This window comes from Lissotriton helveticus, chromosome 3_1 (assembly GCF_964261635.1).
Source record: "Lissotriton helveticus chromosome 3_1, aLisHel1.1, whole genome shotgun sequence".
Lineage (NCBI taxonomy): Eukaryota > Metazoa > Chordata > Amphibia > Caudata > Salamandridae > Lissotriton > Lissotriton helveticus.
The window spans coordinates 1,666,398,620-1,666,470,708 of record NC_136061.1 but is presented as its reverse complement, the minus strand read 5'-3'; positions in this window follow the sequence as shown (position 1 = coordinate 1,666,470,708).

Genomic DNA, 72,089 nt, shown 5'->3' with positions numbered 1-72,089 from the left:
GTTTTTGGCCTGTAGATACAGAGAAATAATTAGTGCAGAGACACACATACTGCTTGCAGAGACAGAGATGGTAGATTACATGTAACATCGTGCACATGTGCCTAAGATCACACCAAATCTATTGTATTTTCAATGCTTGTTTACTTTAGTTCCATCAATAAGGCATTCAGATGTGTCACACATTTGCCATATATTCTGAATGTTAGCACTCTAGTTGCTCATTATATCAAGCTTCACTCACAGTGTGATTTTAGACAGATTAATAGGATTTTAGTTATAATGTACCATGTCTATCCCTGCCGACAGTATATGTGACTCTGCCTAACATCACAATAATGGGTGAATCAAGCTTCAGTCACAGTGTGATCTTAGTCACATAATCAGAATGTTAGATATAATGTACCATGTCTGTCTCTGCCAACAGTATGTGTGACTCTGCTTAAGATCACAGTGATGGGTGAATCAAGCTTCAGTCACAGTGTGATCTTAGGCACATCATCAGAATATTAGATATAATGTACCGTGTCTGTCTCTGCAATAAGTATGTGTGTCTCTGCTCATATTATTTCACTGTCTCTACCGTCCAAAAACAGGCCACCTATATATATGCAACACATAATATTAATTGCTCATTACATATTAAAAACCTGCTCATGTGCCTAAAATAACACTATGAATGAAGCTTCATTCACCCATCAGTGTGATGTTAGGCAGATGACCAGAATGTCACATGTAATATACCATGTCTTTAAAAAACATGTACTTCCATATTTTTTAAGACATCAAATAAGCATATTCTTGAGCCAGATCCATTTCAAATGAAGCTTGACTCACAATGTCAACTTAAACACATAAGCAGCATATTAGATGTAATTTACCATCTCTGCCTCTGCAAGCAGTATATGTGTCTCTGCTCATAATATGATTCAAAAAGGGGGTGGTGATGGACAGAGTATCTGAGTTAATCAGAACACTCCTACCCAGTCAAGAGATCAGGGCTTGATCCATCACCGTTTTTTAGCTCACTGCACCATCCCAGTTCAGAACCTGGCTACATGCAAATTAGTCTGTCCCTGGCCCAGTGCATCATGGGAACAGGGCAGACCAAACTACCAAGCCAATTCTTTTCTGGAAAGGAAACAAGCTTCCGGGGACCGGTTTCTGGCATTACAGCCGTCTTCGGCCCGGCTTGCTTGAATCCTGATGGTGCAGTGAGTAAGGGACTCACATCTGAGCATACCCTTCCACACTTATGGTGGCCAAAACGATTCAAAAAGGGGGTGGTGATGGACAGAGTATCTGAGTTAATCAGAACACTCCTACCCAGTCAACAGATCAGGGCTTGATCCATCACCGTTTTTTAGCTCACTGCACCATCCCAGTTCAGAACCTGGCTACATGCAAATTAGTCTGTCCCTGGCCCTGTGCATCATGGGAACAGGGCAGACCAAACTACCAAGCCAATTCTTTACTGTAAAGGAAACAAGCTTCCGGGGACCGGTTTCTGGCATTACAGCCGTCTTCGGCCCGGCTTGCTTGAATCCTGATGGTGCAGTGAGCAAGGGACTCACATCTGAGCATACCCTTCCACACTTATGGTGGCCAAAACGATTCAAAAAGGGGGTGGTGATGGACAGAGTATCTGAGTTATACTATTTCACTGTCTCTACTGGCCAAAAAGCAGGCCACCTATATATAAGCATATATATATATACCAGACTTTTTACCAGAAAACATTTTCCATACTAAATCGTTTTTAACACAGAGCACAACCCATTTAAATTACCACTACAAAGCAAAGCAGAAATCTAACTTATTAACAAAATTCATTACCATTATATACATCATACAAAAGCACAATATGCTTCTTAAAAACTCAATATAAATATTTATAAAGTAGACTCTCACAATGTTAACATCTCTCACAGCATTGGTGGGGAGATGCATAAACACACAACTATGTCAAAGGTTGCGCACACATATTGTAAATATGTTTCTCTTTTTTTTGTATATTCTATCTCAATTTATGCCATTTAAAAAAATAATTTCCAAAAATGGATCCTTTCACATGGGGCAAGCGATAAGTGAAAGGGCCTGCGTCAGTCTTACACCTGCTGTGAGGCAGGCGCAACATTTTGACACAACAGCGTCCTAAAAGTGACGCCGTGAAATCTTATAGATTTCACTGCGTCATTTGTACAACCCTTCTTTGCGTCAATACGCCCCCTTTGCATACATTACACCTGACGCACGTATAATGTGGCACAGAGCTTTACAAAGTGACGCATCTACCTAGATGCGTCACTCTGTAAATATAACTCAACAAGGTGCAATTTTTACACCACTGCTGTGTCACAAAAAGTGACGCACCGGCGGCATAAAAGTGACGCATGGCCTCATAAATGAGGCCCTCAAGCGCACCACAGGGAAAAACAGTGTAAAAAATTGTAGAAAAAAAATAATTTCTAGCAATGCATCCTTTCACATGGGGCAATCCCATGACCTTACCTTATGTAATGTGAGAGATGTTAACATTGTGAGAGTATACCTTATAAACACACAGCTATGTCAAAGATTGTGCACACAGCTTGTAAATATACACCCAGACAAGAATATGAAATGCTGTGAGAGATCTTATCACTGTGAGAGTCTACCTTATAAACACACAGCTATGTCAAAGATTTCTTTGTCTGCCTGCATATTTACAAGCTGTGTGCACAATCTTTGACATAGCTGTGTGTTTATGCATCTCCCCACCATTTCATTTGGCTTTCTATCTGCTATTCCTATCCCTCTCCAGACATTCACTCCTTCCACCCATACTACAGGTTGCACAATGTGCTTAAAAAAAATGAGCATATTTACAACTCCAATGAAACCATTACACAATGTCTAAACCAGCATTGAATCCAAGCATAAAAAACAATTTATAAAGAAGACTACCTTATAAACACATAGCTAACATTATTGAAAAAGGTAAAAATATCATTCCTTAATTCACAGAGACACACACTATGATACTTGTAAAAATCTATAAACTCTCTATCTTTTTTTAAAAGAATCATTACTCACCTTTAAAAATGGTTTGGAAGATGTCAAACAGTGTCAGTCACAGTCAACAGATATTCTTAAGCAGAATCTCTTAACAATGCTTCCTTCACTGGGAGCCTCTCAATAATGGCACAGATTCTTTCTGATTTCAGAGCCATATTCTTGCACATAGCCAATAAAAATTATTCCCCCACAAATTCAAAACCAAACTGCACATTTTAATTGGTTGAAGATTGCAAGACTTTGAAACTCACATAACATTCACCCATCCCCCCAGTGCTCATTCACCAAGTAACCATGGTAACTCCCTCTAAAACCAACACAGAGCTCACAAGTTCATTTTACTATGTTGCAAAAAAATCCATCAAGTCTGCTTGACCTCTCAATCTACTAGCTAATGAAATGCAATGTTTCTTTAAATGACTTTTTCTCAACCATTGAAATGACTTCTTTAAAAAAAAAAAAGCGTGCACCCTAATTTTCAGTGGAGATTATTAACAAAGCTCCAATCATTTCTACTTATTCATCTGCACTGATTCTCAAACACTTTTTTTTCATAATCAAACCACCATTTCATTTCCACAACTCATCTGACTAGAAGCACACCTATCTTCACACACCTACCTTCAAAATGACAAAAGTCTGGTTTGTGGGGCATGGCTATGTCCACTGGGCTCAAAAATACGCAGCTAACAGAGGTATTTACAACCTTGATTTACCAAATGTGCACATTTTATGGATTGGACAAAGAGGATTGAGAAGTCACCAATCGATAACATTAGTAAAATCCTTTATGCATTTACCACACCCTGACCTTATAATTGTGCACTGTGGTGGCAATGACTTGGGCACTTTGACTGGGGTAGGTCTGGAAATGCTTTTAAAGGACATCTTTTGGCAATTGATGTCACTTTTTACAAAAACTGCCTTGGTATTTTCTAATATATGCCAAAGGCAAAAATGGAACTGGTCCAACCAATTTTGTCCACAGATTGAGAAAGCAAGGAAACATATAAATAAATCTGTTTCTGCTTACCTTGGAGACTATGCTATGGGTTCCATTTACCACAACAACTTGCGTTACAACATGCAAGACATCTATAGGAGAGATGGTGTGCATTTTACAAATGAGGGGAATAGAGTTTTCCTCTTGAATATAAGACTCTGCATTGGTACCTACTTGTAGGTACAAAAAACACCCAATGAACACAACAGCTCTTTTCACAGCTAACTTAACACTAAACCCTCTACATTATTTTTTTTACTCTATTTTTTTACACTGTTTTTCCCCGTGGTGCGCTCAGGGTGCGCGTACCGGAGAGCGTACCCGGGAGCGCAGCCAGCTCTTACCCCGCGAAAATTCAAAAAAACCAAAAAACGTTTTTTTGCCCTTCAGGGTCCTTCTACGCCCCCCTCAAAAAAACTAGGGGGTCAGGGGGTGTCTACTCTACCCCCTTTTAATTATATCCCCCTTTCTTTTTTCACCTCTTGTGTCTCGATTCTACCGAGACACAAAATGGCAGACTCTCCGGACTGTTTAGAATGTTGACAGACACCCGACAGCCAATCAGCTTTCCGCTCGCGCACTCCCGTAGCGCGCCGGGTGCGCTCCCCGGTACGCGTACCGGAGAGCGGACGTAGCGCACCTACAGATATATATGTGTTTTTGAAGTTAATTTTCAAAAAAACCACTGGAGCAATATTCAGCAAACATAGCAAAGGCACATCTGCGTACCAGTCCCTACAATTTTGCCAAGTTTGGCATAATTCCTTTCAGCGGTTCGGGCTGTAGACTTGTCAGACCGTCCTATGGAAATTAACATGGGAAAAACACGTTTTGGGACCCCCCTTTTTTCTCAGCCCCCACTTCATGAATTCCCCCGAAACTTTCAGAGAAAGAGCACAGCGGAGCTGGCCAAAATTTTGGAAAATTTCACACAAATTCCTCAACCGGCGCCAGAGTTATTCCCAATAGAGTGTTGCGGATTTCCTATGGTAAACAATCCTAACTATAACTACCTACTAGCGACCGCCAGTAGGTAATATATATATATATATATATATATATTCACTGAAAAAACCATAGGTTATAGACCATATATAGTTAGGAATTAGCATTTACAAAACCTTATTTTACTCACACAAAACCATTGAAATTCCATATATAGTTAGTTGCGCTAACTATATATCGCGCACCCGCAATCCACTGCTGATGATGTCACATATTACATCATTCATGACATGGTCAGTGACATCACTGATGACATCACTGATGACATCTCAAATGACATCACTGATGACATCACTGATGACATCACTGATGACATCACTGATGACATCATCCAGTGACTGTGTGTTTCTGTAAAGTTTAAATATGTTTGATATATTGAAGAATGAGTGGATGTATAAGTGTCTGGATGAAGGATTTAGTAGGTGCGTGACTGACTGTATGAGTGAGTGAATAAATGTGTCATACTAAATGCATGGGTTAGTGACTAAACTGTCTGAATGTGTGCATCAGTATGTCTGCTGTGATGTAAACTGCTGCATGTGTTGATCATTAGCTATACGAGAGGCTATATGTGTTATTGATTGGTTGCCCAAGTATTTGTATGGGAGATTGAGTTTGTGTGGGGGTGGCTGGGAGGTGTGTGACTCTATGCATAGATGTGTGAGCAGTTGATTCACTAGGTGTATGAGTTCAAGAGTGCATGTGGAAACAGCTACATGGGCGGTTGACTGTGTGCATGAGTGTATTGATGAGTGAATGGATATCTCAATGCTACATGTCATAGAAAGTACATATGTAAAACACAGTACATGTGAGAGTTGGCATATATAAATAACTGTGCATGAGAGCCACTGAATGTGTGAGTGGCTGTATGGATCATTGTGAACTTGTATCAGGGATTGTATAAGAGAGTAAATATGTGTTAGTATATGTTTGAATAAGTAAGGTGTGTATAACTGTATAGTTGAGGAAATGGAGGTGAGATTGTTTCTTTGCATGACTGACTAGGTGTGTGAGTAACTCCATGGATGAGTGACAGTGTGTGAGTGTCTGTATACACTGAGTGTATCTAAGGTTATATTAGAGTCTGAAGAGGTTCATCGTATTAGCACAAGAATGATGTCAAATGAGATGTCATCAGTGATGTCATTTGAGATGTCATCAGTGATGTCATCAGTGATGTCACTGACCATGTCATGAATGATGTAATATGTGACATCATCAGCAGTGGATTGCGGGTGCGCGATATATAGTTAGCGCAACTAACTATATATGGAATTTCAATGGTTTTGTGTGAGTAAAATAAGGTTTTGTAAATGCTAATTCCTAACTATATATGGTCTATAACCTATGGTTTTTTCAGTGAATTTTCAAGGTTTTGTAAATGCTAATTCCTAACTATATATGGTCTCTAACCTATGGTTTTTTCAGTGAATTTCAATGGTTTTTTAATAGCAAATATCATAAGCTGTCGAATGTCAAGTACGTGGTAAGTAAAAACATTTTCGTGTTTATGCACACTGATCTGCTTTGAATGCTGCCCCCCCCCCTCATTTCTATTAGGAGTACTCTCTCTTTGCAGATAGTGAAGGGTAGTTAACGCAGGCCTTTGCCCCCGTTGTAATCCGTCGTGCCTGCTTCTCTCTCCATTTGATTCATTGTTATCCAAGCATTTACTGTTTTAGAATTGGTTCTCTTTGGTTCATTCTCTATTTACAAACAAGCACAGAGTCGCAATACTCTGTTTAGTCTTTGCAGATAGTGAAAAATCGTGTAAAAAAACAAAAGGAATCGAACAAAATCAGTAGGCCACTAATGGGATCTCTTTTTGACCTCGCTAAAATAGAAACATTAGGAACAACCCCGCATGATTGCTCGTGGAATGGCCACGACGGAGCTACGAGATGGTGGTGCCAGCTTCAGTCTGAAACATCCAGAAACACTGTAGACTACCAATTCGATCAGTTCCGGTAGCGCCCCAACGTGACCCGGTAGAGAAGAACTTGCCCTCCCCTCTTTAACTGATGGTTCTTGTTGCCTGTCCCTTCTGTTTTCATTTAACAGAACTATTTAGCCTGCTGAAAGGGGTTGTGTTCCGACCGCTGGTTGGTGGAGACATTTTGACTATATTCTGGACCTGCGTTGTCGCGTAATGCGTCATATGACGCGCCACGTTAGCGCATCCGGAAGTGCTCCGATGCGCGAAGCGCAGCTTCCCGGAAGCGATCCGGGGCGCGGCGCGCAGCGCGTAACGTAAGCATAACAGGTCATGTGACTTGTTAATAAAACTTTTCATTGGTTCATTTTACTTTTCTTATTCTAATGATGAAAGGCTTGGTCATATGACCTAAAAATTACACTTTTTATTACTTTCGAACATTATTTCTTCTTAAACATATATGTTATAATGTTCCAGGCTAATGTACTTTCCCGGAAAATTTACAACTGTCCTGCAAGTAAAATATATTCCTTTTTCGAGAAAAAGGGCGTTTCTTCGTCCCATGACGGAGCCGTTGAGCAAAAGAGGCTCCGCCTGCTGTCTTAGTCGCCGATACGCCTGAATATCAGATTCTTATCGATCACTTTATGTTGCAGGAGTAGAAAACACAACAGCCCTTGACCATTTATCTTTACTGCGTTCCTGCGTATTATACCTTTTACCCTTCATGTAATTGGACTGCTTTATTTCACTTGCCTTTTACTGATTCGAAAACAGTGACTTTTATTAAAAACTTTACCAATGTAAATACTACTACCATGTTTTCTTTTAAAAACCTTTATTGTGAAAATGTCAGTATACAAATACGGGCCTATAACCACGTGGGTCGGCCACGGAGCAAACTGTAATCGTATATGATGAGGAGACATATACACTTTAGAGGAACATAACGGGCGGGCCATTAGGTTGCAAGAACTAACGTGTCTAACAGTTGCGGAATCGGTGGACGTACATTTTATAATTAAAATACGACAGGGCCAGTTACAATAAAATTATTTAGATATACATTTGCGGGCAAGTACCATGGGTGACGTTAATTCGAACTTTCAATAGTACAGTAATCAATAACACATCAAAACTTAATATCAATAGGGATGTCGAAATATTCAATCAATTCTCGTCCCCGCCCGCCATGTGCTTCAAGACTGCATGCATATCTCGTGATATCAAGGTTGTGCAACCAGTACACAACAAGGAGTTACGAGTCCTAATTATTCCGGCGCCATTTTGGGCGAGGACGGGCAGGTCCAGGATATAGTCAAAATGTCTCCACCAACCATCGACTATGATGATGTTCATAAGCTGTATTTATTAGAGTAACACTCATCTATCCACATGAAATTAATTTGCCACAATCTAAACATGTCATTTTAATCTTTCCAAAGTTCTTCTGAATATTTGGGACCGTTTCCCTTGCCTCTGATGCTGTCAGTGCCACTTCTTTGGTGAATGTACTGGCAGGTCGGGGGTTGTCCTCCAAATCTCTCTTTTGTGCACCCCTATAATTAATCGGTGCCACCTCTCCATATGACGATGCATGGTATAATTACCATAACTATATTTTTTTTCGGTTCCTCTGGGGAGTACATCGTGGCAGATGAGGCAGGTAACGTACCGGGCATTTACCTTTTTTGCATGTAGAGGAAAGGAAAAAAAATTCGAGCGTCCGAGTTCTAAGGTGTCCCAGGGCCATTTTAGTGGACCAGGCCCAAATCCAAAGAACAGGCCGCCATTTTGAGAGTCCTGTTGCAGCCGCCTGTCGCTGTAGCAGCAAGAGCGGGCGAAACTCAGCTAGACGGGGCTGCACTGCAGATGAAGTGCGTCAACCTGGAGAGGCGGGAGAGGCTCGTTTGCGTCGCCTCCCCCCCCCCCTTCGGGCACCCCACGCCGTCTTTCGGCGCAGCATTGTAGGATGGCCACACCAGTGCGGCAACTTGCTAGACACCACCTCGGTGCCATCCGGATCTCGGTGCCCCACTGCAGATGAAGTGCCTCCACATGGAGAAGCGGGAGAGGCTCGTTTGCGCCGCCTCCCCCCCCCCCTTCGGGCACCCCACGCCGACTTTCGGCGCAGCATTGTAGGATGGCCACACCAGTGCGGCAACTTGCTGGACACCACCTCGGTGCCAACCGAATCTCAGCGCCTTGTGGTGTCTTCCATTCCGAAAATATTGTTGGCAGCATTTTAAAAGGAAAGATAAACAGCCGTTTGTGGCCCTCACTACACCGTTCTCCTAGTGAGTCTCACATTGTTACATTTAGGAAGAATGTTGAAGAGTAGTATGTTGAAAATCTGAAGCCATTGTTCTACAAACTCTCAACCAGCCTTGGATGGAAAAATCCTGAAGAATGTACAAACTGAAAGCCAGTTTTTGTCTGTATAGCATCAGCAGCAACGCTTGAGTCAGCTTTGTGTGAAGCCGCCATTTTGATTCATTCAATAGCGTCCCCCTGCACACATTCATGGACCTGGTCGTGTCTTCAGGTCAAACGGATTGTGGGACAAGATGCACAAAGGAAAAGGAAAAAAGTTCCACCGGACCCTGAGAGGCGGCCGCCTATGTCATGGGCGATCTTAGGCCACACCAGGGCAATAGTGAAGCTGCAGCAGGTGCAAATAAGCTTCAGACAGTGTTACAAGCGCTGCTCGGAACTCTCAACTATGACACCACCTCGGTGCCATCCGGATCTTGGCGCCTTGTGCTGCCTTCGGCCTATTCGCACATCGGTCCGCTACTGACGCCACCTCACAGGCCAACGGGGCACCCCACGCCGTCTTTCGGCGCAGCATTGTAGGATGGCCACACCAGTGCGGCAACTTGCTAGACACCACCTCGGTGCCATCCGGATCTCGGCGCCCCACTGCAGATGAAGTGCCTCCACATGGAGGGAGAGACTCGTTTGCGCCGCCTCCCCCCCGCTTCTCAGAACTCTCAACTATGACACCACCTCGGTGCCATCTGGATCTTGGTGCCTTGTGCTGGTTCCGGCCTATTCACACATCGGTCCGCTACTGACGCCACCTCACAGGCCAACGGGGAGCCCCATGCCGACTTTCGGCGCAGCATTGTAGGATGGCCACACCAGTGCGGCAACTTGCTGGGCACCACCTCGGTGCCATCCGGATCTTGGCGCGTTGTGCTGCCTTTGGCCCTATTCACACATCGGTCCGCTACTGACGCCACCTCACAGGCCAACGGGGCACCCCACGCCGTCTTTCGGCGCAGCATTGTAGGATGGCCACACCAGTGCGGCAACTTGCTAGACACCACCTCGGTGCCATCCGGATCTCGGCGCCCCACTGCAGATGAAGTGCCTCCACATGGAGGGAGAGACTCGTTTGCGCCGCTACCCCCCCGCTTCTCAGAACTCTCAACTATGACACCACCTCGGTGCCATCTGGATCTTGGTGCCTTGTGCTGGTTCCGGCCTATTCACACATCGGTCCGCTACTGACGCCACCTCACAGGCCAACGGGGAGCCCCATGCCGACTTTCGGCGCAGCATTGTAGGATGGCCACACCAGTGCGGCAACTTGCTGGGCACCACCTCGGTGCCATCCGGATCTTGGCGCGTTGTGCTGCCTTTGGCCCTATTCACACATCGGTCCGCTACTGACGCCACCTCACAGGCCAACGTGGTACCCCACGCCGACTTTCGGCGCAGCATTGTAGGATGGCCACACCAGTGCGGCAACTTGCTGGACACCACCTCGGTGCCATCCGGATCTTGGCGCGTTGTGCTGCCTTCGGCCTATTCGCACATCGGTCCGCCACTGACGCCGCCTCACGTGCCAACGGATTTTCTACGCTTTTTATAACCCTATGCCGCATAACAGGTCATGTGACTTGTTTATAAAACTTTTCATTGGTTCATTTTACTTTTGGTTTCCTAATGAGGAAGGCTTGATCATATGACCTAAAATAACACTTTTCATTGGATTAAAACATTTTTTTTTCCCAAACGATGAAAGCCCCACCTTGTTTCTGGATGTTTCAGACTGAAGCTGGCATCAGCATGAAAGCACCACCATCTCGTGGCTCCGTCGTGGTCATTCCGCGAGCAATCATGGCAGCCGCTCCCCACCGGAAACCTGCAGGAGTCGGGGGCCCCCAAGACTTTTGTAGAATCTTCAAGGCTGAGGGGACGCTTTTGAGAATGGGGTCCAAGACCTAGCAGACAAGCGTCCGAGTTCCAAGGTGTCCCAGGGCCATTTCAGTGGACCAGGCCCAAAAAGGAAAGAGCCTGCCGCCATTTTGAGAGTCCTGTGGCAGCCGCTTATCGCTGCACCGCAAGAGTGGGCGTAACTCAGCTGAATGGCGGATTTTGGCACAGTGTACCAAAAGCGGGCGGAATGGCAACTGAAACGGTAAAGGGGCACCCCACTACAGCAGACAAGCCTCCACCTGGGGAGGCTTGTTCACGCCGCCTCACCCCCCCCTCCCCCCGGGGCGCCCCACGCCGTTATTCGGAGCAGCATTGTAGGATACCAAAACCAGTGCGGCAACTTACTGGACATCACCTGGGTGCCATCCACATCTCAGCGCGTTCTGCTGCCTTGGGACTATTCGCACAACAGACCGCTACTGACGAGGCCTCCCCCCGCACCCCCCGGGACGCCCCACGCCGTTTTTCGGAGCTGCATTGTAGGATACCCAAAACCAGTGCGGCACCCAGGTAACATCACCTGGGTGCCGTCCAGAACTCAGCACGTTGTGCTGCCTTGGGACTATTCGCACAACAGACCGCTACTGACCATTGTTGCTTCTTTTTTCTAAAAAATGTTTAAATGTATTTACTGTTTTTGTTGCGTTGTATATATTTATAAGTTATTAAAGTTTTATAATCCTACTACTTTGTTGGAGTGCTATATATTTTTAATGTGACACATAATTGTAAAAACTTTGATGTACAAAGAGGCATCCCTGGAATCTTCCGCTTCAGGCTGGGTCCCCTCCCCAATCACAATACAGGATGGTTTTCAGATAGTAGGAACGCGTGTGGTGTGACGGATCTCATCGGGTGGGGGCCTTGATCTACTGTAACTCCTTTGAAGAGGGGTGATTCTTTACAGCTGGAGCCATAAACTACATCTGCAGGGCTAGGTGATAATCTGGGACCGGCCTGGACAATCGGACACATAGGAAGAGGAGTGTCAGAGGGTGCGGTAGTGAATAGGGCGAAAGGGAGGTGTCGGGCGGGCACAGGGTGTGATTCTCAAGGAAGAGCAGCGCAGATGGGGGGAGGTTTATTGCCCATGCATAAGACAGAGAGCGGGGGTGACCAGTGCCTGGGGGAGATGCTTGCAAGGGTGGGGATCCATGCTAAGGATCCACAGCGTGCAGAGAGTGGGTCTGGTCAAGGCATCTAAAATGGCTGCCGTGCACGACAAAAGTGTGGCATTTGAAAAAAGGCAAGATGGCGCAGACAATGTTTTTCAACACTTTCTGATTTCCTTCAAATCGAACGTTAACAGACGTTATCTCTCCCACACTACCGGTCCCCCTGGGCTTAAACGCCGAGATAGTAGGGACTACATCCCGTGGAGATAGGCCGAGACGTCACTCGGCAGAAAAAAAAAAAAAATCAAAAAAAGTCTATAAACATACAATAAGTTAAAAGTCAATCATTCTTGTTTCCTTGTAGTACGCTCCCCAGACCGCTTCCCGGTTCGCGAACGGGGCGCACCCCACGAAAAAAAAACGTTTTTTGGGGTTTTTTTTTGCCCCGCGGGGCCCTTTTAAAGCCTCCACATCGAACCTAGGGGGTCAGGGAGGATCTACTATGCCCCCTTATGGTCATTTGCCCCTTCGCTTTGGCCTCCTCTTGTCTCTCGATCCTACCGAGAGACAAGATGGCGGCCGCTACGGACTGTTTGGAATGTTTACAGACACCGGAGAGCCAATCAGCTTCGCTTCGCAAAGCTCCGTAACGCGAAAAGTACGCGAAACGGAGCGCTACCCGGGACGCTGTCACAGATATATATCTTTTTTTGAACGTTAATTTCTCAAAATCCACTGGAGCACATATATTGAGACCTAGCAAAGGCACATCGGGCTACCAGTCCCTACAATTTTGCCAAGTTTCGTGCAAATCCATTCAGCCGTTCGGGCTAAAAGTGAGGCCAACCGCCCTATGGAAATTAACATGGGAAAAACACGTTTTGGGACTCCCCTTTTTTCTCGGCCCCCCCTTGACGAACTCCCCCCAAATTTTCAGGGGCTGCTCAGAAACAAAATGTTCCATTTTCCTGAAAATTTCAGCCAATTCCGTCCACAAACGCCAAAGTTATTAGACATAGAATTTTCAAAAATCCCATAGGGAAAAAATCCTAACTATATATACCTACTGGCGATATATATTACCTACTGGCGGTCACCAGTAGGTATATATAGTTAGGATTTTTTCTCTATGGGATTTTTGAAAATTCTATGTCTAATAACTTTGGCGTTTGTGGACGGAATTGGCTGAAATTTTCAGGAAAATGGAACATTTTGTTTCTGAGCAGCCCCTGGAAATTTGGGGGGGGTTCGTCAAGGGGGGGCCGAGAAAAAAGGGGGGTCCCAAAACGTGTTTTTAACATTGAGTTTTCCATAGGGCGGTCTGTCGCACTTTTAGCCCGAACGGCTGAATGGATTTGCACGAAACTTGGCAAAATTGTAGAGACTGGTAGCCCGATGTGCCTTTTGTAGGTCTCAATATATGTGCTCCAGTGGATTTTGAGAAATTAACATTTAAAAAAAGATATATATCTGTAACAGCGGACTGGGCAGCTCCCGGTTCGCGGACCGGGGCGCGTACCAAAACTTCGCGTAGCGAAGCTGATTGGTTATCCGGCGTCTGTAAACATTCCAAACAGTCCGGAGCGGCCGCCATCTTGTCTCTCGGTAGGATTGAGAGACAAAAGGAGGCCAAAACAAAGGTGGAAATAACCATAAGGGGGCATAGTAGATCCTCCCTGACCCCTTAGGTTTAATGTGGAGGCTTTAAAAGGGCCCCGCGGGGCAAAAAACAAAAACAATTTTTTTTTGTTTTTTTGCGTGGGTAGCGCTCGGTCCGCGAACCGGGAAGCGTTCTGGGCAGCGTACTGCAATGAAAAATGAATGATAGACTTTTCAAATGCTGTATGTTAATTGATTGTTGGTTTTGTTGATTATTTTTTTTTTTTTTTTTTTTTTTAAGCATTTTTTATTGTGTTTCATAATTTATTAAACTTTCTAACATTTCATTGTCAGAAATTTCATAATTATCATGGAATATACATTGTAGTCTCTGAGGTTGTAAAATATCCTCATTTGCAAGGAGGTTATCTACTGCTTGTACACATTGCAGTAGTTCTTGGTCCCAAGTTTCATCCATAAATTCAATCTCATTTGGATCAATGATTTCTGTGTTGGACTCTGGAAGGACAATTTCAAATGAAATTTTTTGTTCACTTTCCATTTTCCCTGAAATTTGCATAAAAAAAATATATATTAGTAGAGGTAGGGCACTGTTGGGATTAATTTTAGATAGGCAGTTTTTAACAGTGAATTTATCTTTGGGCAGTGTATAGTATCAGAGTGGAAGTAGGAATATAAAAAAGTGTATCTAAATTTATAAGTACTACAGAGGGATAGTATATAACTAACAGAAAAAGTTTGCCATATTAACTTAAAGTGCACAATATACTTCAGTTTTAAAAATAACAACTTACCTTTAAAAAGAAGTTGAAGTTATTAATGAAAATCCTATTGAAATGTACACCAGGAAGTAGTAGTCAAAATGGCTGTGTTTCCTTCTCTTCCTTTATATATATTCGGGTACATAACCAATCAAATGTCAGGTAAAAAAAGTAGAAAATGAAAGTAACATTTTAATTGGTTGTCAATTCCAACACTTCAGATGTGTTTTGTGAAGTAATTTACCTCACGGTATTTAGAGAGGTCTACAGGCTAAATGGCTAAATGGAATTCCAATCAAATTTGTGAAAATGGTAGGGATTGGTATGTAGTATGAGCTAATCTATATTTGGTGAAATTGTCTCAAGTGGCTTTTGTGTGAACTACTTTCCCACCTTTTTTGATGGTGCGCTTCCCAGGGAGCGACCCGGTACGCGAACCGTTGAGCGCCCCGGTTCACGAACCTTAAGCGTTCCGGGAGTCCACCATTTTGTGTTTCGGTCGAATTAAGATACAAGATGGAGGGCAAATAATGTTCAGAATGGGTAGAAGGGGGCACGGTAGAGTTATCTTGACCCCCTAGGTTTTCTGAGGGTGGCTGAGGAGGCTTATATGTGCGAAAAAAAACATTTTTAAAAAAAATTTTGCGAGGTTAGCTCCCGGTTCGCGTACCGGGTAGCGGCCCCGGTAGCGTATTTTGTTGAAAATTAGTGAAAAATGTTAGAGTTAAATAATAATTGTGAGTGATCAGATGTAGGGTAGCTCTGAGAAGAGCTTTTGGGTTTATGGTACATTTAGGTACTTATAAGTAGGTACCAATGCACATTCTTAAATTCAGAGTGAAAATTCTGTTGCCCTCATCTGAGAAGTGAACTCCATCTCCTCTGTAGATATCTTGCATGTAGTAACGCAAGTTATTGTTGTACAGGGAGCCCATTCCATGGTCTCTCATGTAAGCTGAAACAGATTTGTTTACATGCTTCCTCGACTTCTCAATTTGTGGACAAAATTGGTTTGACCACCTCCATTTCTGTCTTTGGCATATATTTGAATATACCAAGGCAGTCTGAGGAAAAAGTGCCATTAATTGCTCAAAGGTGTCCTTTAAAAGCATTTCCAGACCTACACCAGTCAAAGTGCCCAAGTCATTACCTCCACAGTGCACAATTAACAGGTCAGGTTTGGGCAAATGCATAAAGGTTTTCACCAATGGTATCAATTGGTGACATTTTAATCCTCTGTGGCCAAACCACTTAATTTCCACATCTTGTAAATTGAGGTTAGGTAAATTCCTGCTTTCAACGTACCTTTGAGCCCAGTGAATATAACTATGACCAACAATCCAGACAGAAAACATGGTGAGAGAAGGTTCTCCTGCAGTCAGATGAAGTGTGGCAATGAAATGGCAGTTGAAAAAATGAGAGTTTGAAATGAAAAAAACTGTGGAGTTTCTGTGTTCATGAAGCAGTAACAGTGATTGGTGGATTTTGATTGCTGAAAACAAAAAGTTAGGGTGCACGGATGTGTTCTTTGAAAGATGTATTTTGAGTGGTCAATAAAAAATCATTAAATGAAAGAATGCACTGGATATGCAGGTGCACTGAGAGTTCAGAGTTCAATTGCAACATTGTTGTGTGAACTTGCAAACAACAGAGTTCTTCCAGGAGGTGGTTGCCATGCAGATAAAGCAGAAAGGGCAGAGGGGGGATGGGTTTTCATTTGAAAAAAGTGAGGGAAGACTTTTGATTGGGTGACATGAGAGATATGTGTGAAGAATTACAGCATTTCTGTGCTTTTCATAGCTGCAGACTCTGGAGTGCATACCTTTTGCTCTGCTGCAGACAAATTGGTGTGTTTCTGAGACTGTTTTCAAACTCAAAGTATTTGCTAAGGTGAGAAAATATTTCTTTACTTTAGATAGAGAATAGTGTGCTTTAAGGAGAAAATTATGATTTATGTGGCGCAAATTGCTTGTAAATATGCTCTCACATGTGTATGGAAAATTTTGATTTTGAATGTTTGTGTTACATAGCCATGTTAAAAGTGACCCAACCATGCTGGAAAGGCAATCAAAAAATGCTTTCATGTGTTTTATTGACATTTTAAGTCATTTTCCCATGTGCAGTGTTTAGAAATTATGATTTGAAAATCGTTTTTGGGGAAAAGGAATTGTTTTTAAAATCATGACAAGGAGATAATGGTGTATACTTCTTTATAAGGCTATTGACTGTCCCTGATGTTATTTTTCTCATTTTAGTGTAAGACCTTTCTCTGTGGCGCAAATTGCTTGTAAATATGCTCCCACATGTGCATGGAAAATTTAGAGTTTGAATGTTTGTGTTACATAGCCATGTTAAAAGTGACCCTACCATGCAGGGAAGCCAATCAAAAAACGCATTTATGTGTCTTAAGGACATTTTAAGTAATTTTCCCATGTGCAGTTTTTAGAAATTATGATTTGAAAATCGTTTTTGGGGAAAAGGAATTGTTTTTAAAATCATGACAAGGACATAATGGTGTATGCTTGTTTATAAGGCAATTGACTGTCCCTGATGTTATTTTTCTCATTTTAGTGTAAGACCTTTCTCTGTGGCGCAAATTGCTTGTAAATATGCTCTCACATGTGTATGGAAAATTTTGATTTTGAATGTTTGTGTTACATAGCCGTGTTAAAAGTGACCCAACCATGCTGGAAAGCCAATCAAAAAATGCTTTCATGTGTTTTAATGACATTTTAAGTCATTTTCCCATGTGCAGTGTTTAGAAATTATGATTTGAAAATCGTTTTTGGGGAAAAGGAATTGTTTTTAAAATCATGACAAGGACATAATGGTGTATGCTTCTTTATAAGGCAATTGACTGTCCCTGATGTTATTTTTCTCATTTTAGTGTAAGACCTTTCTCTGTGGCGCAAATTGCTTGTAAATATGCTCCCACATGTGCATGGAAAATTTAGATTTTGAATGTTTGTGTTACATAGCCATGTTAAAAGTGACCCTACCATGCAGGAAAGCCAATCAAAAAACGCTTTTATGTGTCTTAAGGACAATTTAAGTAATTTTCCCATGTGTAGTGTTTTGAAGTTATGATTTGAAAATCGTTGTTGAGGTAAAGGAATGTTGTTAAAATTTATGTGCGCCATATGCCCCCAAATTTCTTTTTCAGGGGTGCAGCAGGGTGTTCTTGAGATACCCCTGCACGCTTGAAAAAAATCCTATTTTGTGATGAGCTAATTGCTAATCACAAATTGCAACCTTCATTCCTATGAGCCTCCTAGCCCATGGAAATGAATGGTTAATTTGCAATTAGCAATTTGCTCATTGCAAATTAGGAATAGTAAGGATTTGCTATTTATTCCTTAAAATTTGGTATTTAGGAAATGCAAAATAGTTTGATGGTACATATGGTGGTTCATCTGTAACAAGATAAGAAGCTTAGGGATACATTTATGATGACTAGCGCAATAAAGTGCACATTACTTACTTCATTGGTAGGCCTTTACATGTATTATCTCCTCTGTATTCTTCATCAAGCGTAACTTTAATCTGCAATCCTGAGTAGGCCTCACCTTAAACAAACCTCTGGATAGGACACACTTTATTGTCATCCTGGATTAATCATTTAAAATGGTAGGGACAGATTTATGATAGGTGTATGCCTCTTTTGTGCCACTGTGCGTCACTTTTATGATGCAGCGGTGGTGCAAAAGATTTGCTATGAGGCGACAACATTACAAATTGATACATTTAGGCAGATATGTCATGGTGTAAAAAAAACGTACCACATAAAACCCAAGCAGCAGTGATGCAAAAGATGCACCATGCCGCAAGACAGGCCTCACTTGGGGCCATATGTATGAAGGTAATTAGCATTTGCAAAGATCAAAATTCTACGAATTTCGGCCTTTGTGAATGTTAATTAGACAAATGGTATGTATCAAACAAGTTTGATGCAAAATAAGGAGTAGCAAAATTTGCTATTCCTTATTTTGCAATTGCACTGAAGGATTTGCAAATTTTGTGACTACGTGAATGCAATGTATCAAACAAAAACTATGTAAAAAATGACATTAAGGATTTGGAAACTATTGTGGTAAATTGGTGGTAATTTGTGAATTCTTTTCAAAAAGCTTTTTTTCAAAAAAACAAAAGGTGCCATATGACGCCAACACATGCCCTTAGGGCATGTATGTGTGCCATATGCCCCCAAATTTCTTTTTCAGGGGTGCAGCAGGGTGTTCTTGAGACACCCCTGCACCCTTGGAAAAATTCCTAATTTGTGATGAGCAAATTAGTAATCGCAAATTAAACCTTCATTCCTATGAGCCTCCTAGCCCATGGAAATGAATGGGTAACTTGCAATTAGCAATTTGCTCATCGCAAATTAGGAATGGTAAAGAATCGCTATTTATTCCTTAAAATTCGCTATTTAGGAAATGTAAAATATTTTGATGATACATATGGCAGTTCATCTCTAACAAGATAAGAAGCTTAGGGATACATTTATGATGACTGGCGCATCACCAGGGATGTGACAGTCATCCTGCGCCGCTGTTCCGCCACCCATGGTGTGCTGCATTTACAATGCGGCGCAGCATGGGGCAAAAATGGCACAGATGCGTGACGCATATGTGCCGTAAAGGTGGCGCATTGCTGGAGTTGTATTGCAAGTGCGATGCAGCTCCAGCAAGGCTCAGGGGTGCCGCATCTCCACAATGCTGCGTCAAGACCTATGCCAGCTTCAAGCAGGCGCAGGGTTTTGACGCAGCTTTCTCCTATCTGATTGTAAATGCGGCACACCATGGGTGGCAGAGCAGTGGTGCACGTTAACTGGTGCATGCCTGGGGATGTGCCATTTAATATAAATCTGCCCCTTTACATTTAAGTATGTGCAGGGGACACAGAGTCGGTGAGGCTTATCCAAGGTTAAGAAGAGATGAGTCCTGTTCAGTGAATAATTAGACATAGGCTTCACCTGCTCAGCATTGCTGGACATGGCTAAATAATAGCTGCTAAATGTTAATCTTGTTAAACAATTTTACTATTATAATCTCTGAGATTTGTCTCTTACTCTGCAACATCTCATTGTTGTTATCTTTCTTTAAAGATAAAGACAACCTCAACATGAGCGACAATCTGCAATCAGTTGATTTTGACCTCATCATTGAACTTGTAATTGAAACATCAGTGGATGTTGATCCTTTGGATGATTTAAATCCTGAGGATGAAGAAGAGCGTGATGAGGATGCAGATTTGTCCGAACTATATGATATAGGATGGGAAGCTGACCTGCTTGAGCCTTTGGAAATATAAACATTTATTTTTAAATTTTATAATTAATAAAAAGTAAAAAGGTAAACCGTTTAATTTAAAAATAAAGACACCTTCAAAAACAGGTTATGTGTAGTGTCTTCAATAAAATATTAAAATATGTTCATAAAATTAGATCAGATTCACATATAAAATAGCATAGGTAACATAAATATAAATGTCATTTCTTTTCTGGTATTTTTGTATTGTAAGATTGCCAATGACTAAAAAATCTTCAAATTAAAATGTCAAGTAGTGTGTTAAGTTTTTGATCACTGTTACTGATTTACTGTTTGGTAATAATGTTTATTAACATTTTTTATTATATTTTTCCTCAGATTCAACTGCAGATCATTTCAAGATTTCACCATGCCTACAATACAAAGACAGATAAAGGCTGCAAAACGTCAAAGACAGCAGGTGAAAACAAAAACCCAGCAGTCCTCTAACAAAAAGATTTCTCAAGCCACGAAGAAAGCACCGGGTAAGAGCTCTAAATATTTCATAAGAAATATTTGTAATAAAAAAAATATTACTACAGAAAATGTTTCAGTCCATAACACGAGAAGGAAATCAAATGGAAAGAAAAGGACAATGAAAAATGTTACTGCTAGAGCAAGAGATAAATCTGTGCATGATAGTAGAAGGAAACAACAGTTTAGGGAGATTCGTAAACGAATGTTCCGCAACAGGATAATTGGCAATTTGTTAAAAAATATTAAGAAAGGTCAACAGAAACTAGTTTTTTATAAGAGAAAAACAAAAGTTGAGAAAGTTATTGATCAGGCATTTGAAATTAAACGTAAGTTATTTATTTTGATAATCAATAGAATTAGGAAGCTAAACAAGGCAATTTTTGATTTCAAAAGAAATAGTAGATGGAAGAGAATAGTTAATCGTAGTCATTTTTGTGAAGTTTTTTCTGGAGAATGGATGCATAGTTCAAGCTGTGAGGCATTTTTTAATGAGGAGAGTTATTTCCAGGATAATGATTTGGTGCATGCAGTTGACACCAGTGGTCGTGCTTATGAAGTGAAAGATGGTTGTCCAGTTGAAAAAGAAAAACTTGTGACAACAGAGGCAGAAGAGGTGTTAGGTAATGAGGTTTTAGGAAGACGTGCTAAGGGTCCTGTGTACACCTGGAAGTGTAGTAGTATTTGCAGTGTGCGACAGGATTCCATCAATTTGCTTTGTGATTTTGTACGGTCATTTAACAAAAAAAGTTTGAAGCAGAAAATGATGTTGTTGCAAGAATTAGATCCTTGCAGAGTAAGAGAAGTGACAGGTTTGCATGGTCATTCACTGGCTTGTCTTTCCAGGAGAGTATGTCAGAGTGTTTTTCATCATTTCAGGATGCTAGCAGTGCATCATAACAAAGTGAGGAAATTAGTTAGAATGTTGTATTATGCTAAGAGTCCAGCAATTATGCTGAAACAATTATGCGCTGCTCTTTTGCATGGTTCTGAAATAGATGTGAAGAATATGTGTGAAGAAATTGAGTTTTGTTACTTTGGAAGTAAAGAGGAGAATGTTGAAATTGAGCAAGAAGTAGAGGGTCATGTGGAAGATAGTGTACAGGTTTCCAGTACAGATAATTTCCAGAGGGAAATTGCGACGTTTGAGGTGAAATCAAGTGAGAGGCCTAATTTCACTTGTGTGTGTTGTCGACGCACTTATTATAAGAATCAGACTAAGTTAGCGGATTTATATGCAAAAAGTGAAAGGGAAAATAATAGTGAATGGAAGGATTTTGCAACATACTTGATGGTAGAAAATTGTTTTGATTTGGGATTGGATCAACGTGTGTGTACTTATTGTTGTAACAAATTAAAACAAAACCAGATGCCTGCTAGAGCAGTTCATAATAATCTGGAATTGGTTGAGATTCCTTCTGAATTGAAGGACTTAAATACTTATGAATCTATTTTGATTCAAAGTATCCATCCCTTTCAGGCTATTGTAAGAATGGAGCCAAAGACAGGGAAATTGCCTCCATCAGATTTACAGAGAGGATTAAAGGGAAGAGTTGTTTATTTGCCTCTAGATTTCAAAAAAAACATTAACACAATTGGAGTAGAAAAAGTGGAAGAGGAACCTCTGGTTATCTTAGTTAATGGGGTTCCGACAAAGAATAAGAAAATATGGCAAGATTTAGTAGATGTTAGGAAAGTCAAAAAGGCAACATTGTATTTGAAAAAAAATAATAAATACTACAAGAATGTATATGTTGCAGAAGAGGAAGTAAGTGAGGAAGAGGATAGCGATTTGTGTGCTGGTCAAATTGAGAAAGTAGAACCCTCTACTAGTGAAGAAATATATGAACATTATAGTGTTCATCCTTTGCATTCCAAGGAAGTCATGGGGAATGCTATTGAGTTGTTTCAAATGAAACAAGCCAAAGGGAGTCCCATTAGTGTTTGGGAGGAAAGTTTGGAAGCTCGGTGTTTCCCACAGCTTTTTCCAACAGGTCAGGGAGGAAGATATGATGAGCGACCTCATCAAATTCCTGCTTCTGAATACCGGACTTTGCGATTGTATGCAGGAGATGCTAGGTTTCGACAATGCATTCCTTATTTGTTTCATCTCCTGTTTGAAAGCGATCTGTCTGGACTGTCATATGCAGTGAACCACATCTTGAAAAGTGGTATACACATGCAAAACATCTCGGCAAGTGACTTTATGGATAAAGTCAATGTCCAAGATAGTATTTTGGATTCTCACCTGATTAATCTCATGGCGTGTCAGCGTGGTACTAATGAGTACTGGTACCGTCGTCATGGTGATTTAAAATGTATGCTGAGGAACTTAGGTACTCCCACATGGTTCCTCACTCTGAGCTGTGCCGAGTATGGCTGGGAAGACTTACTTGAATTTCTACGAGAGGCAAATGCTAACGTAGATAACATCGAATTCAAGACACCCGGAGAACTGTGCTCTTTGGATCCAGTCAATGTATGTAGGTACTTCAATCATAGATTTGAAGCTATGATGTCTTTCATCATGAATAAGAAGAATCCACCTCTTGGAGAGGTGTTGGATTTCTTTTGGAGAAAGGAGTACCAAGCAAGAGGTGCTCCTCATATACATATGTTGCTGTGGATCAAGGATGCACCTAAATTTGGAACGGATCCAGAAGACTCAGTGATGAGTTTCATCCAACAGTATTCTACGTGTGCTGTTCCAAACGCAAAGGAGAAGAAAAGCCTAAGAGAAAAAGTTCTGCGTTTCCAAAGCCATCGATGTGGAAAGTACTGCCGTCGTAAATTCCGAAACAAAGACAAGTTCTACACTAAATGTCGTTTCGGCTTTCCACGACCGGTGATTTCTAAAGGAAGAGTAAACAGTTTGATGTCTTCGTTGCGACACAATGTCATGAAGAAATCACCTAAAAACACTTACAATTTGAAGAGGAACGAAGAGTCCAAGTACATCAACGACTACAACCCGGTGATTTTGTCCATGTGGAATGCTAACATGGATATACAGTTTGTGGCTGATAACTGTATGGCTGTGGCGCGGTATGTGACGTCTTACATCACCAAAAAAGAGAAGACAGAATTGAAGGATATGTGGGAGGACATTTCCCATGAAAAGAGCCTCAGCAAGAAGTTGTACAGTTTCAGTCTGAAGATGTTGTCGCATCGAGAAATCGGAGCGTACGAATGTTCTGACCGGTTGTCTTCAGCAAGTCTCTATGCCAAGTCCAGGAGTATCGTTTGGGCGAGTCTTGGTCTTGCTGCAACGCGTAATCGAGTTCTCAAACCTGTGCGGGAAATTGAGTATTTGGCGGAAAAGGAGCCAAACAGTACCGACATTTTGAAGACCAACATGTTGGATACATATTATCCAAATCGAAGCAGTCACCTCGAGAATGTTTGTCTGTATGAGGTTCTGCAAAATTACATATTCAAGAGGAACATCAAAGAAGATACTGAGAAAGGAGTGTATGCTGTAATAGGAAGTGAGGGATGTCTGGTCAAGCAAAGAAAATGCCACTTGGTAAACCATCGAAAATTGAGTGGCGAATCTCCTGAAAAAAAGGAGTTTTTCTATTTAGCACTTTTGCAACTTTTCAAGCCTTGGCGTGCAGAAGAGGAACTGCTTGGAGATTTTCTCTGTTACGAAGACTCTTTCAATGCCGCCAAGGAGACCATAGAATGTCCTGCTTTTCCCAAATATGTAGAAATGTTGAATGCGGAAATTGAGCAGGAAGCAACAATTGCAGCCGAGATTGCCAGAGACAGTTCTCAGGACAGTCAGAGTTCTGCTTCATTGAGTCAGGATCCACTAGGAGGACCTGTTATCGAAAATGAAGCTGCCACTGCTATGAATGAAGTGGAAAGAGCCATGGCACATGCTCAAGAGGATGCGGTTAACTTAGAAGAGTTGGAAAGGCAACTCAACGTTGAGCAGAGGAAAATATATGACGAAGTTACCATGCAAATTGATCATGGATTAAGTCATGATAAGAAAGAGTGCTCATGTACGTCGTTGAAGCCTGTCCGACTGTACGTGAGTGGAGAAGCGGGAACTGGAAAAAGTTTCCTCATTAAAGCAATTTCATGCTATTTGCAGGAAAAGACAGAGTCATCGCTGTCTTGTGTTGTCACTGCTCCAACTGGACTGGCAGCACATAATATTAAAGGGATTACTTTACATCGTTTACTGATGCTGCCAGTGGAGCATGACAACAAATTAGAATATCACAAGCTATCTGGAGATGCTTGTTTTGAAGTTTCAAGAATCTTGAGGAAAATGAAACTTCTTATCATTGACGAAGTAAGCATGGTTTCCAATGTCATGCTTGCCTTTGTGCATTTGAGGATGCAAGAAGTTCTCAAAACAGAGTATGATGTGTTATTTGGTGGCAAACACATCATTGTTTTCGGAGATCTTTTGCAGCTGACACCAGTGAAAGGGCAACCTGTGTTCAAAATGCTCACGCATGAAGATACCAGGAAGTGCCTAGGCAGCATTGGCAACGTCAATATATGGTTAAACTTCAATTATGCTGAACTGCATGAAAATATGCGTCAGGCGAAGGATGAAGTTTACAAGACTATTCTACAAGATGTTAGAATTGGAAAAGTGACCGAGCATGGGAAAGAAGCTTTACATGCACGATTACTGTCAAATTTATATCCAGAACAAGATGTTGTGCCTGAGAATATTTTTCAGAAAATTACTGAAAAGAAATCTGGAATATGTTTGATGCCAACTCTTGCAGAATGTGCCAAATTTAACAACAAAATGTTGCATTTAGAAAAGCAAGAGATTGTGAAACTGGAAGCTATTGATAGAGTAGAGCATATGGGATCAACAATTATTTTGTCTGAGAATCTGAAAACAAAATTGGATTCATTAGAGAAGAGTATATCTAAAACTGCAGGTTTTGAAAAGACTCTGAATGTGTGCTTGAACTGCCGTATAATTTTAAGAAGGAATTTACATGTTGAAAGAGGTCTGGTAAATGGATCAATGGGTAATGTTGTTGATTTTGTGAAATACAGAAATAGAGATGGAATTGAATTTTTAAAAATTAAATTTGATGGCATTGAGGAAGTACAGCTAATTGCTCGTTGTTCTGCTAGATTTTTGCTTGTAAAAGACTTATATGTTCGCCGTAAGCAGTTTCCTGTTTGCTTGGCATATGCGGTGACAATCCATAAATCGCAAGGTTTAAGTGTAGACAGTGCATTGGTGAATATTGGCAGTTCTGTGTTCAAGGAGGGTATGGCATATGTGGCATTGTCACGAGTTAGAACTTTATCGGGATTGTACTTGATTGAGTGTGATGTCACAAACATTTGTGCAGATCTAGATTGTGTTAAGGAATACAATAGGTTAAGAAGAGAGTATGCGCCACATTTGCCTCAGTTTCCTTTGTTTGAGAAACGTCTGGTAGGCCGGAAACGAAGAAATGAGAACAATACTGGGGAGGTTATAGCAAAAAGACAAAAAGTGAATGAACCTAAAATTACAAGCAGAAACAAAAAGGATTCTGTTGAAGATGTTGTTGGTTTTCAGTTTGAAAACAGTTCTGGTGTCAACTGCTATGCTAATGTAGTAATTAATGTTTTGTTTTCTCTAAAAAATGTAAAAGAAGAGATTGTGGTCAATTCTGATCAAAGATTTTGCGGTTTGTTAAATTCTGTGTTAGAGAAATGTACCACTGATAGAAGAAACATAGAAAGTGTGTCTGAAATTCGAAATCTGTTAGACAGATGTTCAGGCCAAACACAATTCTCTCAAAATATTCAGCAAGATTGTCAGGAGTTTTTAATGTATATGCTTGATGTATTACATGCTGAAGGTGTAGATGTAGATCAGCTGTTTGGGCTTTCTTATCAATGGCAGCATGACTGCGAGAACTGTATGATATCAAGTACTACTAGTGTAGACTCAGAAAGATTTATATATTTAACTTTGCCAGACAGTAAATCAGTCTCCTTTAATAAGCTAGTAAAAGCTGCTAATCACAACATGGAGTGTAGCCAATGTAAATCTGAAATGATGTCCACATTATTTATACGAACATATGGCCAGTATGTCATTTTAATGTTCCAACGATGTAGGCCTGATGGAACAAAATTGACAACTTTAATAAAAAAATTTGTAGCTTCGCAGTTGTCAATATCAGGAAGGACTTTTGTAACTACAGCAATTATATATCATGACGGCCCTTCAATATCATCAGGACATTACACAGCTTATTTAAAGTCTAGAAATGGCTGGTCATTCTGCAATGATTCTGTTTTAATTTTCAAAAAAAAATTGCCGTATGACCTTAAAAACTCTTACCTGGTGTTTTTAAAACCAAAATTTTAGGGAAATAATCTCGGGATGTGCTCTGTGGAATTTCAAGAAGTTCTAATGGCTCCTACACAATTTGGCCTTGAGGATAAGTGTAGTTCAGAGACACAACTTCTAATCATAGGACTGGACATCATGGAGATATATGTGCACTTTGAATGAGTTCAGAAAAACTGTTTCTTTTTATAAGCTAATTGAAGCAGCCAATCAAAACATGGAGTAGAGGGAATGTAAGTCTGCAATGCTGTCTACTGTTTTACATTGCTTTGTGATTAAAAGTGATGTAGAGAATTAAATAATTGTTGTAGTCATAGAGGTAGTGTAAGTCTGCTTCATATTAAGCAGTATCAGTGTCATAGGAAATGTAGAACATGACTGAGCAAGAAGGGGAAGATATTTCTATTCCAGGATTGTGAAAATGATCTTCAACATTTTAATTCTGAAAGTTGCGGAAATGCCAAATGATGGGATTGGCTAACAAGAAATCCAAGAGTTATACATGGCTCTGACAAGATTTGGCCTTGTGGAATCTTGTGGTAGAGAGCAAGAAGTCATTTATTGTATGTAACATGTTTTTAAAAACGATGGAGATTTTCTTTCAGAAAGTGGCGGGCTGAAAGTAATAACAGCACAAAAGAGTGTAAGCTATTCATAGGACATCCTTGGACGTCATGGAAAGTAAGTTAACTTTAAGGAGTTCTGATTTTTGATTTCTGATGTTGTATGGGTTTTTTAAACACAATCATTTTGATTGTGTTTTTTTTTCCCCGCTGTTACATGATGAATACCTTCAAGTCACTGTTTTTAGTGAATTTTGATACATTCTGAGAACAGCAAAAATAAACCATTTAACATGTATAATTAATTCTGTACTGTTTGCATTTATGATGTATATGTAGAACTGTGTAGGAGGCATGGAGAAGGTGAGGCTTCTGTAAGTGTCAAAGTTGTTGCATGCAGTGCTGCACTTCTGCGTATTCTTTCATATGCTAGACTACATCTGCACAATGAGATACCTAAGCAAAGGAAACACAAGTGATGTGATTGTGAAATGAGCAAAATAAATTGCATGTATTTCAATTACATCACCTGTGTTTCCTATCATTACGAATCACATTGTGCAGATCAAGTTTAGGTCTGTCCAGGGAAACATAGGAGGTTTGGACTTTGTTGAAGATTGCAGTGGACATGACTCACTTCATTGGTAGACCTTCACATGTATTATGTCCTCTATTCTCTTCAACAACTCGAAATTTCATCTGCAACCCTGAGTAGGCCTCACCTGAAACAAAACTCTGGATAGTAGACATCTTATTGGCATCCTGAAGCAATTATTTTAAATTTTAGTGTCTTGCGACACTTTTCTGAGACAACAGCAATGCAAAAGATGCACCATGTTTTAAGATAGGCCTCACTTCATCTGCATCAAGATACTGTTAGTTTAAAATGTATATCTTTAGGACTGTGTAGCTTCTGTAAGTGTCAAAGTTATTGAAAAACTGTTTGTCCTTCAATCTTTGCCCTTGTCTTTTGTAATTTTTTAATACATGTTTTTATATTTTTCAAATGTTTGTTCTCTCTTTCACAGATTGAAAGTATAAAAATAAAAAATGAGGAATTTAACGACAATTATAAGGTAAATATTTTGTACTCTTTTCGTTACATTTCTATCACATTGAACTACTATTAGTTCCACTGCTTCATTTCTTTAATCCTCAGTTTCCTGCCTTTGCTACTTCCCTCATTCCTTTCTCTATTACCTACTTACTCAACTCCTTCCACTCTTTTTCTCAGTCCCTCTCTTCTCATAGTTCCTCACTCTTGTTCACTCACTCCGTCTCTATTACTCTTAGTGTCTTTGACTGATCACTGTATCACTATTTGTTCATAATGCTTTCTCTGTGTAGTTGAAGCACACTAAGGGGCATATTATGAATGCAGCCAATAAAATTATTGCTCTTTTTATTGGCAGAAAACTGGTGCAAAAGCGGCTTTAGCGGCAGTTTTCTGCCGCAAAAGCAGCTTTAGCGACACATTTCTGCCGATAAAAGCTGCAAAACTTTTATTGCCTATGTTGATAATATGCCCCTATGTTAGTTACATTAGGGCTATATTGTCCAGTATAACAATCAAAATTGCTCTCCAAAGACACCAGGCAAAGCAGACGCTCCCTCAAACAGATCACCAAGCGCAATTTACCCTACTTACAATCTAGCCTGTTCTCTGTCGAGACTTTAGCAATCTTTAGAGCACAAGATAAGATCTTTTCACATGGAAGAGCCAGACGTATTGCAATTCTACTTAAGAAACAAGCATTGGCATAGACAATAGGTCTCGCCTTTGGGACCTTATACGTGTTTAGCCATGCAACAGTTGATGTTGCTGCACCAAGGATATTATGCTGCATAACTAAATACTTAGAAGGTCCCAAAGTCGATACCTATTGGCTATGCCAATGCTTGTTTTTCTTTCACTTCGTTATCTATTTTGTTTTTCACAATTATACCCTCTTCTGTCTGTTCTTTGGTAAATAGATCTATTAAACAGTATCTCTTCTTTACTCCCTATAGCTGTCTTTCTTGAAACATCACTCTCTGTTTACTTTCCTTATACTTACACTTTTTTTTTTTTTTAATTTTTTTTTTGGTTAGCTCCCGGTCCGCGTACCGGGAAGCTAACCCGGGAGCGAACCAAAAGAAAGAGAGCTTGCCAGAGTGCTAAACATTGTAGCAATTTTTTTGGAAAGGGAAGGTAGTTCTGAAAAGAACTTTTTTTTATATATTTTTGTTGTTTTATATTTTTTTTGTATTTTTTTTGTATTTTTTATTTTTTTTGTATTTTTTGAACGATTTTATATTTTTTTTGTTTTTTTTGGGGGGGGGAAACAACAAAAAACAGGCGTTGAAAAGGGCTCAACAGGAGCAAAAAAAAATTACTGGGGGCGGTTAGGGCAATCATGGTGTTCATACGCCAGGTTCAGTGCATTGATGCTCATGTTGCCACAAGCTAATAATGCACGACAGCGCATACATAAATGTATCATATTCCCAAAATTTGGTTGGATATTTGGCACAGTTTCCCGTGCCTCCTCTGGTGATAAAGAAACCGATGTTGTTGGTCTCGCCACAGGAGTTGGTCGAGGATTGTCCATCATATCCCTTAATTCCGCCCGGCTGTAATTTAGGGGATGTTTCCTCATCATGTGCCTATGCATGGTATGATTACCATAGCTGTATTTTTTGTCCGTCCCTCTGGACAATTGTTCCTTGCATATGAGGCATGTTGCGTACCTGGCATTGACCTTTTTTTGGCCACGAGGGATGGAAAAAAACTGCCAGATGAAACTGGGTTTCTTTCTTGAAACCCGGGGCAACTCTTCCAGGAATTGTGGTTGTTCTCCCTCCTCATCCATCTCTTCATCTTCCTCCTCAGTGTTGGTAACCACCTGGGGAGGTGGTCCTCTCTTCCCATGAGGAGGTGGAGGTGGTGGTGGGGGTGCACCAGCTGAAGCAATCAGTGAAGCCATTTTCATACAATCAAAATAGGTCTTCCAAGAAGCAAAATAGGTCTTCCTCTCACAATAATGAAAGTCAGAGTGAGGAAAGAAGGAGTGGTTTTCATCATTTGGAAAAAACAATACTTCTCAACCAATGAAAAGTGTTATTTTTAGGTCACCTGACCTAGCCTTCCATAATTATGAAACTAAAAGTGAAATGAACCAATGAAAAGCTTTATTAACAAGTCACATGACCTCTAACGCTCATGTTACGCGCTGCGGAACGCTCCCCGGTTAGCTTCCGGTTCGCTGCGCTTCGCGCCTCGGTCCGCGCCCCGGGACACTTCCGGGTGCGCTAACGCGATACGTCACAAGACGCATTTCGCGGCAACGCGATACGTCGCGCTTTCGCGCCGCGGATCGCTTCCGGGGAGTTGCGTTTCGCGCCTCGGTCCGCGCCCTGGGGCACTTCCGGGTGCGCTAACGCAGTACGTCATAAGACGCATTACGCGGCAACGCGATACCGTCACTATGTTGATTTGTTACCGGTTCGCGGACCGGATCGCGGAATCGAATTGAGCTAACGGGAAGCTTCCCGGTTAGCGGACCGGGAGCGAAACAAAAAAAATATTTAAAAAAATTTATTAATAAACATATAAAATATATTTTTGGATTTAAAGAAGAATACATTTTACAGCTGTAGATATTAGCTTTTAAAAAACCAATGAAATTCACTGAAAAAACCATAGGTTATAGACCATATATAGTTAGGAATTAGCATTTACAAAACCTTGAAAATTCACTGAAAAAACCATAGGTTATAGACCATATATAGTTAGGAATTAGCATTTAAAAAACCTTATTTTACTCACACAAAACCATTGAAATTCCATATATAGTTAGTTGTACTAACTATATATCGCGCACCCGCAATCCACTGCTGATGATGTCACATATTACATCATTCATGACATGGTCAGTGACATCACTGATGACATCACTGATGACATCTCAAATGACATCACTGATGACATCACTGATGACATCTCAAATGACATCACTGATGACATCACTGATGACATCTCATTTGACATTACTGATGACATCACTGATGACATCATTCATGTGATAATACGATGAAGCTCTTCAGACTCTAATATAAACTTAGATACAGTAAGTGTAAACAGACACTCACAGACTGTCACTCATCCATAGAGTTACACACACACCTAGTCAGTCATGCAAAGAATCAATCACACATCCATTTTCTCAACTATACAGTTATACACACCTTACTTATTCAAACATATACTAACACATATTTACTCTCTTATACAATCCCTGATACAAGTTCACAATGATCCATACAGCCACTCACACATTCACTGGCTCTTATGCACAGTTATTTATATATGTCAACTCTCACATGTACTGTGTTTTACATATGTACTTACTTTTACATGTAGCACTGAGATATCCATTCACTCAGCAATACACTCATGCACACAGTCAACCGCCCATACAGCTGTTTCCACATGCACTTTTGAACCCATACATCTAGTGAATCAACTGCTCACACATCTATGCACAGAGTCATACACCTCCCAGCCACCCATACACACTCTCAGTCTCCCATACAAATACGTAGGCAACCAATCAATAACGCATATAGTTAATCATATAGCTAATGATCAACACATGCAGCAGTTTATAGAACAACAGACATAATGATGCACAAATTGAGACAGTTTAGTCACTAACCCATGCACTCAGTGAGACACATTTAACCACTCACTCATACAGTCAGTCATGCACCTACTAAATCCTTCATCCAGACATTTATACATCCACTCATTCTTAAATATGTAAGACATATTTTAACTTTACAGAATTATACAGTCACTGGATGACGTCATCAGTGATGTCATCAGTGATGTCATTTGAGATGTCATCAGTGATGTCATCAGTGATGTCATTTGAGATGTCATCAGTGATGTCATCAGTGATGTCACTGACCATGTCATGAATGATGTAATATGTGACATCATCAGCAGTGGATTGCGGGTGCGCGATATATAGTTAGTACAACTAACTATATATGGAATTTCAATGGTTTTGTGTGAGTAAAATAAGGTTTTTTAAATGCTAATTCCTAACTATATATGGTCTATAACCTATGGTTTTTTCAGTGAATATATATATATATATATATATATATATATATTACCTACTGGCGATAGCCAGTAGGTATATATAGTTAGGACCTAGCTACCATAGGAAATTCGCAACATTCTACTGGGAATAACTTTGGCGCCGGTTGAGGAACTTGCGGGTAATTTTCCAAAATTAGGCTAGCTCCGCTCCGCTTCTTCCCTGGAAGTTTCGGGGGGATTCATCATGTGGGGGCCGAGAAAAAAGGGGGGTCCCAAAACGTGTTTTCCCCATGTTAATTTCCATAGGATGAATAGACAAGGCTACAGCCCGAACCGCTGAATGGAATTATACCAAACTTTGCAAAATTGTAGGGACTGGTACGCAGAAGTGCCTTTTCTATATTTGGTGAAAATTGCTCCAGTGATTTTTACGAAAATTAACTTCAAAAAAATGTATATATCTGGGCGGAGCCTAACCACACATCTCATCTCATCGTGAGATCTGATTGGCTGTCAGCACTTCATCCAAGTAGTGTTGGCAGCCATCTTGGGACCAATATACATGATAGCACCTCATTAAAACGTATTGTAGTTAATAGAGGGTTTTAGGACTTTAGTTACATTATAAATCATTTGTTGATGGTACCATACTCATTTTAGGAATTGTGGTGTGTTCTAAGGTGATTTTACCATGTGAAAAAGCCTTCTGCTGGGATATCATGAATCATGTTTGAAAGAAAACTATTATCTCATGCTTTTCCCACAGTGGTTTGGATGGGGATCTATAAGCTAAACGGAAAGCATATTTTCTGTAAATTCACATTATCTTTCTCAGTGACGTGAGAATGAAGTCTGACATTCTCAGTAAAACATGTACATCCGAAAAGGACAGAGACTGTCAGTTGATTCCTTTGTGTTCTACTGCAGCCTCCTAGAGTGTTCTAAAGAACAACTAGAGCGCTAACAGTCCTACTTATTACAAAGGTATGGCACACCTGAAGCCATCTTGATTGGAATAAAGTGATAACTCTTAAAACATTTAATTTAAAAAGGAACAAAATGAGGGGGTATATTTTGCCATAGAAAGTATGATTAGTGCTGCAGAAAGAAAAATTAGGGCACATTTTGAGTGACTTCTCAAATCCTCTTCTATTTCATTAAAAAATTCTGACATGCAGTCTCCCAAGATGGCCACCAGAGACAAAAGAGCCCAAATGTAGCCCAAATATCACCCAGATGTAGCCCAAGTATAGCCCAATGACAGAATGTCCCAGAGTGTTCTAAAGAACAACTAGAGCGCTAACAGTCTTACTTATGACAAAAGTATGGCACACCAGAAGCCATCTTGATTGGAATGAAGTTGTAAGTCTGAAAACATTTAATTTAAAAAGGAACAAAATGAGGGGGTTCATTTTGCCATAGAAAGTATGATTAGTGCTTCAGAAAGATAAATTAGGGCACATTTTGAGTGGCTTCTCAAATCCTCTTCTATTTCATTAAAATAATTCTGACATGCAGACTGAAATATGCACTTTGAATACCAGCAGCAGACTTCCCTGGTGAGCAGTAGCTTTACTACAGTGATCTAATGAGCAACTAGAGTGCTAACATTCAGAATTTATGGCAAATGTGTGACACATCTGAATGCCTTCTTGATGGAACCAAAGTAAACAAGCATTGAAAATGCAATAGATCTCTCCCTCGTTTAAGTTAAAGCCATTCTGTTTGTAATGAGGTGGCTTTTTAGCTTTGCTTTTATTAGTGTTTTTAAAACTTTCATGTAAATAACATGCATATGTATGCATATATGTATATGTATGCATGCATTTATATTTGTATTTATATAGATATGCAGATTATATATGTTTATGTATGTATGTATATATATATATACACATACATATATAAAAATGCATATGCATATAGATGCATATATATATATGTGTATATGTGTGCGTGTAGAGAGAGGTAGAGAGGTAGAGGTGTAGAGGTAGAGAGGTAGAGATAGAGAGGTAGAGGTACAGAGGTAGAGACTAGTAGAGAGAGAAGTAGAGAGAGGTAGAGAGGTAGAGAGTAGAGAGTGAGTAATAGAGAGTAGAGAGTGAGTAGTAGAGAGTAGTAGAGAGCAGTAGAGAGAGTAGCAGAGAGTGAGTCGTAGAGAGTAATAGAGTGAATAGTAGAGTGAATAGTAGAGAGTAGTAGAGAGTGAGTAGTAGAGAGTGAGTAGTAGAGAGTAAGTAGTAGAGTGAGTAGTAGAGTGCAGTAGAGAGTGAGTAGTAGAGAGTAGTAAAGAGAGAGTAGTAGAGAGTGAGTAGTAGAGAGTGAGTAGTAGAGAGTGAGTAGCAGAGAGAGACAATAGTAGAGAGTAGTAGAGAGTGAGTAGTAGAGTGAGTAGTAGAGAGTAGTAAAGAGAGGGTAGTAGAGAGTGAGTAGTAGAGAGTAGTAGAGAATGAGTAGTAGAGTGAGTAGTAGAGAGTAGTAGAGAGAGTAGTAGAGAGTGAGTAGTAGAGAGTGAGTAGTAGAGAGTAGTAGAGAGTGAGTAGTTAAGAGTAGTAGAGAGAGAGTAGTAGAGAGTGAGTAGTAGAGAGTAGTAGATAGTGAGTAGTAGGAGTGAGTAGTAGAGAGAGAGTAGTAAAGAGTAGTAGAGTAGTAGAAAATGAGTAGTAGAGAGTGAGTATTAGAGAGTAGTGGAGTAGTAGAGAGTAAGTAGTAGAGAGTAGTGGAGAATATTCCAAAGTTTGGCACAGCACCACTTGCACAATAGGTCCAATCAAATCATATCACTTAGAGTCCTTATTGAAGCGCTGAATCTTGGTGTATATTCAAATGCTTTTATTTTCCTTAAGTTTATGTACCACAGCCAGCCGACGCGTTTCGTTCTGTACAACAGAACTTCTTCAGGGCGTTCTTATTTCCTTCAAGTTATGTCGGTATCCTGTTGTCATATAACTAAATATTTCTTCCAAATGTTAGACGAGACGTAAATACATTCTTATTCAAAGTGACTAGGTATCAATTTTACCCACACTTACCCACAATTCGGGCAGACGAGTAATTTATAGCATCCTCAAAGTCAGTCTTTCAAAAATTCCAAAGTATAGGACATGATAATCCAAATCCAAATGTTTCCCAAGAAAAGTCATTTTCAATCGTTCGGAATATCGGCGTTTGGGCAGATATGACCCAGGGACCCCCAGTATGCAAGGGGAATTAGTCCCCACTCTGCAAATGCGCCAGTAGCCTGCGTTGCAGAGAGGTGTAAAAAGGGGCATAGCCTCATTACACCTCTGTGCAATGCAGCCCCCTGGCGCATACTGGAGGTTCCAGGTAGGCTAGTTGGCCCCCAGGGACCCCCAGTATGCAAGGGGAATCAGTTCCCCCTCTTCAAACATGCACGGGGGCTGCGTTGCAGAGAGGTGTAAAAAAGGGTGTGGCCTCATTACACCCCTCTGCAATGCAGCCCCCTGGCGCATACTGGAGGCTCCTGGTGGGCTAGTTGGCCCCCTGGGACCCCCAGTATGCAAGGGGAATTAGTTCCCCCTCTGCAAACGCGCCAGGGGGCGCGTTGCAGAGAGGTGTAACAAGGGGCATAGCCTCATTACACCTCTGCAATGCAGCCTCCTGGCGCATACTGGAGGTTCCAGGTGGGCTAGTTGGCCCCCAGGGGCCCCCAGTATGCAAGGGGAATTAGTTCCCCCTCCTCAAACATGCACGGGGCTGCGTTGCAGGGAGGTGTAAAAAGGGGCATGGCTTCATTACACCAATCTGCAATGCAGTCCCCTGGCGCATACTGGAGATTCCTGGTGGGCTTTCAGGTCTTATATAGTTAGGAATTAGCATTAAAAAAACTTTTGAAATTCACTGAATAAAACATAGGTTTCAGGCCTTATATAGTTAGAAATTAGCATTTAAAAAACCTTGCAAATTCACTGAATAAACCATAGGTTTCAGGCCTTATATAGTTAGGAATTAGCATTTAAAAAACCTTTAAAATTCACTCAAAAACTATACGTTTTAGGGGTGTTATAGTTAGCTGGACATTTCACTCATACAAAACCATTGAAATTGCTCTTATATAGTTAGTTGTACTAACTATATTTCGCGCACCCGCAATCCACTGCTGATGATGTCACATATTACATCATTCATGACATGGTCAGTGACATCACTGATGACATCTCAAATGACATCACTGATGACATCACTGCGGGTGCGTTGCTTTGCCCTGGGGGCGGCGGTCCCAGGGGCAGTGTGGGGGGGATTGTGGACCCCCACACTTCTTTATCACTATGCTGCCGCGATTTGGTCCCCCGGGGGGGGGAGTAATTTTTAAAAAAACAGACCAGGTTTTTTTTTTTTAAATGTGGGCCTTTTTTGTCCTTGTGGGACCACCTGGGCAGGCCTAGGGGGTCAGGGTGTATATACCCTGCCCCCTTTTTGTGTTCTCCACGTTTGTTTTTCTGCTTTCTTGTGCCTCGGTCTATCTATACGCACACATATACACATATATATATGCATATATATGCATTTATATATATGTATGTGTATATATATATACATATATATATAAACATATATAATCTGCATATCTATATAAATACAAATATAAATGCATGCATACATATACATATATATGCATACATATGCATGTTATTTACATGAAAGTTTGAAAAACACTATTAAAAGCAAAGCTAAAAAGCCACCTCATTACAAACAGAATGGCTTTAACTTAAACGAGGGCGAGATCTATTTCATTTTCAATGCTTGTTTACTTTGGTTCCATCAAGAAGGCATAATGTCGATATAGGTGTATAAGTATTTTTGATAGTGTTCTATTGTTCATTGACAGCATGTATGAGTGAATCTACAGGTAAGTGATTAGATGTGTGTATACATCTATGAATCACTGAGTGGATTTTTAGATACTTGTATTGCTGTGACAATGGATTCAAATATGATACTCTGTATTTTACAAAGAGTGATGAAAAATTTTAATAGTGTATGAAAAGGTGTATGTGATTGTCACGTGGATGATGTCATCAGTGATGTCATCAGTGATGTCACTGACCATGTCATGAATGATCTAATATGTGAAATCATCAGCAGTAGATTGCGGGTGCGCGAAATATTTTTAGTACAACTAACTATATAGGAGCAATTTCAATGGTTTTGTATGAGTGAAATGTCCACCTAACTATAACACCCCTATAACTTATAGTTTTTTGAGTGAATTTCAAAGTTTTTTTAAAAGCTAATTCCTAACTATATAAGGCCTGAAACCTATGGTTTTGTCAGTGAACTTATATATATATATATATATACATACATATATATATATATTCACTGAAAAAACCATAGGTTATAGACCATATATAGTTAGGAATTAGCATTTACAAAACCTTGAAAATTCACTGAAAAAACCATAGGTTATAGACCATATATAGTTAGGAATTAGCATTTAAAAAACCTTATTTTACTCACACAAAACCATTGAAATTCCATATATAGTTAGTTGCACTAACTATATATCGCGCACCCGCAATCCACTGCTGATCATGTCACATATTACATCATTCATGACATGGTCAGTGACATCACTGATGACATCACTGATGACATCTCAAATGACATCACTGATGACATCACTGATGACAACATCCAGAGACTGTATGTTTCTGTAAAGTTAAAATATGTCTTACATATTGAAGAATGAGTGGATGTATAAGTGTCTGGATGAAGGATTTAGTAGGTGCATGACTGACTGTATGAGTGAGTGATTAAATGTGTCTCACTGAGTGCATGGGTTAGTGACTAAACTGTCTTAATTTGTGCATCATTATGTCTGTTGTTCTGTAAACTGCTGCATGTGTTGATCAGTAGCTATATGAGTAACTATATGGGTTATTGATTGGTTGCCCAAGTATTTGTATGGGAGACTGAGTGTGTGTGTGGGTGGCTGGGAGGTGTATGACTCTGTGCATAGATGTGTGAGCAGTTCATTCACTAGATGTATGGGTTCAAAAGTGCACGTGGAAACAGCTGTATGGGCGGTTGACTGTGTGCATGAGTGTATTGGTGAGTGAATGGATATCTCAGTGCTACATGTCAAAGTAAGTACATATGTAAAACACAGTACATGTGAGAGTTGACATATATAAATAACTGTGCATAAGAGCCAGTGAATGTGTGAGTGGCTGTATGGATCATTGCGAACTTGTATCCGGGATTGTATAAGAGAGTAAATATGTGTTAGTATATGTTTGAATGAGTAAGGTGTGTATAACTGTATAGTTGAGGAAATGGAGGTGTGATTGATTCTTTGCATGACTGACTAAGTGTCTGAGTAACTCCATGGATGAGTGACAGTCTATGAGTGTCTGTTTACACTGAGTGTATCTAAGGTTATATTAGAGTCTGAAGAGGTTCATCGTATTATCACATGAATGATGTCATCAGTGATGTGATCAGTAATGTCAAATGAGATGTCATCAGTGATGTCATCAGTGATGTCATTTGAGATGTCATCAGTGATGTCATCAGTGATGTCATTTGAGATGTCATCAGTGATGTCATCAGTGATGTCATTTGAGATGTCATCAGTGATGTCATCAGTGATGTCACTGACCATGTCATGAATGATGTAATATGTGACATGATCAGCAGTGGATTGCGGGTGCGCGATATATAGTTAGTGCAACTAACTATATATGGAATTTCAATGGTTTTGTGTGAGTAAAATAAGGTTTTTTAAATGCTAATTCCTAACTATATATGGTCTATAACCTATGGTTTTTTCAGTGAATTTTCAAGGTTTTGTAAATGCTAATTCCTAACTATATATGGTCTATAACCTATGGTTTTTTCAGTGAATTTCAATGGTTTTTTAATAGAAAATATCATAAGCTGTCGAATGTCAAGTACGTGGTAAGTGAAAACATTTTCGTGTTTATGCACACTGATCTGCTTTGAATGGTGCCCCCCCCCCTCATTTCTATTAGGAGTACTCTCTCTTTGCAGATAGTGAAAGGTAGTTAACGCAGGCCTTTGCCCCCGTTGTAATCCGTCGTGCCTGCTTCTCTCTCCATTTGATTGATTGTTATCCAAGTATTTACTGTTTTAGAATTAGTTCTCTTTGGTTCATTCTCTATTTACAAACAAACACAGAGTCGCAATACTCTGTTTAGTCTTTGCAGATAACGAAAAATCGTGTAAAAAAAAAGAAAAGGAATCGAGCAAAATCAGTAGGCCACTAATGGGATCTCTTTTTGACCTCGCTAAAATAGAAACATTAGGAACAACCCCTCATGACAAATACAAAACTAGTGAGATGAACTGAACTCCACACAATGATGGCTGCAAAACAGCTCGACTCCGCCACCCACCCCGCCCAAAATAACGATAAAGAGCGGCTGCCATGATTGGTTGCGGAATGGCCACGACGGAGCTACGAAATGGTGCTGCTCTCATGCTAACCCCAGCTTCAGTCTGAAACATCCAGAAACACTGTAGACTACCAATTCGATCAGTTCCGGTAGCGCCCCAATGTAACCCGGTAGAGAAGAACTAGCCCTCCCCTCTTTGACTGATGGTTCTTGTTGCCTGTCCCTTCTGTTGTCATTTAACAGAACTATTTAGCCTGCTGAAAGGGGTTGTGTTCCGACCGCTGGTTGGTGGAGACATTTTGACTATATTCTGGACCTGCGTTGTCGCATAATGCGTCATATGACGCGCCGCGTTAGCGCATCCGGAAGTCATCCGGGGCGCGCAGCGCGTAACGTAAGCATAACAAGTCATGTGACTTGTTAATAAAACTTTTCATTGGTTCATTTTACTTTTCTTATTGTAATGATGAAAGGCTTGGTCATATGACCTAAAAATTACGCTTTTCATTACTTCCGAACATTATTTTTTCTTAAATATATGTTATAATGTTCCAGGCTAATGTACTTTCCCGGAAATTTTACAACTGTCCTGCAAGTAAAATATATTCTTTTTTCGAGAAAAATAGCGTTTCTTCGTCCCATGACGGAGCCGTTGAGCAAAAGAGGGTCGACCTGCTGTCTTAGTCGCCGATACGCCTGAATATGAGATTCTTATCGATCACTTTATGTTGCAGGAATAGAAAACACAACAGCCCTTGACCATTTATCTTTACTGCGTTCCTTCGTATTATACCTTTTACCCTTCATGTAATTGGTCTGCTTTATTTCACTTGCCTTTTAATGATTCTAAAACAGTGACTATTCTTAAAAACTTTACCAATGTATATACTACTACCATGTTTTCTTTTAAAAACCTTTATTGTGAAAATTTCATTATACAAATACGAGCCTATAACCACGTGGGCCTGCCACGGAGCAAACTGTAATCGTATATGATGAATAGACATTTACACTGTAGAGGAACGTAACGGGCGGGCCATTAGGTTGCAAGAACTAAGGTGTCTAACAGTTACGGAATCGGTGGACGTACATTTTATAATTAAAATACGACAGGGCCAGTTACAATAAAATTATCTAGATATACATTTGCGGGCAAGTACCATGGGTGACGTTAATTCGAACTTTCAACAGTACAATAATCAATAACACATCAGAACTTAATATCAATAGGGATGTCGAAATATTCAATCAATTCTCGTCCCCGCCCGCCATGTGCTTCAAAACTGCATACGTATCTCGTGATTTCAAGGTTCTGCAACCAGTACACAACAAGGAGTTACGAGTCCCATTTATTCCGGCGCCATTTTGGGCGAGGACGGGCAGGTCCAGGATATAGTCAAAATGTCTCTACCAACCATCGACTATGATGATGTTCATATGCTGTATTTATTAGAGTAACACTCATCTGTCCACATGAAATTAATTTGCCACAATCTAAACATGTCATTTTAATCTTTCCAAAGTTCTTCTAAATATTTGGGACCGTTTCCCTTGCCTCTGAAGCTCTCAGTGCCACTTCTTTGATGAATGTACTAGCAGGTCAGGGGTTCTCCTCCAAATCTCTCTTTTATGCAGCACTATAATTAATTGGTGCCACCTCTCCATATGACGATGCATGGTATAGTTACCACAACTATATTTTTTTTCGGTTCCTCTGGAGAGTTCATCGTGGCAGATGAAGCGTGTAACGTACCGGGCATTTACCTTTTTTTGCATGTACAGGAAAGGAAAAAAAAATCGAGCGTCCGAGTTCTAAGGTGTCCCAGGGCCATTTTAGTGGACCAGGCTCAAATCCAAAGAACAGGCCGCCATTTTGAGAGTCCTCTTGCAGCCGCCTGTCGCTGTAGCATCAAGAGCAGCCGAAACTCAGCTGAATGGCAACTGAAACGGTAAAGGGGCGCCCCGCTACAGCAGACGAGCCTCCACCTAGGAAGGCCCATTCACGCCGCCTTCCCCCCCCCCCTTCGGGCACCCCACGCCGTTATTCGGAGCAGTATTGTAGGATGGCCACACCAGTGCGGCAACTTGCTAGACATCACCTCGGTGGTAACCGAATCTCAACGCCTTGTGGTGTCTTCTATTCAGAAAACATTGTTATGCTGCCTTCGACCTATTCGCCGCAAGTGCGCACACAACTCAACTGCATAGCTTGCTAGACACCACCTCGGTGCCATCCGGATCTTGGAATGTCAGCGCCTTTTGGTGTCTTCTCTTCAGAAAATATTGTTGCGCTGCCTTTGGCCCCATTCGCACATCAGTCCGCTACTGACGCCATCTCACAGGCTAATGGGGCGCCCCACGCCGACTTTCAGCATTGTAGGATGACCACACCAGTACAGCAACTTGCTAGACATCACCTCGGTGCCATCCGGATCTCGGCGCCCCACTGCAGATGAAGTGCCTCTCAACTATGAAATCACCACGGTGACATCCGGATCTTGGCGCGTTGTGCTGCCTTCGGCCTATTCGCACATCGGTCCGCTACTGACGCCATCTCACAGGCTAATGGGGCGACCCACGCCGAGTTTCAGCATTGTAGGATGACCACACCAGTACAGCAACTTGCTAGACATCACCTCGGTGCCATCCGAATCTTGGCATCTCAACGCCTAGTGGTATCTTCCATACAGAAAATATTGTTACGCTGCCTTTGGCCCCATTCGCACATCAGTCCGCAACTTAGACATCACCTCGGTGCCATCCGGATCTTGGCATCTCAGCGCCTTGTGGTGTCAGTCAGAAAATATTGTTGCGCTGCCTTTGGCCCCATTCGCACATCGGTCCGCTACTGACGCCATCTCACAGGCTAATGGGGCGACCCACGCCGAGTTTCAGCATTGTAGGATGACCACACCAGTACAGCAACTTGCTAGACATCACCTCGGTGCCATCCGAATCTTGGCATCTCAACGCCTAGTGGTATCTTCCATACAGAAAATATTGTTACGCTGCCTTTGGCCCCATTCGCACATCAGTCCGCAACTTAGACATCACCTCGGTGCCATCCGGATCTTGGCATCTCAGCGCCTTGTGGTGTCAGTCAGAAAATATTGTTGCGCTGCCTTTGGCCCCATTCGCACATCAGTCCGCTACTGACACCATCTCACAGGCCAACAGGGCGCCCCACGCCGACTTTTACCATTGTACGATGGCCACACCAGTGCCACAACTTGCTAGACACCACCTCGGTGCCATCCGGATCTTGGCATCTCAGCGCCTTGTGGTGTCTTCAAATCAGAAAATATTGTTGCGCTGCCTTTGGCCCCATTCGCACATCGGTCCGCTACTGACGCCATCTCACAGGCCAACGGGGCGCCCCACGCCGACTTTCAACATTGTAGGATGGCCACAGAAGTGCGACAACTTACTAGACACCACCTCGGTGCCATCCGGATCTTGGCGCGTTGTGCTGCCTTCGGCCTATTCGCACATCGGTCCGCTACTGACGCAAACTCACAGGCCAACGGGGCGCCCCACGCCGACTTTCAGCATTGTAGGATGGCCACACCAGTGCGGCAACTTGCTACACACCACCTCGGTGCCATCCGGATCTTGGCATCTCAGCGCCTAGTGGTGTCTTCTATTCCGAAAATATTGTTGCGCTGCCTTCGGCCCCATTCACACATCGGTCCGCTACTGACGCCATCTCACAGGCCAACGGGGCGCCCCACGCCGACTTTCAGCATTGTAGGATGGCCACACCAGTGCGGCAACTTACTAGACACCACCTCGGTGCCATCCGGATCTTGGCGCGTTGTGCTGCCTTCGGCCTATTCGCACATCGGTCCGCTACTGACGCAAACTCACAGGCCAACGGGGCGCCCCACGCCGACTTTCAGCATTGTAGGATGGCCACACCAGTGCTGCAACTTGCTGGACACCACCTCGGTGCCATCCGGATCTTGGCGCGTTGTGTTGCCTTCGGCCTATTCGCACATCGGTCCGCTACTGACGCCGCCTCACGTGCCAACGTATTTTCTCCGCATTTTATACCCTATGCCGCATAACAGGTCATGTGACTTGTTTATAAAACTTTTCATTGGTTCATTTTACTTTTGGTTTCCTAATGATGGAAGGCTTGATCATATGACCTAAAAACAACACTTTTCATTGGATGAAAACTTTTTTTTTTCCCCAAACGATGAAAGCCCCACCTTGTTTCTGGATGTTTCAGACTGAAGCTGGCGTCAGCATGAGAGCACCACCATCTCGTAGCTCCGTCGTGGTCATTCCGCGAGCAATCATGGCAGCCGCTCCCCACCAGAAGCCTGCAGGAGTCGGGGCCCCCAAAACTTTTGATGAATTCTCAAGGCGGAGGGGACGCTTTCCAGAATGGGGTCCAAGACCTAGCAGACAAGCGTCCGATTTCCAAGGTGTCCCAGGGCCATTTCAGTGGACCAGGCCCAAAAAGGAAAGAGCCTGCCGCCATTTTGAGAGTCCTGTGACAGCCGCCTATCGCTGCACCGCAAGAGTGGGCGCAACTCAGCTGAATTGCGGCTTTTGACACAGTGGACCAAAAACGGACGGAATGGCAACTGAAACGGTAAAGGGGCGCCCCACTACAACAGATGACACTCCACCTGGAGAGGCCCGTTCACGCCGCCTCCCCCGGGGCGCCCCACGCCGTTATTCGGAGCAGCATTGTAGGATACCAAAACCAGTGCGGCAACTTACTGGACATCACCTTGGTGCCATCGTTCTGCTGCCTTGGAACTATTCGCACAACAGTTTGCTACTGATGACCCACCCCCGCGACGCCCCACGCCGTTATTTGCTGGGTGGCAACTTACTAGACATCACTTTCGTGTCATCTAGATTTCAGCGCGTTCTGCTGCCTTGGAACTATTCGCACAACAGTTTGCTACTGATGACCCACCCCCCGCGACGCCCCACGCCGGAAATCTGGACGTTGTGCTGCGTTGGGACTATTCGCACAGCCGACCGCTACTTCGTTGTTTTTCCCTAAAAATGTTTATATGTTATTACTATTTTTGTTTTCTTGTATATATTTATAAATTATTAAAGTTTTATAATCTTACTACTTTGTCGGAGTGCTATATATTTTTAATGTGACACATAATTGTAAAAACTTTGATGTACAAAGAGTCATCCCTGGAATCTTCCGCTTCAGGCTCGGTCCCCTCCCCAATCACAATACAGGATGGTTTTCAGATAATAGCAACGCTTCTGCTGTGACGGATCTCATCGAGTGTGGGCCTTGATCTACTATAACTCCTTTGAAGAGGGGTGATTCTTTACAGCTGTGGCCATAAACTACATCTGCAGGGCTAGCTGATACCCTAGGACCAGCCTGGACAATCGGACACAGAGGAAAAGGAGTGTCAGAGGGTGCGGTAGTGAATAGGGCGAAAGGGAGGTGTCGGGCAGGCACAGGGTGTGATTCTCAGGGAAGAGCAGCGCAGATGGGGGGAGGTTTATTACCCATGCATAAGACAGAGAGCGGGGGTGACCACTGCCTGGGGGAGATGCTTGCGAGGGTGGGGAGCCATGCTAAGGATCGACAGCGTGCACAAAGTGGGTCTGGTCAAGGCATCTAAAATGGCTGCCGTGCACGACAAAAGTGTGGCATTTGAAAAAAGACAAGATGGCGCAGACAATGTTTTTCAACACTTCCTGATTTCCTTCGAATCGAACGTTAACAGACGTTGGGGCATATTACCAAAGTTAAGCGATATTTATCCCTAACGATGCTTAGCAACGATTTTTTTACCGTCAGAAATTATCGCAGATAAACCTTGCTATTATCAAGGTTTATCGCAAATACGATAAAAAACGACCGCAATGCATTAATATCGCTGAAAACTCAGCGATATTCATGCATTACCAAGCTAATGCTCTTAGCCATGTTATCCACCTCCCATTGGATAACATGGCTAAGAACTGCTCAGGGCAGCTGTTACTTTTTGGAGATATTCGCGCTTATCTCGAATATTTCCAAAAGTTGATAATAGGAGATAGCGATGTTAGCGACTGTTTCCAGTCGCTAACATCTTGGCATGCCCACTTTGCATGTCATTAGTGATAAATATCACTCACATGCAAAGTGGGGCCCAAGATGGTCGCTATCTCCTACTAGCCGTCGCTAACTGGTGTTAGCAACAGCTAGGTAATACAGATATAATTTTATCTCCGCGAAGCGGAGCGCTGTTACACATATATATCTTGTTTTTGAACGTTAATTTCTCAAAATGCACTGAAGCACATATATTGAGACCTAGCAAAGGCACATCGGGCTACCAGTCCCAAGTTTCGTGCAAATCCATTCAGCCGTTCGATTATTATTATTATTATTTTTTTTGCCCCGCGGGGCCCTTTTAAAACCTCCACATCAAACCTAGGGGGTCAGCGAGGATCTACTATGCCCCCTTATGGTCATTTGCCCCTTCGCTTTGGCCTCCTCTTGTCTCTCGATCCTACCGAGAGACAAGATGGCGGCCGCTACGGACTGTTTGGAATGTTTACAGACACCGGAGAGCCAATCAGCTTCGCTTCGCAAAGCTCCGTAACGCGAAAAGTACGTGAAGCGGTGCGCTGTTACAGATATATATCTTTTTTTGAACGTTAATTTCTCAAAATCCACTGGAGCACATATTTTGAGATCTAGCAAAGGCACATCGGGCTACCAGTCCCTACAATTTTGCCAAGTTTCGTGCAAATCCATTCAGCTGTTGGATTATTATTATTATTTTTTTTTTTTGCCCCGCGGGGCCCTTTTAAAACCTCCACATCAAACCTAAACGGTCAGGGAGGATCTACTATGCCCCCTTATGGTCATTTGCCCCTTCGGTTTGGCCTCCGCTTGTCTCTCGATCCTACCGAGAGACAAGATGGCGGCCGCTACGGACTGTTTGGAATGTTTACAGACACCGGAGAACCAATCAGCTTCGCTTCACAAAGCTCCGTTGCGCGAAAAGTACGCGAACTGGAGCGCTGCCCGGTCCGCTGTTACAGATATATATCTTTTTTTAAACGTTAATTTCTCAAAATCCACTGGAGCACATATATTGAGACCTACAAAAGGCACATCGGGCTACCAGTCTCTACAATTTTGCCAAGTTTCGTGCAAATTCATTCAGCCGTTCGGGCTAAAAGTGAGGCCAACCTCCCTATGGAAAACTCAATGTTAAAAACACGTTTTGGGACCCCCCTTTTTTCTCGACCCCCCTGGACTAACCCCCCCCAATTTTCAAGGGCTGCTCAGAAACAAAATGTGCCAAAAAGGGGGTTTACCTATGCCTCTTATCAGCACAATTGTGTGCACATAAATCAACATTATAGAGAAAACCACATCAATTAGTAAACTCTGACAATAATGTCATTTGCATTTAGGCTTTTATGCATTCAAAATTTTTAAGAAAAAAACAAGGAAAGATACATCGTCAACTAAACTTTGAGCAAACATGAATTATTGCTAGGGAAAAGAAGAGAAAGCATTGTGTACAAAAATAAACCTCAAACAAATGAGTGCAAATGAATTCACAAATAGTGCAAAGCTATTTACATATTCACAAGTGTAACAGTATCATGCAGTCATATGAGAACAATATGAGAGAAATTTGTAACTTGTGTATTCAATCACAATTCCTGTTGCTAACTATTTATCTTAAGCGTAGGAATCCAAAAATGAATTGAGGCAAGACAGTGACATTTTGTAACAAACTAGCTTTTTTTGCCGACGCGTTTCGAAATCCAAAGAAAAAATCGTCGGATTCTCATCAGGGCGTGGAAATGTATCCGCCGATACTGTTTGGGGAAAGAAAGAAGGGGAGGCGAGTTTAGAAGGCTGAGCCTTTCATCATGCATTAAAAAGTCTTTTCCCAAGTGAATGCACCCGAGGGTGCAACATACCTCATACGACCAATAATAGTTGGTCACAAAACGTTATTTCAAAAATCCAACCGAGTCATCAGACACTGTGGTAGTCAAACCTGCAAGGAAGTGACATGGCTAAAGTCAGTGGCTGCCATGTGAGACGCAACTTAATGGATAAAGTTGAGCGGAGGACTCGTGGTCAAGGTGCTGAATAACAATGATACTCTGTCCCTTGAAATTGCTGCAAACATCGATTCGCTGGGAATGGATGCAGGAAGAAAACGCTATGAGGGCTTAACGCATTGGATTCTTCCTGCATCCATTCCCAGCGAATCGACCACAAAGTAAGGTTGGCCAGTTAACTCGGGGTTATTTAAATTTAAATGTATACACGCGACGTGTTTTTCTAATATGCACATCCCTTTGATGTTTGCAGCAATTTCAAGGGACAGAGTATCATTGTTATTCAGCACCTTGACCACGAGTCCTCCGCTCAACGGAATGAAGGTAATTGCAGCTTTGGTTTACCTTCCTCTTTATCCATTAAGTTGCGTCTCACATGGCAGCCACTGACTTTAGCCATGTCACTTCCTTGCAGGTTTGACTACCACAGTGTCTGATGACTCGGTTGGATTTTTGAAATAACGTTTTGTGACCAACTATTATTGGTCGTATGAGGTATGTTGCACCCTCGGGTGCATTCACTTGGGAAAAGACTTTTTAATGCATGATGAAAGGCTCAGCCTTCTAAACTCGCCTCCCCTTCTTTCTTTCCCCGAACAGTATCGGCGGATACATTTCCACGCCCTGATGAGAATCCGACGATTTTTTCTTTGGATTTCGAAACGCGTCGGCAAAAAAAGCTAGTTTGTGACAAAATGTCACTGTCTTGCCTCAATTCATTTTTGGATTCCTACGCTTAAGATAAATAGTTAGCAACAGGAATTGTGATTGAATACACAAGTTACAAATTTCTCTCATATTGTTCTCATATGACTGCATGATACTGTTACACTTGTGAATATGTAAATAGCTTTGCACTATTTGTGAATTCATTTGCACTCATTTGTTTGAGGTTTATTTTTGTACACAATGCTTTCTCTTCTTTTCCCTAGCAATAATTCATGTTTGCTCAAAGTTTAGTTGACGATGTATCTTTCCTTGTTTTTTTCTTAAAAATTTTGAATGCATAAAAGCCTAAATGCAAATGACATTATTGTCAGAGTTTACTAATTGATGTGGTTTTCTCTATAATGTTGATTTATGTGCACACAATTGTGCTGATAAGAGGCATAGGTAAACCCCCTTTTTGGCATTAATAGGCCCTACCTACCCTCTTTCCCACAGGGCCAAAACCCCCCCCCTTTTTGTTCAGAAACAAAATGTGCCATTTTCCTGAAAATTTCAGCCAATTCCGTCCACAAACGCCAAAGTTATTAGACATAGAATTTTCAAAAAACCCATAGAGAAAAAATCCTAACTATATATACCTACTGGCGACCGCCAGTAGGTAATATATATATATATATATATATATATATATATATACATACGTACATAATACGAGGAAGGTAATGATACGGGGCTGCGGAAGCATCTTGAGAATATCTTTCATTTCCTCAGAGGGAACATATTGTTAATGTATATTTAAAAATACATAAAACCTTATGTCCCCTCCAGAGGAGTTGGATGAATTACGATGGAGTAAGGAAAGAATATCGAAGAGAGGTAAATTATGTGAAAGGGTATATGTTTGATGCTTTTAAAAAGAAAGCAAAAATATTTAAATGATTATAGAATGTAGTATGTTTAAGTTTAAATGGAATATAATAATGAGTTGACGAAAGAACCATTTCAAGAAACATAGGTGAATTAAGGAATTACTTTGTGCAAGGTAATGATTCAGAGCGATGGTATCATCTTGAGTTTATCTTTCATTTCCACAGAGGGAACATATTGTCAATGTATAATTTGATTTACATTCAACTTTATGATCCCTTAAGTGGAGTTGGATGGCTTTCAACAGAGGATTTAAAAGAATAATAAATAATATTTTTTTAAGAATGCAAGTATATTATAATGATTGAAAAATGTACTATAAATACACTATCGACGCAAAAAGGAACACATTTGTAATAAAGGAGAATACTCTTTATCTTCTAGAGTGAAAATGGGTTAAAAGTATTTATACTGAGTAGTGCTTTTACCAATTTTCACTCGTAAAGGACAGGAGGATAATTTTTGCAAGCACTTTTTATGAAAAAAATAATATAATTGTGCCTCTAAATGTTAAATAATAATGCTTTTATTTTTTACATATGATAGTTAAATGTAATAATGAAATGAAATGTACATAAAAAAAGAAAGATGAAGTAGCGAAGGAGTGTTTGTCATAGCACTTCTATTCTTCTTTATCTGAAAGTAAAAAAAGCCCAATCATTTAAATAAAGCTGACGGGGCAATACTTATGTAATGTAAACATAAGGGATGAGTGCTTATGATCAAATTTAAAAAATGTGGTCCAACGCGTAATACCAATGAATGAAAAAAAGATTTTGCAACTCACCAGTGTTATGATTTAAAAAGACTCAATAAAAATATTTGGAAAACTTGTGCATTCTTCTTTCAAGGATGGTTTGAAGAATTATAGATTTAATGAAAGGACACAGTACTCCCCGCTAAAGGAGAAAAGTCAGCACAATTATGATAGAATAGAAGTTAGAAAAATATTTCTAAATACCTTCACAGTCAACAAACTTGTAAGCAGAGTAGACATTATAAGTGAAAAACACCCTACCACAACTTGTTTTTTGAAACGCATTGTAAAATAAAGTGTGACACAAAATGGCTTCGTACATGGTGAGGGTATCATAACGTCACATATAAAAAACAAGCCAATCAACATTAGGCTCAAGAAGCTACAGTTAAGCACACAACAGCCAATCAAATGTTTTTGAAAATCTGCGCAAGGGAAGGTATTGGTCGGTAATACGTCTACTTACTATGCTTCACAACCAATGAAAAAGACGAACAGAATGTTTCTGTTGTTAACATACGAGCTAATCAGATGACCTGGCAAGTACGCGCAGGGGGAGGCAATTGTTGCTTACAATAAATATTAACAAAAAAAAGATGGGTAGTTTAAAAGAACCCATTGGAATAAAACACAAGCATGTTTGATTAAATAAAGTTTCCGTGGTGAAGTATAATCAACAATCTTTAAAAAATTATCAGGGATATTATCAGGCACGGCGTTAGCATTATTGCTGCAGTAGTGATCAATCACGTGACTCACGTATCACCACTGTCTGGCGCTACGTACTTCACTTGCAAAGTTAAAAAGAACATGTGTGACATTTGCATAACATGTGTAGTGTGATGTGAATTATGGAGGATGACTTGCTTTAGAAAGACCCCAAAGGCTTCTTGCAAAATAAGAACGCAATTATCTGCTAGATCCCATATAATGATTATCCAGGCTCTCAAGGCTAAACACTTTGGAAATCATCTCTCACCACTTTTTAATTCATTAGAATAGTAATTGTAACTCTTACAGTATCCTACACTTACCCTACAGATGCAACGCCCCTGGAGTTAGAATAGTAATTGTTACCCCTACAGTATCCTGCACTTACCCTACAGAGGCACCACCCCATTGTTAGAATAGTAATTGTTACCAGCACACTATCCAGCACTTACCCTACAGATGCACCCCCCTGGAGTTAGAATAGTAATTGTAACCCCTACACTATTCTGCACTTACCCTACAGATGCATCCCTCTGGAGTTAGAATAGTAATTGTTACCCATACACTAACCTGCACTTACCCTACAAATGGACCCCCCTGAGGTTAGATTAGTAATTCTTACTCCTACACTCTCCAGTACTTATTGACCTTAAAATAGAAATCGGTACTCCTACAATATCAAGCACATATGTTAAATACGCACACCCTTATCGTTTTTGAAAATGCGAAACTGTTTTTTCATTAAAAATAGTTTAATAATGAATGTAAATCAAAATAAATATTTATTTAAAAATATATTTTATACAAATAACTATTACATTCATATTATTTAAAACAAATATCGTTTTTAATAAAATCAAAGATAATGTTAATGATTAAAAAAAAATATTTGGTCCGTTTTCTTTTTTTGATTTACGGTATGACGTTTACATAGTGACGTTCAACAAGAAGGCAGCCATTTTGAGTTGCAAATAACTATTACATTCATATCATTTAAAACAAATATCGTTTTTAATCAAATCAAAGATAAAGTTAATGATTAAAAAAAAATATTTGGTCCGTTTTCTTTTTTTGATTTACGGTATGACGTTTTAAGTTGCGAGGAAGGACAAAGAAGAAGCAAGGTAGAGGCGCTCAAATGTTCAAAACTTGTTAATAGTTATTACATGTTCTGCAAGAGTGACATTTATTGCAAGGAGAGAAGAGGGGGGTTTATAGATGTAAATAGTTTATTGCAAACTTAAAAACGTAAAATGTCCGAAGTCATAATGTCAGTGTATGCCCAAGTCCGGTCACATGCTTAGATATAACGAAGATACAAAGAATGCATTTGCAAAGTATATTTATAGTAGATTTAAAAGAAAAAGACTAGAGAAAAGTATAGTTGCAGAGAACGGTGACCCGAGCTAAAAGCTTATATATATTTGGCGTAGTAATGATTTTCGTTGTAAAATATTGCGTTGGAACAGTATATGCGTTGTAAAAAATGCGTAGTAATGGCATGCATTGTAATAGCATGCGTTGTATCATCATACATCAGATAGCCATTGCAACACAACTTTTACATTTATGAGAAATTCAGGTTTCCAATGAAGAAAAAGTGAGGTTCAAATTGTGGCCTGTGCTATCTTCAGTGTAGTTTGCCATTAAGTGTGCCTTTGCACTTGCAGCGTGAATTTTATTATTCAACTAAATCTATAACTGATATAAAAGAAGTTTTTGAAGGAAGCATACTAAAGGGATATTGTATAGGTTTGATAATTGTTATACTTAGTTTGGTATTGTACTCTGCAAATAATGAATCAAGAGTCTATTTAATTGTGAGTTCTGATGACCGCAGTGTAGGCAGGAGACAGCGGTTAGCAAGAGCCCACGACCACATGGCGTTGAGTAGAGCTGCACAGTATTGGTAATTTAGCGTGTGTGCAACCAGAAATGATAAGTGGTACATAGAGTTAGTGGCACCTGAAGCAACAATGTTATGAAGATTTTTTTCACTTATTTTAACAAAATCTGAATAAATACAGTATAATTGTCTCTGCAATAAATAAATCAAGCCTGAATTCCCTACTTTCTGTAGTGTAGATGTAAAGCTGAATTCAAGTTGTGAACCCTGCTGTCCGCTGTGTAGATCGAAGGCAGTAGTTGACACAGACATGGAGGAATGCTTTTTGTCACTTATTTAAACAAAATCTGAAGACATATAGTAGAAATGTCTCTGCATTAAATAAATTAAGGCTGAATTTCCTACTGTTCATACTTTAACAAAATCTGAGGACATAGTACAATAGTCTTTGCTTTAAATAAATCGAGATTGAATTCAATGTTGTCTGTAGTGCTTAAGCGCTACTGGTATCAAGTTGTGAACTCTACTGACCGCACTGTAGATCGAAGGCAGGAGTCACCACAGATACCGACGAAGAATTGTAATCACTTATTTTAACAAAGTCTGAGGACATAGAGTAGAATTGTCTCTGCCTTACATAAATTAAGGATAACTTCAATTCTGTGCGTAGTGTAGATACAAAGCTGAATTCAAGTTGTGAACCCTGCTGTCGCAGTGTAGATCGAAGGCAGTAGTCGATACAGACATAAGTCTGCGGTGCTGTTGCGCTGAGTTCGCAATCGGCCTGTATCGAGGAGGCACGTGGTCATGGCGGCATCCACGTGGCAGGGTGAGGACCTTCGCTGTGGCAGAGTCGTTTTTCTTTGCAGAAGTGAACCACGCCCAAGGCGTAGGCTAATTATTTATTCCCTTACATTGGAGTTGCGTACGTTGGATCAGCCCACTCCACTTCTGCTTCAAGGGGGGAAGACAACACAGCAACATGACCGAGATATTCCCCAGAGTCTGAGATAATATGGTTGCGTCCACTATGCAGTACACACGTATCAATGGTATATCTACACATGGAAAAGTTTTTAGTTTCTATAGTGAGTTGTGTATAGCATTTTGCCGGTAATCTTGGCATTGTGTAAATTATTGTTGATGTGCGAGTTCCTTCCCTTATACATAGTTGGTTACCACATCTCTGAACATTGAGCTAGTCTGCTGTTGAGGGGATGTACTAACTTGGGACGGTCCGTTGTCCTGTTTTGCGCTGCCTCTGAGGTAGCAGAGGGAAAGGGGTGAGGAGGGGTGGTTGTAGTGGTGGTGATGCTGGGTATTGTGATTTTGTTGGGTTTCGGAAGTGTATAGTTAGTACTTCTATCACTTATTGCTCTTTAAATATGGGTATGAGTTGGATGTAATTCACGCAGTACATAGTCGACATCCTTACACTAATTAAATGTTGATGTTAATTTGTTAGTGGTAAGTGAAACTATTGCTTGTGTTTTTAGGTAACATTGCAGATTTGGTTTCTTGTTGAAAATATAGGGAAGTGGTCAACATTATAATTAGGAATTGTCATTTAAAAAACCTTTGAAATTCAATGAAAAAACCATAGGTGTCAGGCAGGTTATCGTTAGGAATTATCATTCAAAAAACCTTAGAAATTCACTGAAAAAACATAGGTTTCAGGGGTGTTATAGATAGCTGGACATTTCACTCATACAAAACCATTGAAATTCCTCCGTTATAGTTAGTTCTGCTACCTATAACTCGCGCGCCCGCAATGCACTGCTGATGATGTCACATAATACATCATTTATTTCACCTATATATAAAAAATTACAATGTGACCATTTATGCATGAATGCACATGATGCATTTTTCTATGGAATGTACTTCAAAAAAATGAACTGTTTGTTGTTCCAAAACTATATATTTTTTTAAATGAGCACTTAGCACTTTATTAACAGCCATTTAAACCAATGAAATGTATGTAATTACACACACTACAAGATGGCCACTGTCTTTACCATTGAAACCTTCTTTTATGTTGAGGAAGAAAGCAATGATTGGTGGGGTTTAAATGGCGACTATTTTTTGTACACGAACTTACACTGACGAAGATTGTATAGCGAAACGCGTCTGTCTGGGGTGAAGGGGGGTTTGCAATAAACCATCTTTGTAAGTCGGATACCAGCGTGCTTGCCAATTTTTCAACTTGATGGAGTTGATCTGTTCTGCGGTCTATAAGCGTTTCACCAACGCTGGTTGAGAGCACCCGGGAAAAAGGAGGAGCAACGGCGGTGAAGAACCTGTGCCAAAAGTTAAAATGGCCGTCTGCCCCGAGGCGTTGTAAGCAAAGTCTATCATAGGAGAAACTAATATCGGTCTCCGAGAGGAACTTGAAAAAAACTGAGCTTTTTCCCGCCGCGCAGGAGCGGCTGCGGGGGAGACGTTGGCTGACCTCTGCCTAGCGCCAGCACCGGTAGCGGTGAGTGAAGCTTCGCTGTATTATCGTTTTCACAAATAATATCTGCTTTGCCTCAGTCCCGTGTGGTACCGCGCAAAACATTGCAAACCCCCAAAGCAAGTGGGTAACCACCACCCAAAGTATAAGATTATCGGAAGAGTACTTTCCAAACTGAGCAGCTATGTCAAACACGGAGGATATCACAGGCGAGATAGAGGCAGCTGCCAAGGCAATGTTTAGGTCCTCCACAGAGAGACCGACAAGCACAGAAAATCCAGCTGTAGCATCCGTAGTGAACAACAATTTAAAGACACTTTATTCCAAACTGGAATAGCTAAAAGAGAGAGAGAGCAGGAAATGGTGGGAGGCCACCTCTCTACAGAGGTATATCGAATGCAACAGAATCCCGAGAGGACTTCGGATTTTCATTATACCGTCTTATGAAAATCCTGACCCAGCGCTTTTAAAGGACTTGGTGGAATATACAGCTGAGTCTTCTAAGGGGATGGTCCGCATGCTAATCCAATATGCATGGAGTGACCGGGAGAAATGCATGAAAGAAATAACGGATCTGGAGGACCTCATTGCCAAAGATAAAGACACTAAGACAAGTGAACAACTGAGAACCACCATGGCAATAAGAATAAAGGAGTATGAACTAGGCATCAGAAAAAGGAAACAAACTAAATTTTTACGAGACGAGCAGGATTATCTAACAGGCAGAATCTTAACCTTTGCTCGGAGATTCGATGCAACAAGGAGACGACTTGTTCAAGGCAATGCAGCGGCAAGTGTTGTAGACACTGAAGAATCGGAGGTTGAAGTATCAGATGGAGAACAACCTCCAGCTCCTGCAACCAAAGGAAAAAAAACTAAACAACCTTTTTCGACGAATACCAAAATATGAAGGAGACCCGCCAAAGGCCACAACAAAAAACCACCCTCCCCAAACAACCCAAAAAGGATGACAAGGCGGGGCAAAAGGGGCAAAAGAAAATACACAACAAACCACCTCACCGAGGGTAACGCGGAGTGCCTCCAACCGCAAGAGAAGATAATTGCGCAGAAAGATAACAACATCATCAACCTGTCTAAAAGAACACTAACAGGTGATGAGATCAAGGTATTAAAGAAGGGATTGAGTTTCTGTCCTGCAAGCGAGTTCAACCTTGTTGATAAGAAAATAGATCTGTTCAGGTACATACGCAAACTCAAGTTCAAAAAAATCTTTCTTCTAAATCCAAAAAATACGGATGTGGGAACGTAGTCGAAAACCGCCACGGAGGAATCTGTAGAAGAACATTCCAATACCCTATTAGAGGTATTGCTGACTCCCACACAAGAACTTCAAGAAAGAGGGACATTAAATGAGGAAAATGGCATTGTACCTGCAACGCAAATAAGAGATCCAAGCAACTTGAGGAATAAATCGAAAAGACTGCCTAATGCTTGCCAAGATGCTATAGATGTTTTCAATGAAGCGGTGTTTTCTGATTTGGAAAAAATGGCAAAAGACAAGATGGACATGAGAACGTTCAACATTACGAGAAGGGAATGGGAGGCAATTAAGTCCCTCAAAAATGATAAATCTATTGAAATAAAATCTTCGGACAAAGGTGGGAACATAGTGATTTTTAGCAAGGAAAACTATGAGCAAGAAGCACTCAGACAATTGAAAGACACGGAATGCTATATTGTCATAAAGAGAGCTGAGTATGTCAACTGCTTGATGGAATATCAAACAATGCTGACACAATGGAAAAACGAGGGCATGCTCAGCATGGATGAGTTTTTGTCTCTTCAATGCGAATCCCCAGTACTTCCCACTTTTTATCATTTGCCCAAAATCCACAAGATCGAAAAGACACTCTAAGATGGCGCCTATGATTGTGCAGAGTGTAGTCCTTTGTCGATTGGTATTGCACTGTTTTGAATGATTTAAAATGGCGCCGTGCATCGCGTTGCCGTATGACACTGAGGAAGGGACGCTTCCCGAAACGCATTTGTCTTGAATAAAGTTTGTTGGAACTGCCAAGAAAACCCGTGAGTGCTGCCGTCTTTCTTTGACCTAGAGACCTGGGAAGAAAGCTGTGGAGCTATCATTTGTGTACGCGGTACACCAACGCGTGGCAGCACCCGCCAGCAGAGTGACTCGCGGTACTGGTGAACCTTGGAGCATTTATATATATATATATATCGCCCACATGGGCATGATTGGAAGTCAAGTCTGATAATTATGATGGACCTTTGCCCACTGGGGCAATATGATATATGAACAATGAATCCGGATACTGTGTGATTTTAACACGATACCGCATATTATGGCCGGCGTAAGGGCGCAAGTCAAACAGACAGCATCAATAATGTGTCTGTATATTAAGGACTATCATTGGTCTTTTACCTTGAATATCAAGAATATGGCTCAATAACTAAATCCCATTCTTATTTGGAAGCGTCACAAATGTTTACATGAAACAATGTTTACTGTGGACAGACTTAGCTCACAATGGTGTTTTCTTTATGTTTATGAAAACGTGCACAATGTGTAAACACTATGTACCTTTAAATGACCGTCAGTGCCTGCATAGCCCCACCCGTGAGCAAGAGATCGGTGGATCTCGAAACGCGTTGGGTTTGCTCTGCCAAATAAACTGACAGCACCGTGTGGTAATTGGGCTCCGACTCTGGTTTATTCGAAAAAGAAGCGTGACCAGGAGTGTGTGTAATATTAGGGGCTGGCGTACCCCGTCGTGAGCCCGCCGTCAAAGAGGCTTAAGCACGCTAAACTCTGTGTGTGCAATATATATATATATATATATATATATATATATATATATATTCACTGGACCCTGTGGACATACCCCCAGCAGGCTGCCGCCCCGCACCGCGCACAGTCTGTGGTGTGCACAGCGTAGGGTTGGCCTTCAGGCCCCAGAGACCCAATTCCATGGGTAAAAACATATATATTAAGTGCAATCGCCTCCTCTACCCTTAATTGGGCCCAGGGACCCCGGGGTGAGTTCCAATAAAAAGGGGAGGGGGCCATGTGACCTCCATTCCAAAGTCTAACCCCCAGGGCAGTTCATTTTTTAAAAGGGAAGGGGACCATGCAGTCCCCCTCTGAGCCTTTTCAGGCTCAGAGGACCCCATAATGTGGGGCTTTTGGGATTTATAAAGGGGAGGGAAGCACCCCTCACTGAGCCAATTAGGCCAGGGAGACCCTATTCCCCAGGTCAAAATTTGATTAAAAGAGGAAGGGGCTGTGTTGTCCCCCTCACCGAGCCTTTCTAGGCTGCAGGGACCCCATCCCCTGGGGCCGTACCTCATTACAAAGGGGATGGGTGCCATGCAGTCCCTCTCCCCGGCCTTCTCAATCGCTGGGGACCCCTTGCCCCGGGGCTGTAATTTTTTTTAAAAGGGAGGAGGGCCTAACGCCCCATCCCCAAGCCTATTGTGGCCTCAGGGACTCCATCCCTGGGACCTGCATGATTTAAATGTGGGTGCCCCCACCAAACACACATTGAGGGCTGCGGGGGAGCCCCAGGGCCGTCGCAGCCAGCTTCCAGCATGATGCGGAACCTGACATTGCACCTGCCCAGAGTGAGCACCTATTTATGCTGTACCCACTGGGTTGGAACAATCTTTGTTCTGTTTTGTTTCTGAACAGGGAACAGAATACAAGTCTGCTTCCAGCAGGCAGGAGCATTTTTAAAGCTCCCCCCACTGGGAGTAGGCATTGTGTTTGTTCCCATTTGGCAGGAGATTTGAAAATGTTACCACCAAATGGGAGCAAACACGTTTCCCTGCCTGCACTGGTGTGGGCAGAGAAACCACTGTGTCCGAGGGGTGGGCTCCACAGGACACAGCAAGTGAGCTGGCCCAGGGGGATGGGTCCCCTGGGGTCATTATAGACTCAGGATGGAGGGGGCCACGCTGCCCCCTCTTTTTAAAATAAAAGTCACAGTCCTGGGAGAGTGGGTCCCGAGGGCCTTTTAAAGACTTAGGAAGGGGGACACACATCCCCCCTTAAAAGATTATTTGGGCCCTGGGAAATGGGGAACAAAAACAGCAGAGGGAAGGGGCCTGCGTAGCCCCCCTCCCCTTATTAAAACCATTGGGCCCATGGGAATTGGATACCTGGGGCCGAATACAGCTCGCGGTGGGGGGGCAAGAGTCTACTCCTCTTAATTAAAGAATATGGTTCACCATTTTGTTTGGTTTTCTCTGCAAACCTATGGGAGTCCTGTGGGATTGAGACCGAAATTGCGGGGCTTTTTAAAATTTTGGCCCGAGAGGGGCCATCTGGGTCCCCCCAATGGGTTTAGGGGAGCAGGGTATCCCCATCGTTCCCCCTTATATCATTAAAAAAGGGGGACTAAGTCCCTGGGTCCTGTCATGTCTGCAAGCAACATTGTTCTCATGTTGCTTGCAGCCAATCAGAGAGTGAGATGGCCCAAGGGGAAACAAAGTTTTAATTTTAAATTGCCACTCTTGTGAGACTCTCACAGGGGTCCCTTGGACCTATCAGTCCAGATTGGGGATCTCCAACCTTTTCTATTGTGAGTGCTACTTCTGATTAGTGAAAATCATTGTGAGCTATTGATGGCTAAGCAACTTGTGCATTGTTACCAGACACCCTCAAGCCCAGCTTCATTGAATTTGAACCTAATGTCCATAGAGCCAGTTACTCTGGATTGAACAAAATACTTTGACCACGGGCACTGCGACAGGGCTACCATTTTTGTCACTAGAGTGTGATCTTTGGTGTGGGATGAACATGTGTATGATATCAATAGGATATATGTGTATGAGTGACGTAGAGCCTGTGTCATATGTACTTATGACACAGGACATGCCTTTTGCCATATGTGGCACCGTTACATGTATAACACAAACATACAACCATTTCTTTTTTAAATAGGAGAAATTTAAAGTGAAGAAAACTGTGATGCAAAAATGTTCTTAAATGGGACAAATGTTCTCCCTCTTAAAATAATCGCTATGTTTTTCACTTATACATCTGGTATTGTATCCACCAGCCGGTGGGTGGGAGCAAGACTTGGTGTGTAGAGTCAACACTTTGAAATGGTAGAAATTAAACTGAAGAGTTAACTTTAGGTTTATATAGATTCCATAAAACTCAACATTTAAATATTCTCCCATTTCGAAGTGTCATATTTACAAACAGGAGGCATCTTGCTCCCAGTGGCATGTAGACATGGTGCTATATTTAAAACAGAAAAATGCAGCAAATTGTTCAAGTGGGAGGAATTTAAATTGAAGAAACAATCTTCATAAAACATTAAGACGTAATTGGCTTAATTGAACGTTAAGAAAAACATTTAGACTTAATGTTTCATAGAAATATTTTTCTTCGATTTAAATTTCTGCCATTTAAAAACAAAATTATGATATTTTATGTTATAAATATGGTACACTGTGTACTGGCAACTGGGAGCAAGAGGCCTCCTGTTTTTAAATGTGACACTTTGAAATGGGAAACCTGTTAAAATGAAGAGTTAGCTTATTCATTAAGGTAACATTTCCTTTTCTTTTTCTCCCATTTAAAAGAATTCAGAAACACAATGTTGTTCTCACACACCAATATTAAGTTGACAAGGACTTTTATTTATGAATGAAATACCTTTCTGTGCAGTTCTTCACCTCTGTGCCCCAACCTGGGTCATAAATCTGACAGAGCCCTGATCATTATCAGGCACTGCTATTTACAGCCTTGTGATAATAATGTAAAATAAGCACAGACTTCTAAACTTTGAAACAGAAATGTGACCCTGTACTTATTTAAAAATGAACTCAAGGTTGTGAGCTACACTCAAGGTGCCTCCAAGCTAGTGGTAGCTCGTGATCAACCGGTTGGAGACACCTGTTATATGTGTACCAAAAATGAAAAGCTTATCTTTGAGATGAAAAAGTACGTATTACCAGAATTCATCAGCAGATATTTGGAGAAAAATATTTGAATTTCCAAAACCTATTTTAAACTGATATTTACAGATCAATCATGCAGCGCTGAGGAGACGTATTACTAATAGTATTACCTTGGTATCAAGGGCACTGCAGCTACGGCTGTTATGTACTTCCCATGTAGAAGCATTCCACATTGACAAACCCATTTTTTTTCCGGCAATCTGCCTTGTGAACTGAGGTGATCACTGCTGCTCGTAAGCTTGCACATGGTGGCCATAAATATAATCTTGCCCTAATGCCGTCACTATTACAATATTAATAATATTAGTAGCTCAGGATGATTTTTACATAAGTGGCTCTTATTACCAAAAACGTTGGAGACCCCTGATATAAACAAATAACATGAAATTAAAAAATAAACAAATAATAATATTGATAGATATATTTAAACAATATTAGGAAAAGTATTGGAGTTTGGGAATAATAGATATGCTATTGCTACTCGAGTTTATGCAACAGTGCTGGAAGCATAGGCTTTCAGAAGGATTACATTTACTATTCCCTCTCCAAACAGGCCAACGGTAGGGAAAGTATTGGACTTATGAGGGGTAAGATTTACTATTCCGCATCCAGTCTGTGCAACAGTAGGAAAAACATTGGACTTTTGAGGGGTGGGATTTTCAATTGCCACTCCAGTCTGAGCAACAGTAGGGAAAGGGTTGAACTTCAGAGGGGTTACATTTACTACTCCCACTCAGGTCTGTGCAACAGAAGGGAAAGTGATGAGCTTTGGAGGGGTTAAATTTACTTATCCCACCCGGGTCTGTGCAACAGTAGGAAAGGTGTTGGACTTTGGAGGGGTAATGATTTCTGTTCCCACTCCAGTCTGTGGAACTATAGGGAAAGCATTGTATTTCGGAGGGATTAAATGCACTATTCCTACTCCAGTCTGTGCAAGAGTAGTGAAAGCATTGGACTTTGAAGCAGTTAAATTTACTATTGCCTCTCTAGTCTGTGCAACAGTAGGGAAAGTATTGAACTTTGGAGGGGTAAGATATTCCATTCCCACTCCAGTCTGTGCAACAGTTGGGGAAGCATTCCACACTATACCCCTACATACCTAGCAGCCCACACTTAAATATAACAAAAAAAATAGGAATAACAAAATCTACATAATTGATAATCAATTTACTAATTAATTAACAATTAATTATTATTTGTTAATTAATGATTACTTAACGTCTCACCCTCTACCCCTACAAACCTAGCAACCCACAACTAAAATATAGCTAAACTAAATCAGCATTGTGTAATATGCATAATTAAACTATCAATTATCTATTGAATAATAAATAAATAATTAGTTGTTAATTAATTGTAACTTAATTAACTTCCCACCCCATATCCCTACAACCCCAATAGCCCACACCTAAAATATAACTAAAATGTGAAGTTATTACAAATGTGCATAATAACAAATCAATTAAATAATTAATGATAAATTAATAAATAATTGTAAAATAATTATTGCTTAATTAACTTCCCACCTGATACCCCTACAATCCCAGCAGGCCACACCTAAAATATAACAATAAAAGACAATTATTACACAATTTTCATAATTAATAATCAATTCAATTATTAATAATAAATTCAGAACCGATTGTTAAATAATTATTACTTGATTAACTTTCCACCACTATACCCATACAAACCTAGCAGCCCGCTACAACACTAAAATTACTATTAGCAATATTTACAACTAAATTTTTTGGCCAAATACTGGATTTTTCAACAGAAGTTCACCAGCACATTTACCATTTCCAATCCTAATAAGCTTTATTTAACAGATATATTATCAAAGCATAATACAAATATATTTCTTAAGACACATGTATGAACACGGTTAAAGCTCCCTTTTTTAAAATATTTTTTAAAATATGTCCTCTAGAGTACTAAAAATACTTTAATACAGTTTAAAACAACTGGAAATATTAATACTTATAAAACCATTTAAGCACATTACAACTCATGGGGTTACATGATGCAGGGGCACAAATAATTACATCACTGACATGCCTGGTCATTCCAGAACAATGCTACTGCATCTAGTTTGGAAGTGGCCAGCTCCATGTATTCATATACAAAAGAATAGTAACAAACACAAGCCTTCAGTCTATGGGGAGTGCCTGTGATCTAATGCCCCAAGTCCATCCCAGAAACTTTGCAAATGCAATGACAATGGGGTTTGATGTTTCCGAGCGCAATAATCTTAGCGCAACGCCATTCCTTCTGGTGCCTAATGATCTGCAAATTGGTGTCCCCCATGCTCGGCGAGGGGCAGCATAAGCTGGACAGACAAACAGCAGATGGACCGGTGACTCCGATTGGGCAAGACAAATGGGACAGGATTCGTCACCTAAATTACTCCATCTTGCTGTAAATGATCTTACTGGTAATGAGCCTACCCTGAATTGGAAGAATAACTTCCGATCATGCTTAGTTATTATATCCCAGTACTGTTCCAACCTTGGGACTGGTTTGACTTCTAGGAATCTTCCTGTGAGTGAAGAAGTGTCACTATTCCTATAAGCATTTTGGGTCACCCATTCCCAATACTATACTTTTATAATTGCCTTGGGGGGGAGCGGGGTACCCACTGGATTCTCCAATGGTGATGCCATACCAATACTTATTAGGGAGGCTTTGACCTCCTGCAACCATTTTATTTTGTTAAAGCTGTCTGCTATGATTAGATCCTTAAGGCCTGCAGCACAGGTTACTAGTTCTGGTGTTCACCAGATTCTCCGCCAATAAAATAAAGGACGCGAACAGCATGGCCGGGTGAGACGTGCCTAGGAGAAGCTCCCGCTGAGCTGCAGCAAATCCGACGGAAAACAACAGCCCTGACGCCCTAAAACGGCGAATGCAGGATCGATACTGACCAGGAGTCCACAGAGGCCGAGAAACCACCGTCCCCTGCCGTTAAAGCGGAAGACATCGACTTAGACGGGCTGGCCGCACGGACTGCCTCCACCAAGATGGCGGCCGGTTGCACTCCGATGACCGGATAAAAGTAGTCCCCCGTTCCCGGACTCCGTGGCTGCCGGTGTCTGAACTGAGCGACAGCGAGCGGGAAGGAGAGGCGCAACGGAGACAAGTAAAGCCCCGGTAAAGTGACCCCGAGAAAGCTGATTTAGGACGGCGGAGGCGGCCCCCCTGGGAAGCGCCTGAATCCTGCCCGGGGGATCGAGTGCAAGGCCGCGACGAAGCCGCGCGGTAAATTTGGGCGCAGCGCCACCTGAGTCGCGCAGATGGGAGGCGGCGGAAGACCGGAGGTGTCCGGCGGCATCTGCATGACCGTGCGGAGACCAGCTACATGTAAATGTAAATGTAATGTAAATGTAGTTGAGCTTATATAGCGCACAGCTACCCGCAGTGGGTTTCCCGGCGCTTGCTTAGGGAACCCGTCCTGGTATTCCCCTGTGAGATAGCAGGGTATCCACAAGGTGAAAGTCAGGCATCCCGCCGCGAGGGGCCGTTGTGGAGATTAAGCAAGCTATTGCCCAGAGTCGCAGAGTGTGAACCCGTGAGTCGAGGAGGCACCGGGGCGAGAATTATCGAGTCCGTGGAATTTTTAGTCCAAGACCCGCCGAGGCGGGGAATTGAACCCTGGTCCAGGATCGATCTCAGCTTCCGGGTCTGCTGCCTCTAACCCCTGAGCCACACTTCTCCACCCCTGAGCCACACTTCTCCACATGGAAGGTGAGGTGATCCGGGAGCAAAGGCCGGCGGAGAAGGCACAGAAGTGAGGTGGGCTCGGGAAGCAGGCCGAGGCTCGGGGACCTAGAGGTGATACTGGCGGTACTGGTGGAGCCGAGGGCAGCAAGACACTGGCAGCAGGCAGACTAGCGCAAAGGATATTGTGTGTAAAGCGACCTGAGCCTATCCACAGAGATACCCGGCTGGGAGTTAAAAGCAGGCTGAAAGCGTCTGGCAGAAGGCACACCCTCGGCGGTGCTGCAGCGCGTATGGCCCCAAGGTACCGAGGCCTGTAATCATATGGACTGCACCACAGTGGGGATCATGATATTAGGGCTACAAGCCACCCAGCATGCTGCATTTGCTCTGAAGAGTGAGGCCAGACATAGAGGGCACGACATACAGGACGCACATGGTAAAGCCAGAACTTCGCTATACCGCCGACTGCATAGGAGCCAATAAGAGAGGGCTGGGGCACGACGCCACTTAGGGTCACGGAACGGCATCGCCAAGAGAGCGAGTAAGCCCTACAGAGTGACTGAGTGAAGTGGTGGCCCTAATACTTGAGGGGGGCAGTGCAGTGCAACCGAGGGGGATCATCCACACCATATCCATCCCGCCGGCTAGAAGAATACCCCTGGTAACCGGGACACAGGCAGGAGAGCGGCGCACGTGGGACTCTACTACAACGCAGCTGGAGACCCAGGCGAGGGACCCTAGACTGCAGGATAAAACGGTGGTCTGATTCTATCACCTGCTGCCCCCCCTCCGCAACCGTAGCCCATGGGAGGCATCGCGATCCCTTCCCCCCCTCTTCTTCCCGCCCGCAAAAGTTTAACAGTTGGTGGGAGATAAGAGAGAGGCCCACCCAAGGCGGGGGTGGGCCAGAGGGCGGATGAGATGGGGAAAAAAGATCCAGTGGTTAAACCCGCTCGGTAGGAAACCATAGATATTTATGCCACGGCCCGTCCACAGAAGGAGGCGATCCCGGAGGCTTCTGGTGCACGCTCCGACACCGCGATGCTGCTGGAGGCGATACAAGCATCCAGGACGGATATACAGGACTCGAGGGCAGCTCTTGAGGTCAAGATAGGCAAGGTAGGCTCGGAGGTGCTACTGCTGCGCCAGGATTTTCGGAAGCTGACAGAGAGGATGACGACGGCGGAAACGAGGATTGGAGAGGTGGAAGATTTAATCACCACTCTCCGAAAGGACATGGCAGAACTCCAAGCGTCACACCGGCAATTGCTATGGAAGGTGGATGATGCGGAAAACAGGGCGAGACGCAAAAACATGTGCTTCGTAGGTTTTAGAGAAGGCATCGAGGGGACAAACGTGGCAGCCTATCTACACTCCTGGTTGTAGACAATGTTCCCGCATGCTCAATTTTCGAACTGTTTTGTCATTGAAAGGGCGCATAGGGCGCTGCTGGCGAAACCACCGGAGGGAGCGCGACCCAGAACGATCATTGCACGCTTCCTCAATTTTGGGGGACAGGGATCTCATAGTAAGAGAAGCCAGGAGGAAAGGGGAACTGCGGCTAGAAAATACGAACATTATGATCTTCCCAGACTACAGCCAGGAGGTACAGAAACAAAGACTCTCCTATGACACGATAAAAGCGAAGCTGAGGGATCTAAACATAACGTCTATGCTGCTCTTCCCAGCGAAACTAAAAGTAATATTTAAGGGCAGGACACACTTTTTCAACCGCCCGGAAGAAGCCTGGCAGTGGCTGGAAGAACGTCCCATACTCCAGGGGGCAGTGGAAGAAGGCCGCAGGATCAGGGACGAGTTGGCGACCGCCAATCTAAGACGAGGCCCCCCTAACACCCAAAGAGTCAGGAAACCACGGACCAGAAGACGCATGCAGACTACTCCGTATCACGGTCCTGGCGTGTCGGGACGGAGACGACTGACTCCGGCACCCTCAGCAGGGAAGGCGGCGGCATCGGGGTCCAGGTTCGGTGGCCTGGCCAGTCAAAATGGCTCCTAGGAAGAAAATGACTCAGGTGGCCGAACATCGGACGGGGAGGAGGTGGTTGAACAATCCTTGCATCCCTTAGTGACTACAATACGTGAGTTGGAGCAGGAGGCATCCGGCCTCACAGAAGATTTGGACACTGGGACACAGGACTCGCATTCCTGAAGAAGGGACAGAACTGACATATGAAACTGCAGCTTATCAGAGACGGGGCACGCAAGTCATGAACACCCCTTTACTTATTGTTTATTACTCATTTCCATGATATGCACTTTACCGTTGCAGGTTGATTGGGCGGGGGAGGGAAGCTTGCCCGCTACTTAACGTGTACTCGTAAGTTCAGTAGGGAGGGATCCAAGGGTGGGCGACAGACCCTCTCCGCCAGTAGTCTTGGTTCTGCGGAATCTGAGGCTGAAGGGGGTGGTGGTGGGGAGGGGGGTGAGGGGGTAGTTGTGGGTGTTGTCAGTTTGGGGGAGTTGGGGGATGGGAGAGGGGTTGGGGGCGTAAAGGGGGAGTGGGAAAAGGTTCAGGACAAGACAGGAGCGTCACATATGATAAGACAGGGGGGGAGTTCTGTTCTATAACATGTCAAGTCAAGCACATACGCGCACAACACAGCTACTCCCACCACAGGGCCTAAAGCACCACCGGCTCGCATTTCAACAATGCGCTTATGGGTAGCTCAGACCGGGACACAGTCTATAGGGGAGGATTGAAGGTATTGACCTGGAACATTAACGGCCTGGGCTGTAAGATCAAACGTGGCCTGGTTAGCAACTATGTGAAGAGATCCGGGGCACACGTAGTACTCCTCCAAGAGACATACTTGCAGGGCACTAAATGTGCCTTCCTCGCAAGGGGACAATACAGAGTACTGGCTCACGCGGGGTTTACCACAGGCTCTAGAGGGGTGGCAATCCTGATAAAAAAAACTTCCACCTATGAGGGTGGCACAGGTATGGACTGATCAGCAGGGCACATACGTGGGGGTGCGTGGAACATGGGGGAGACAGGAGTACACGTTCATTTCGGCCTACGCCCCACCCAAACTACAGGCAAGAACACTAAAAGGGGTTTCAGATATTATCCTTAATACATCCGACACAATTCAAATTCTTGGGGGAGACTTCAATGATGTAATGAACCCCTTAGCAGAAAGAACAGGAGATCGCGACAGATCACAGACGGTGACGCCGCTGGCCAAGTCCATGACTGTACTTGGTCTCCTTGATGTATGGCGATGGCTCCACCCAGATGCCAAAGCATTTTCCTTCTTCTCCGGAGCACACAAGGTGTACTCTCGCCTGGACTATATCTTTATTGCACAGCAGACATTACAGACATCGGATGTTGTGGAATACTGTGCCGGGGGGGTGTCGGACCACTCACCATTGCTCCTGGCGGTAGGCAGGAAAAGGAGGGAGGGGCCCACAATACTTAGACTGTCGGCCTGGGACCTACAGAACCCGGACATTTTGAGGGGACTACGAGCGGACGTAAAAGTATACCCACGCCCACCCCAAGCCAAGCCCGAGTCCGAGTCCGCTCAAATCGAATTAGGACTCCACAGTGCCCCCCCCTCCCTTCCTTGGCTGGGGGAGGTCGAGTGCCAAGCGGTAGTGGCGGCGACAGACTCCCTGACCCTTGGCTCCCTTGGCTCCAGAGGCACTTGCTAAACAATCGGGCACCCAGCTAATCGGCTCGCATCAGACAACAGCAATTTCCTGTGCTTCCTATCCTGAAGGGAGGAGGATAGAAGGAGGACAGAAGAGAGCAGAGGCAAGCAGAGAAGCGAAGCAGTTGGCAGGAAGTGTCGATGGAGTAAGGTGAGAGCGCAGCCCCGCAATAGTTTCACCCGTACTCACCCGTACTCATCACTGCCCTCCTGCATTTGCTCCGGACTGCCAGCACCGTAGTCATTGCCCACAGACTCACAGTCCACAGCGGACTCCTTTAGCACTCCCCAGGTATCAGTAACAACCCACTGTGACCAACAGCTAGCCCCAGGACCAAGTAGGGCTCAGAGGGGCTCAGAGGAAGGGAGTAAGGAGTCGCTCAAGTCAGTAGGTGGGCACCACCCTCACCCTGCCCTGTGCTGCGCTGCGGGGGAGTTCAGGGGAGAGACAGCCTGCAGCTCAGCGTACCAGCACAAACTGGCACAGACCGGCAGACGTTCAGCGAGGAAAACCAAACTGAAGTACCAGGCACAAGGACGGGGGGAAGAGGAAGAGGGAGCCAAGCTCTCCCACTAGCTGGCTAAGAATTTTACAACCTCGCCGTCTATTCCTCACACACTGCTGTGCTGTGCTGACCCGTACTGACCCGCATTGGACCACGGCAAGACGCCAAGCCCCTAGTACCCCCTCATTAAACTTCAGGTGGGCAGGGGGGCAAGGAGCGGAAAGAAGTGGGCCCGAGCCCCAACCGGGGAAAAATGAGATCAGGAAGAACGAGACACCCGGTGGAAAACAAAAAGCCCCCCAAAAAACTAAAGAAGTCAAACGCAGAAGACAACCCTTCAGGGGCCAAACCCAGTCTTAGGGAGAGGTTGGCTCAGTACCAACCCCCGAAATGACATCAAATCTCACAAGAAAATCGGGGCTCCTAAAATTCTTTTATCTAAAGGATCCTATTGCTGCAATTTACGCGCCAACAGTTGAGGCCAGCAACTTGCCAAATCCTATTTTCCCAATTAATGTACTCTCTACACCGGATAAATGCCCGCCTAACATGACGGATAATCAACAAGGGCCAAATCCCCAACCACAATCCAAGGGCCCCACACCCAAGGGAAACTCAGCGATTGTTACTGCACAAGTACATCATTCAAACCCCTACTTTGCTGAAACCCCAAAGGACATTGTGGCTGACCCCATCACAAAGGACAGCAGTCCGAATATAAAGAACAGCACAACACTTACCAATCTGGTGGAAGTAATGGATCTCAAAGGACCAACAAGGCCTAACGAGGGACCGGCAAGCCACAGCAATTCTCCTTTAGCATCCTCACGTGACGGAGATCCATGGCAAAAACCGCTGTTTTTATCGAACGACTCCGAACTGGAAGAACTAACGGAGAGAATATCTACGTACCTAGACACTCAAGGTAGAGCACTACGAACTGAGCCGAGTCTGAAAAATCAGTATCCGAGTCTAGGTTTGGCGATGTCTACCCCACGCTGCACAGTGTAAAAAAAGAATTCATCATAACCTTACTATAAATGACAGCAACATCATGTCAACAAATGACCTTCACTCAAATCAAATCGCACCAATAACCATTTTATCAGGTAGCTCGATGGACACAGATACCAATGAGTCAAGTAAGACACAAGGAGATCAGCCGTCCACATGGATCAAGACCTTATTAAGTTCTTTAGATCAAGCCATAAAAGTCCTGAACTATCAATCAAATAAAATGGAGGTGCAGATTGACCTTATCACCTTAGTGGCGGGCCATATCGCGGGCATAAACACAAAAATGGACGCACTCTCATCAATAGTAATAAAACAGGGGAAAGCAGATGCCGACACCGGCCCTAATAAACAAGAGTGTTTTTGTGGTTGTGGTCTCATAATTGAAAAATTAGCAAGTTTGCCGGCCATCCTGATGGATATCCTAGGGGAGGTAAGACACTCTCGCAATCCGGCTAAAAAAACAACCAATCTTACTTTGGAAAAACCACACGCTCTCCATAGGTTAAGCACAAAGGAGCACTCAACCAGCAACCACCAAAAGGATTTAGAACACAACCCGAGGGAAGTGTGGCCAGAAAGATCAGCACAAGACCTGGAAATAACACAGCTTACCCAAAAATCCTTTAAAGAGGAAAAAATAGAAACCAAGAGACAAAAGAAAAAGGCCAGGAAAGCTAGATTAAAGTATAAACAGCAACAAAACACAGAACTAGGCAACTTGTTTCCGATCTTTAAAGTAAACGCCCCCCAGGAATCCAACTCCACCTTACTGACCACACCGCAAGGTGGCAAGGAGGGACCAAACCAGCTGCCAGACAAACTAGACACCCAAATTCTCTTGAGGGACAGAGAATCAAGGCAGAGAGCAACAACAATATCCGCCAATCAATCATGCACAACGAATTTCGTATCAGCTACAGCCCACAGTGACCAAAGAGAAACAAGTTCAGTCTTAACGAAAGACCACAACCCAAGGCAAGGAACCATCGACTCTACCCATATCATTGATAATGGAGGCCCTGAGCAAATAAAGCCCACACAAGCCATGGGAGAAAACCCTGGCACACAAAGTCTGTCCAAATCGGTCAACCATCAGGGTCCGATTCCCCCCAGGACACAGTTCAGCCCCCTGAAATTGGTAACACCTTCAAACGAAAATCTGGGAGGAATTTCAGGACCAAAGTCGAATGCCACACTTGCCCGCATGTGCGTCACTGTTTCGGACAATGAGCGCACCTGCGCCCTATTCCAAATGCGGCCCAATCCTTTGCCAAACGAGCATTACAATCCTGGACAAAATCAAAGCACAATAACTTCGACGAAGCCAGTGAAAAAAGATCAGGAACGAGACTCCCCCTCCAAAAGTAGCAACTTTAATGAATCCACGAAGCCTCAACTGACCAAAACAGGCTTCCCGCAAGTCTCCAACGAACTCTCCCATCACCCTGAATCTCCATATCACAAGCTAATTTTTATTCCAGAATATCCATCAAAGGGGCCACAGGATATCCTTAATCGAGGTAACTTGCTAAAATTGTTTCATGAAACACCAGCACTAAGGGAGATAACATCAAAGGATCTTCTGGTTGTCGAATTTCAAAGAAACCGTCACACAGACTCTGAAGACACCGTCACAACTTGGGCCTCAAAGGCCATCACAGATAAGATATTCTCCACAAAAGACCATTTCGAAACATGGGGAATATCGATTGTACGAAACACACGCCCAAGATATCCATTCCCGTTACAAAAAAGTACCCGCAAAGAAACAAAGGGGAACGAAAAAAAAAGGCTCTTCCTTCTCCTGTCTACTAGGAGCACGCACTACTTCACCAGTTGCATCAAGTTCAATGGATGAGGTAATCTTGAAAGTAAACAAGCAATCGACCAGTCAGCAA